Below are 72,089 nucleotides of genomic sequence, written 5' to 3' on the forward strand. Positions count from 1 at the left end.
AAGTTAACATTTAATACTAAAACTAATTAAGAAAACTATTGTATGACAGGTTAACAGTAATGAAACCATCATCGCTCTGCAAGTGTGAAAACATAAAGAGCTAATGCAGGGTGCGTTCAAGACATTGTTGATTTAAGATATATTGTCAATACACGATCTTCATAAAAGTACTTAAGGTCCGTGAAGGCAGCACACAAGTCAACCAATCAGACGCGAGGAGACAGTTCGAGTTTGAAGAGAGGAGGACTCGCCACCAGCCCTGACTGCCCCCCTCCGCAGTCGGACCCGGTACCATGCAGGACCGTGTTGCCACTCTGACTCGGTTCCCTGGGCATGTGGACAATGAAAGTGACTTCTAACAAATAAAGCTGAACAAGGCTTCGTCACATTTGCATCTCGGTCGCTTGGAGAAGTCACTGTCGTCAGGTTTGACCGCGGACTTCCGAGGACGTGCTCAGGTTAGCCACAACTTTTCAAAACAAGTGCTCGTTTAAATTTTCCGCCTGTAATGCACTTGAAACAAAGCTTTCGTTTTGAAGTCTGACACTGACATGTGTTTTCAACCAACTCGGGTGATGGGCATGGAGCCGTAATGCGTCTGTCACTACGTTGTTACTGTCATTCACTAAGGAAGTATCAAAATATTCAGTCACATACATATGGGTGTTCATCTTTGACTTTTTAACGTTGGCTAATACTGAATGCCTCAATGTTTTCTATTTCCTCTGTGTCATAGCTATTTCTCTATTAAGTTAACTTGTTTTTACAACGGTTCCTGTGTCATGTATTGAATGACCAAACATCCCAAAACATCTGGTTTTATCCGTTCATGCAAAGGTACACGTTACTTGCCCTCTTTCCACAAGCACAACCAATTCCAAATGTCCTCAAACAGTGACTGAAGGAGAGGAGTGGGCGAGCGGAATGTTGTGTGAAACCACCTGTGAAAACAGAGTGTGACAGAAAGGCCACTTCTTTGAAAGCAGGTCTTGTGGATTAGTTTAGGGCAAACATTCCTGGGCAGTTGGATATTATTGCAACTCCACGGTGATGACGTCACCGTTGTGTCATCATAATTCCTTTTTCAAGTGCCATTAGAATTGCATTAATGAGAGACCCGAAGTGAACTGTTGTGATACTTGTTCCACTTGCAACATTTGCCACTATGACCTGTGTCAACATCGCCAGACTCTCATCAGCTAGCTGTGATTACACAACATCATCTATCTATCTATCTATCTACCAGGTATAGGGCAAGAAAGCACTTGTTATTTTTTGTCATTCGTCCGTAGCTTGTGGTTTTGATTTCGTAATGAAGAGAACATTGTTTGCAAGTAAAACATTCATTATCGGTGCAGAGCATCAAATGACTGACAGTCCCCGGCAGGGAGTGGCTCCTGTCTTGCTGTTTTGTTTTCCTCTTTCACATATGCCTTTGGATCATGTAAAGACGCCAGACAAAGAGGGACAGACGCTGTGTTGTTGTGAGGAGAAAGTGAATGTTGTAGTGGTCAATGTTACAAGACACTCAAATGGTGTTGTGTTGGTACCGGTAGGGATCATGTTACTACTGAGACGGTATGAAGGGGAAGTTGGAACAAACTGTGGTTTAGAGCAAAGACTGTAGGGACTTGTAGCTGTGCATCAACATGCTCTTGAAGATTTTTGTTCTGATAGCTCATGAAACAGCTGCACAACAGAGCCATCACACACAATATTCAGTTAACACAGTCATAGATATTTTTTTGTTTGTTTTATTATTTCCACTCAGGTCATTTCATAATTTCTAAATAAGCATTATAATTTTGAGTCTGCTTATGCCTCTGAACATGTAGCACAAAACACATATTGCCAAGTGTTGAGTGTAGCTGCTCCCAGGAGAGCCCACTGGAAATTAAGTAAGAGGCAAGATCAGGCAGGTCAGCTAACGCCATCATACATGGGCCGTGATAAATACAGCAGTCGCTAATTGTGGCAATTACAATTACCAGGAGTTGTTACGATTCCTTGGGGTTTTAGACATTAATGACAATTAATTCTTTGAAACAAAGAAGCATTAGTTTATGTATGAAGAGGAGTATTTCTTGGCTACTTATTAACTTAGCTGAAAGGAATTAACAAAAAAAAATCAGGTCAACTTCTTCGTGCCTCTATTCTTTTCTGTCGACTATGTTCTCTGAGAATGTTTTTTTTACACTGACAGCTGTATCCTCATTCCCCTTTCATCTGTTGTCGTCACAGCAATTTGTTCAATGACATCAGCTGTAGACTGACTTTGTCACGTTTTGTATCCTGAATCACTTTACCTGTTAGGTGCCACATACAGTTTTTGTCTTGATTTGTTTATGAAAAGTGCACATCAAAGTGAGTTTTACAGAATGGATATATTTTAGACCCAGTCTGGGAAAATTATTGTATCCTCTGAAAAACATATAATGAAGCCCATAGACAGTCATTGTTGTTTTTTTATTTTACAGCAATGTGAGCATGTTTCCTTTTCACTTTTTTTCTCACAATGACCCTATTTTTAGTGGATTTCAAAATGCTATGTCTTTGAGCCACTGCTTTTTTCAAAATAATTCTATTTGTGATATGCGATACAAAACATGTCCTGTGTCTTTCAGTATTTTGTATCTTCTTTTCATGTTAAAATGTATTCCCTTTGCTTACTCATTGTTGGTCTTTATTAACTCATGTTTGATCCTTGTTCTGCTACATTGCAAAAAGTGTAAACTTGGGAGCTATAATCGGATAATAATGGGTCAGCCATCTTGTTTAAGTTATTTATTCTGATCCACAGCTTTATGTTCTGTTCCACTTCCAACTACCCAATATATCCTGGACTTGCAATGTCACCACTACCTTATCGTCTGTCGAGCTGGATTTTTTATGTAGAACTTTAGAGACGGCAAATTCTGCAAGCCCCCAGTACACTGAGGTGTGCAGCAGGAGACTGGTGCTGGGGAATGGGATTGATTCATTGGACAATTGGTCATTGAACAGCGCTGCAGTCCAGGACTCGCTAAGTGTGCGACTGTTTGATAACTCAAGTGTTTTCGCCTTTCTAAGGCTGATAAACGCCTGATTTTATTCACAGACTTTTTTTCTGAAGTTATTGAAGATTACCAGACTATCCATTCTTCATTTTTGACGTCACTTCACTGACAAATATCTTTTCAATTATCATTAATCTCTCACATTGTGTTGTGAGAGTGGCGTGGATTAATCAAGATGGTTCGTATTTTGTGCTATGTTTCCGCTATGTTTTTGTAAAATAAACATGATCGCTACCTTTCATCTTTACTTTTGGGTGTGAAACACCGCATTCTGTTACCGCCGTAGTGGAGGTCCATCATCAGTTAATATCTCAGTTGACGGGGACTCATAGTGTTAGTGACAGAGAAACAAGGTGGTCCTGCTGATGATCATAAATATATTTGGGCTTATCTCACCTGGCCAATGACAAGTGCCTTGAGACGTGCTTCATCTTGGGTCACAAACCAGATGTTTTGCGCATAGCGCCACCTGAGGTGCAGAGGTACAAGGCTGCACTGCAGGGAGTGAATCGGACTCCGGCCAGCCGAGACAGAATCCACAGTGTGAAAAGCCCCTTAGATGATGAGCCAGCAACAGCCCTGAAGATAATTTCCAGTCCACTTCTACAATTGACAGATTGAGACATGTTCTTCTTAGCTTGTATCTGAACTCTGTTCTTGCTTGTTATCTAAACTATTCAATGTGATGAGACGTCATGTTTGAGCATGTGCCTCAAGCAGCCGACTGGAGGATGGATTAATCAACCTCCGGAAACTGATATTACAGTATAACTTCTGTCGTGTCTTTCTCTCACCTTCTACCTGAACAATGAATGTTGTATCTGTCTTAGTAGTTAAATTATACATTTCACCATCACCTCCTCATACCAAACTTTCACCCTGTTCCATTCCTACTCCTCTTTAAATTGTGTTCCAAACCAGCTGCATATTCTGGGGGTCAGGCAATATAAATATTTACTCCAAAAAATGGGACTTGTCAGCATAACACATAGGGACCCTGCGGAAGAGAGTGTGAGGGGTTAACCTCAGACTAACCTACTGCAAGACATATTTAGAAAACAGCAGTTCCAGTGGTATGCCTCATGATACCTCACCGTGATACTAATTTCATGTGGTTCACAGCAGTGCACTGAGAGCCCACTTCAAGGATTTTGCTCACCGCAGTAATATTCCTCATGGCACATCAGCATATGGTTAAAATTAAGAATGTGATTTGATATGAAAACACCCTACCTAGCCAACTCGTAATGCAGTGCTGCATCAACGCAATATGTTCTTTGCTTTGACTCTGACTGAAATTGACTCATCAGTTGAAAATTTCATTATAAACACTTTCAGTGCCTCTTGCAGTAAAAAGTGTTGTATGTAGCTGTTAGGGTTTGATTCCTGCTCCACAGGGACTGGAGGTAAACTGCTCGGTTCTGATTTTCTTTATTCTCCAATGTGTTTGTGTTGGTTTCCTTTGGGCAGTCTGTGCGTGTGTGTGTGCGAGAGAGAGAGAGAGAGAGAGCGGAAGTGTGCTTTATCTGTGTCATGTGAAAAACAGTGTCGCCTCCCTCTCTCACCCTACGTAGCTAGTACTGTATAGCCCCCACAACACCATAAAGGGAATAACCAGTAGAATGGGGAGTCGAAGTCACGTCCATCTACTTCCGCCTCATGGGCGGAATATGAACAAGATAAAAGTTATTTCCTGATCTAGAAATATGCCATAGATCTCACATATCATGTCTCTTAATTTGAAAGATGCATTGTAATGCCGAGAGTGCACTGCTTTTCAACCGGCATCAAGAATTACTTTAGGTTTTGTGTGATATGTAGTAGCGCACTACAATGGTCGTTGCAGGCTCCATAGTCGGTCGAATGAGAGCCAGTGTGGTGGCAAAACTACAGTAACTGAAACATTGAGTTCTACAATTGTTTTACTGAATATGTTGCTTTGCTTAAACTCACCCAGGTTTCAGTTATTCTAGTTTTGCCACCACACCAGCAGGCGGGACAAGCTCTAAAGGCTCACGGTAAGTGTGTAACGATGTCTGCTAATATTTGCTATCTTCTACTTTCAATGATGTAATACCTTTAGCATCTGCCTTAGCACTGGCGCTGTTGGATTCTGATGTGACGTCATACATACATTACACAACAAACATAGTCTAAACTCACGTCATTATTGATCATTTAAAATTTTTAAAGTTTCTTTTTCTTTCTTTTCTCTTTCATTCATTTTTTCCGATCTCAGGTCGTATGCACCGACCACAAACTTAGGCTCGCTATATGCGATGAAATTAGTTGGTGTTTTGAGAAGCATGCGGTGATATTGTTGGGCTACTTTGTGAATGCAGTGTCTGTAACTGTAAAGCATTTCTGTACTCACATTTACCTTTATTTAGTTCCATGTCTTTTCATGTCCTTGTCTTCAACCATGAGGCTTAAAGCAGATGACTATAATGCATACTGTATTATAGAAGTACTATTTACAGGATTATAATCTAAATGTGGACTCAGATCACGCAATCTACAGTCGACTGTTCTGTGTTTATGTATTTTTCCCCGTTGATGAGTTAAGTTGGTTTAGTATTAAGCACCATTACCATCCCCCCTACAAGATACAAAACCCCTTAACTCCTCCACCCTTGCTCAGTAGCATTCCAGCTGGCCAGATGGTATCTTGTCTAGATAGTGGAAACTAATGTGTTGATTGGGGAGAAACCCCACCAGCAGGATTTTTTTTGGATGAGGTATTCGCCCCAGTTAACCCCCCATTTTTTGCGGCCTTCACCTCACTGTTCCGAGTGAAGTCCATGCTGATAGGAGGAAAATACAGTGAAGGGATTTTTGGTGATAACATGTATGAGAAATGGCGTGTTAGCCTAGCCTCTTCACTCAACTCCCCAGGCGGATGGATGTCGGTGAACATGCGAGACATGTGTGGGAGAGACAGTCTTCCTCACTGCAGGTACTGCTTTGAAGTTTGAGTGTTTTTTGCTCCATATTAACTTTGGAAGAATGTGGTTATAATGCAGGTGTGTGTATGTAAGATCCCCCACAAAGATAAATCCTCATAAACCACACCCTTCCCACAGCACTGCTTGTGTGCTCGCAGTGCCGACGGGAGCCTGTGTGTGTAGTGGTGTTTTTTTTTTTTTTTGTGATTCGTCTCATGAGTGTGTTCATCTCTCTTGTTTACTTTCCTTTACGTCACATTTAATGGCTTTTTTTTACTGCTGCAAAGAGAAGGCAGGAAAGGAGGGACAAAGAACCATCCTGTGCAAAAAAAAAAAAATGTTACTGACTATTCACTGGAAAACTGAAAACATGGTCAGGTCTGTGGACTTGTGAGTTTAAGCTTGAAGACTTGCTCCTTCTTAATGATTTTTTAGCTTCACCTGGAGCAGGACTGTACAGTTTTTACAGTGTCAGTTACTAGGGCGCAGCAGAGTGCAGGCTTGAGTAGCCAGGGGGTTGTTATGTCAACTGCCTTACGGGTGGCTGCCTTCAGTCAGCAGGAGTTCTGGTAAAAGGGATTTGTGTCTGAGAGAGAGAATGGTCATGAAGGGAGGGAGAGATAGATGGATTAGTCCTTGACCCCGTTTTTTTCTGTTCCCCATCCTCCTCCTCCTTCTTTCCAGCCGAAGATCTTTTGCCCCGACACAACTAGATTTGGGCCTCTTAGCACCCTGGAGACACATGCCCCACAGAAGTAGCTCATCCAACCCACACAAAAGCCCATTCACTCCACCCGTCTTTCCATCCTATTTCCGCTCATATGGTCTCTGCAGTTGCTGCGCTGGACTCTCTATAACCTCCCTTTTTATCCTTCTTCCTCTGCTTTTCCCTGCTTTGTCACCAGAACCATTCTTTGTCAAACTTTCATCCAATGCCAGAAAAATGTTCGCTCACATGAATGAGAGGCTTTACCTGTCGTGTTAGGCAAACAACGCTCTCTGTAGCTTTCTGCTCTTTGAGGCGCTTTTCAACAGGATGAAGTGGTCTGTCGCGCAGTAACGATTAAAAGTTGTGTTAAAACTGTGGAGGTTGCCTTCCGGACAGTGAGGCACCTGTAAGTGGTGAGAAATTGGTTTTTAATGAAAAGCACCCCAATCACTCAGTGTGTGGTTGATAGCTACATTGTTATTATTGGCTGGTAACCAGTTAGGGCAGGACGATTATGGCAAAAATGATGATTATTTTGATTCATATAATCATGATTATTTAACAATTTAAGACTTTGCTTTTTGAACTTTCAAACTTTATTGAACAATGAACTACTGGCTTTAGAGAACATTGGAAACAGGAGAGGATATTTTCGAGCTGACCACTTGGCTGGGAAGATTTTTCTCTGGTTCTGAAGTTGGAAGCTGTGATTCCACATTCAAGCTTTTTTAGTCATTTCTCATGAGATCATAAGATCAAATATGGAAGTTTATAATCAAAGCAGTGACTTCTTACTCCTTTGATTACAAACTTCCATATTTGAGAACTCTTCCTGCGTCTCAGCGGCCTGAATGACAAGGAGTGCTTGATTTTACCACCCCTGTCTCAGGTTCAGCGTGAGCGATTGTTCTTATTTATCATTTACCCTCTTCCAAATAATCACTGGTTTTCAAAACATCTCCAACGAGCAGATATAACTGCTGTTGTGACTCATCATCGACACGATCATCTGCTCCACGGAGGTTCTTACACTAATACCATGGCGCTGTTGTACAGACGACCAGGTCAGTAACTAACAGTGGTTAATGTTAGCGCCCCCACGGCAGGTAAACAGAGGCTCAAGCTTTCACGCTGAGGGGCTCACTCTGCCTTCCAGAGCAGCTTCCCAGCGGACAATTTTCATGTGGCGTGGTGCAGCGTTTGGGTGCATGAGGGCATAATATGAGGGGCTTTTCCCCCACGGATTTTGTCTGGGGTGGCTTGAGTCCTATTCACCCCCTGCTGTGCAGCCTCGCAACTCTGCGCCTCAGGCAATGATTTTTTTTTTCTTCTCAGCTGGCGGCGCCAGTTAATATTTGGTGTAGACAGCATTTAATTGTCATCTTGTCTGAGGTCGTCAAACCCATTTTTACATGCAATCCTCAAGTGCTCATCTAGTCATGTGCATCATAGTACAACATTGATTCCAATTTTCAATTTACAGTTTAGATGTTGATCTGAATCAGTATGATTTTCCACAAAAAAAATTGCATTTTGATGTACTCCTAGACCAACACTTGCAAAACCTCAGCTAACTGTTTTTTATTCCAAACATACACATTTATTTGGCAATCTGGCAGTATATTTAAACTTAATACGTAATTTTGCTCTATATTAACAGCGCCAAACAAGCTTTGAAATATTACACAGTATTATGTTTTTAATGATTCTGGTGCAGCTAATTATTTTTAGTTAAGTGTGCTCTGTTTACACTTATGATAATTTGCTATTGGTTAAATCCAAAAATGCCATCAGTACTCAGGTGTCCGGTCAGTCAAAAATTTACACCGCACTTAACGTAGGAGAAAAAAAAAAGTTCCTCTATTGCTTAAAAAGATCCCTAATAATATATTTTTGCCCCTCAATTGAGATCAGGCTCTCTCAATGTAGGGAAGTGTGTAAGAATACTACATATGTCCCAGTCTGGCAACGGTTTTAGTGACCTCCATATTAAATGGATATGAAATGCTGAAGAATCTTACAATGCCAAAACACAAAAAAACACCTTGCAATTTTCAGCTCTGTGTGTACTGTATATCGTGTTTTTTAACTGACAGAAGGAGATTAGAAGAACAAACCAGAGTTCTAATAAAGTTGCAGGCAGCTCTCCTTCCCTCTGCAGCTCACTGTTTTTATGAGTAGGGTGGAGGCTGGATTCCTGTGCCCTCATCTTGTGTGGACATGTGGCTCATGAGCAAATATGCATCAGGTTTTTACTCTTCCCTGAGCGACACACGTCTGTCCAGTCCTGATTGTTTTTAATGGCCTGTATGAGCATGTATGCACTGAGATAATGCAGTATAAAGTACATTTTGCATGTTAAGATGTTAAGATTTCTGATGCTACACAAAATTAATCTTAGTAGCAAATATATTGTATACCTTCATACATTTTATTGGATTAGGTGACGACGCTTAAATAGTGTCAGAAAATATCCATCTTCTATAATTATACTCTAAATCTTAAATATTCCTGTTAAGTATTCCTGTTGTTCAGCCCTTTGAAATGCAACACTGCTGTTGACCACCTTTCCATTTTGTCACCATCTTGGATAGCATACAATGCACAATGCAAACCAGTCATAGTCAAGTTAATCAACATTCGTCCGCAGATATTGTGACATTCCACCGGCTGTAGTAAGAAATAGTGGGATTTGAGCCAAAGTTGTGTTACATTTCCTGAGGCAGTTTAACTTTTTCTGTGCTAGCATGTAGAGCACAATGAGGAAGTGAGATGTTAGTTGCATTCTTTTCATCTGCATCAGCCTGCATCAATTCGCAATAGGCCATGTGAGGCCAAAGAACATCCCACTGTAAACAAAAGATTGCATTTGTTTACATGCCCCTTGAATCTCTGTAATCCTTTTGCTACGGAACGACTGATTTCCAAGCATTTAACATTGTCAAATAATCGAATCACAGCCAGTATGAGCATAGCAGATCGAGCAAACCTCAGTCATTTTCCTAGTGTTTGCCAGGTTTGGCCAGACGTGGTGGATAAAAAGGGTGTCACTTTTAAGGTCATAAGTCAGAAATCCTTTAAAAAAACAAACAAACTATGCAACAATTGATAAATCTGAGTTTACATTACGTTCAAGTATGTGAAGTTTCGGTGCATAATAGGATGTGTGTTTGTTGCATTGGGGGAGAAAGAATGGTAATCTAGTTTGTTTTTGGTCCACCAAAAAAGGTCCCTTCACTTAGGGTTTCGTTTGTTACCTAAAATAACTGCAGCAGCCTCCAAACAAAGCAACATTGATGTTCTGGAACTCAATGCACAAGGTTCAGTGAAGAGTTTAGCACTCCTTTTTTAGGTAATGACCTAGGTGACTTATGTAATCGTGTGCGTACTCTTCAAATCGAGTTGCTGCCTCTCGATGTTCATGCCTTCTTAAGGCAATCCACAAGTACTCGAGCACCATGTAAGATTGAAGTCCTCTGTAGTTGTTTTTGTCGAAGGTGGCCAGATTTATCGTTGCCACAGTCTGTTTTTAAGTTTTACAAACTCAATTGGAAAATGCTATTTAATGGAAACAAAAAATGCTGTGCATGGGTTCATGTGTTTGTGTTCATGTAAGCAGGGAACAATGCCTATAATTCTCCTCTGGAACTGCCCCTGGAGTAAATCAACTTTAATCAGACATTTGTCTATTTATTGTGTACAAATAACTGTTAAAGTAATGCAATAGTCAAAAAAATGTAGTCATTTGGTGTGAAGAAAGTTGGCATATCTTGAGCATTTGGAGGAAAAACCTAGGCGTCATAAGATCAATTTGACCAGCTAGTATTTTGCTTGATGGTTTTTCCACACCGTGCTTGCGTCACCTTTTGAACTAATAACAAGGACTAGACGGCTTCATCCTTTTCCCGTCTAACATGATGAGTAGGAAAAATGGGCTTTTTTTGTTTAACCAAGCTGTTATATTAGTTGGAGAATGTTTGGGAAAGGTCAAGGACACTGTGACTCACTCTTAAACAGCCTTGCACCGCTAACGTATATACTTATTTCCTGAGTGATATTTCAAAGTTTGTTTGGCTCTGTGTGCCAGGACTCAAGTTTCTGGCTTGTTTTTGTGCTCAGCAGGTGGTTACGGGTCAGGGTTGGTGTACCGCAGACTTTGGTGGATCTTGCCATTGTAACAAAAATGGTTCTCAACGAATGCCCATTTATTTTACTCCATTACCAGCCTCCTCTCTCCCTCCTGCTGGGACAAATCATATACACTTTCTCTTACATGTGCAGGCACAACACCTCCATCATATCAGATTTTACACCTTGGGATTAAAGGTGGCGTGGCGTGCCATTTTTAATGCTTATTGAAACTTTTCGTTATCGACTCACCAATTTACACAGTTCTCCTCCGCTGTTGGACTTTCTTTAAAAAGCAGTGCAAACATTCCTCTCCTGTTAGAAATGTCTGTAAGCGGTGGCTGAAGAACTGCAGAAACCTCACATGGTTTAAGGGTTTACTGCGTTTGACAGCTGCTGATGCATTTAAGATGGTGTAGTGTTCAAATTGTGCCTTCAAGTTGTGTCATGTGGTTTCATGTTTTTTTTTTCCCCAAGCAAAATTAGCAGGTCTGTTTCTGCCCATCTGATGTCAACATATTTCAGCATCAACTCCAAAGTTATCCTCCGTATTCTGACATCTTAACATAGCAATATGTGTCGTAGCATTATTATCCCCCACTAATAATATAATATTTGCATCCTATGACTAACATGACAGTGAAGTAGTTGTCTGTTTTCACCTTTTATGCAATTAATGAAGACATTACTAACTATAATCCTGAAATTTAAAGGCATGAGTTGAAGTGTGTTCTGCGGAATCTCGTTTTGGTTTGTCATTCAATTATGATCACACCTAATAGTTTGGTATTATCCTCTGATTACTTCATATGTAACATGTTGGAGAAGGCAGAAAGGTTCTCTGTTTCCTCTCATTTCCAAATGGCTCCTACAGAGCTGATGAAATAGAGATTATGTGACAGCCTCAGTGCTGCGGTTGGTCTTTTTTTTTTTTTTTTTAAACCAAAGCTCATGACATCATTCTCACTCGGGGCTGATAAATGGGGCAACAGCCTGTTATTAGTGGGTGAACTTGGCTTTGAGTTCTGCTCCACAGTAAATTGTAACCACATTTTTGTGTAAGCGCAATACATACATGTCACGATTGATTCAGTTTGACATTGTAAACAGGCTTCTATGTTGACTATTTGTCTTTTTCTTTTTGCAGGAGGATGATGATGCTGGCTGTGGGTGTCATAAATAATTATTCCTAATTCATATCTGGACCACTGCAGTTGATCAGGAGCTTACAAACATCCCACCTCGTCATCTAAAAAAGCAAGACAAATGGATGCGATTGACACCCTCCAGGGCTCAGGCCTCGAGACAAAAGCTGAGCGAATTGCTCGCTACAAAGCTGAGAGGAGGAGGGAGCTGGCTGAGCGCTATGGCAATGCTGAAGAGTACACATCTAAATATGTCCGCAGGGACCGGAAAACTGCTGACTCTTCTGAAACTGTGTCCTCAGCCACCAAAGAAACAAGGAATGAAGACAATGGATCAGACCAATCATACACCAGGCGGGGCATCAGGAGCACAGTTGCAGAACCTTCAGTGCACTCTGAGGACCCTGGATGTGAAAAAGAGACAGTCACTCGGTTTAGAGCAGACACATCTTCTTTCTCTACATCGGATACTTTGTCATCTATAAAAATATCTTCTCATTGCAGGTGAGTAAGATGAATTGCAGTTAGAAATGCTAATCGCAAAGCTCTCAGGGTGTGCATGCTGGATGCTGTTTTGTTAGTGTTGTATTTGAGAGTCCAGTCAAGCTTTTGTTAGAAGTCTTTGGGGCACTCCATGCACAGGTTTGAAATATAGATTGCTATTGATTGTATCTAATATCAACCACAGTTTGCCAAACATGGTGTCTCGTATTCAGAAACAGTCTGTAACGGCACTGAAAATTTTCAGTTCAGTTTTATAAGCCATGGTTTGTTAAGTGCGTAAAGACTCATTTATCAGGGTTCTCCCCAAGACTTTAGCAGCATGGGGGAGTTTTCAGTTTTTTTTAAATCAGTTTATCATGTAGTGAAATATGACCAGCCACCAGCAGGACTCTGACTTTTAAGATAGAAGGTTAAGGCAGACCATGAAAGATGTACAATGCGCTCTGTGGATCATCCACAAGCAGAAGACCATAGTGGTGGAGTAGACTCTACAACATGGGTCACCAAACTGTTCCAGAAAGGGCCGCAGTGGGTGCGGGTTTTTGTTCCAACCAACCAAGCACACACAGGTTAACCAGGTGTCAGCAGAGACTTAGCAGCAGCTGACAATCTCTGATTACAGATTACCTGGGTGGTGAAGCTGTGTGTGCTTCATTGGTTGGAACAAAAACCCGCACCCACTGCGGCCCTTTCTGGAACAGTTTGGTGACCCCTGCTCTACAAGTTCACTCTTCCTGGTTGACTTAGCTGCTGCTTCTGAATTAACAAAGTATTGTGTGCATGTGTTTTTTGGTAGGGTTCAACTGATGTGCTTTTTTTAGGGCTAGGACCGTTGTCAGTGTTGTTATTGTTATCAGTCAATATCTACTGGCTTAGGAAAGCCGATAAAAGCCGATATTCTGGGACAATGTTTTTTCTTTCAAATTTGGCTTTGGTATTGAGAAAATGTAATTGTGGAGATATTAATATGTTTGCAAACATTCCTGAGAAAAACTAGACTGTACACATTTTTGTAGAGAATGCTTTTATTTGCTTAAGTTGGACAGAAAAATGTTGACTGACTTACTTGCAAAAATGGTTCAAGAACTCTTATGAACGTGTAATCCATTCAGTAGCCTGGCCAACAGATTAATGGAGAAAAGTAGAAATTAATCTATCGCGGATGAAAAGATGAATTTTTCACTTGCACTTTGCCAAAGGCACGAATGACCTACTGTACTAGCTATTGAATCACTTGGACTGGTAATCCAGCTGGGTCCTAACTTGGCCCCCAAAATTGAATGTAGAACATTCAATAAAATGTGTAATTTTGTACCAAATAAACATTTTGACATCATATATAGTGTTGAAATCTAAGACTTGAGTGGCTCATGGGAGTCAAAATGTATGCATGACATCACAGTGTCCTTTTCTAAATGATGCGTTTAGGCTGATGTATATAGTAGATTTCAAACTGACTGATGACTGTTGTGTATTTCATTCTTGCCCGTGTGTGTGACATAAACATGACATAACATTTCTAAAATTGGCAGTTTGAGCTGTACAGATGAGAGCCACATTTGTTTTGCCATCCTGTTATTTGCATGAGGCTGCTTGTTTTAGTTCGCTTTACACTCAGCTCGCATGAGTAACTCATCTGGAAATGACAAACAAGACTTTGGAGGTCTCACAGAACAAGTCCAGTCATGAGGCTGATTATGTTTTAGCTGCATTTAAGATGGGTATTTAACTTTGTGCACATAGTCAGACATGTCTGTTCCTGACAAGCCGCCTGAGGGAATGAGAGTGAGGAGAGGAGACATGGCCGGAGGGGGGCGGGGGCAGTGTTGTTCAAGTGCGCCAAATCCAATTGCCTGGGGCTTCATCAAGCTAGATATCCAGATGAATATGATCAATGAGTCTATACAACTGTGAGGTTATGTAAGGAAACATTTAGTTAGAGCAGCTTTACACGTGAATACATTGAAGCAGCACAAAAGTGGATGGACTTGTTGATGTGTTTGTCGCACATGCCTCTCATATTAGAGGCTGATCTTGTGTTATGACATTCTTGGCAAGTCACAGATCAGTTTTGCACTGACAGTATAACATAAAGGAATTTTCATGTCACTGTTTTAGAAATACAAAAGCACTTACTGTCAGAATACTGAAGAAAGAGCGTGACAAGTAAAGAACTGTGCCTGTACTGTCTCTCCCCAAATGGTCATGAATGTTGTGTTCCTGGTGTAAAATTCCCCCGCGGGCTCAATGACCTGCATGTGCTAGCAGTTGCTGTCCTAATTTGATGAACCTTCTTAGGGAAAGAGTTGGTCTGTTCTGGAAAGAGTGCAAAGTAAACCGCTGCTGATAATTCAAGCCGTCAGTCAACATTTTATTCTGACGCTGACGGCCGTCCTTATTTCTGTCATGGTGTGGTTAAAAAGTAGCATTCCAAAATGGGGAAATTACTCCAGATGTTATGTTTTCCTGTACAGACCTCACAAGGAAATACAAGCTGTTGTTCATGAACGATAAACTCTAATGGAAATATCCCCCATCCAGAATGTTCAGTGTAATCTGATGTCCAGTTCCATTTTTAGGACTTACTGATACAGTCTTATCCAATATGACATAATCTCTGCTTGCTCGCTGTCCATCAGGGCTTTGGCAGCTGCAGCTTTGGGTTTCCACTGACAACACCAAAGCCTGGCGCCTCAAGTCTGTAATCAAAGCTCATTTGTCGTTTTGGAAGTCATGCAAACTGGACAAATTTGGTCACTGACGTTGCAAATTGCTCGCTCCTAACTTTGTAAGCAAGTACTTCACCATGTGCTTGGTGTCACTGCTGTCTGCATTTAACAGCTTTCTTGTAATTGCCGTTTTCAGTTGAATTTCAGAATTTTAAATGTTCTCATTTCAATGACTCACTTGGATGCCTTGGCCTGATGGCAGGGAGAACCTGTTCACATGACTGGTAGTATTGGTTTTGTTTTGACTGTAAACTTCTGCTGCTGAGTGGCCACATCTCGAGTTAGTCAGAGACACAGTAACAGCACAGTCTTTCAATGATTATACATTGGTTATTTACTGATGTTATTAGGGGGGTATTTTGAAACTTGAATAGATTGTTGTCATATTCCTCTCATAGCTCTCTAATTCACCATTGTTCATCAGCAAGAGGGGTCAAGAAAACAGTGGCACTGGCCAAATCATCTCTGCTCTGCTATGCCCTTGGTGTCAGTATGGAAGTAAATGTAATTCATCTAAAAATTAGAAAGCCAAGTCATCCTATTCATTCTCGGTTGCTAATCTCAGAACACAATTGCCTAATTTTCAGTTCCGCCAATCAACAACCTGGTCATCCAGCTAATGCCTTTGGGCTGTCTCATCTTCCCAATAACCTTTGACCCATCCCAGCTGCCCACTATGATTCTCTATTGTGTTAAAAACACTCCTCTCCCCCGCCTCACTGTTACATCACCACTGCCACCCCACAGGCAGCTGCTGTTCCATCCATATTTAACGGTCATTACTTAGAGATGAATAACCATCTTCAATGCTACTCACTGTACCATCAGTTCAGCGTAAACTTGGAGTCTGGATAGCAGCATGAGTCAAATTAGTTCAGCGATTCCAGTCAGACGCTCGTGTATGTAGGATTTATTTCCTTTTTTCGTGTGGAATGTTGGAATAAATCGTGTTTTCAATCATCACCTCACTGTTTGGTCTGATCTCATGTCTCGTTCTGTTTCCCAGACTGCTGACAACTGATGACAACCAGCAACCAAAAGGTAGGAAGAATTTTCATTGCACTGCCTTCATTGTATCACTGGCCACTTGATATGTATAAGACAGTGCTGAGCGAGTACTGAGCTCATAGTTGATGTCATATCAACAACCTGGTTTGACAGTCAGGCAAGTGTGTTGCAGAGACTTGGCTTGCTTTATTTGGCTGGGTTATACAAATAGACCCAAAGGAGATAGATGTAGTGAAAAATGACAGATAGATTAGAAAATACTGAATGCAGTTTTCATTCAGGACCACCATCTGTGCTGACATTGGATCAAGTTACCCTCAGCATTAAGCACATCATGTGCATATGAACCACCAGCTGTGTCTGCTCTTTCCACTGTCTATCTGCACCACTGACCTTCTGGAGCTTCCTGACTCTTTGACCTACAGCATCGATGCACTGCTCCATCACTTTTGACCAGTACACAAACATGCACTGGACCACTCAAACTCTGCTGGTTTGTGTGATGATAAGGTCAGAGACGGGCACGCTGCAGGTTTACTAATATGGTTCATGTGTGTTGTTAATATTGATCAATTAACATCTGCAGTCATGGATGACACAAATGAGCCATTAGCCTTATGCCAGTCACCTTTTTTCTCAGTCAGTTTCACTTCATGTTGGGGCCTCATCTATAGTGCATTATTAGTCCATTGGTAAGGCAATATAATGCATCTTTGAGGCTTTATGGATGATGTCCATTATCATGTGTGACAACTTAGGGCAGGGTTTCTTCATAGGGTTAGTTGTCTTCAGTCTTTATAACTAGATTAAGTACTCAATTACTAATACTTTATAATCCTTGTCAGGCATTACCATACAGGATTATGAACATTTATAACATGTTGTATAAGGCCTTGTGAATGTATTATGATGACTTATTAATGTCTTAATAGTGTATTATACATGAATGTTCAAAGTCAAGTGTCACCCTTGTCACATATAGACAAATGCAAAAGGTGTCTTCCTAGATCTAAATCAACAGAGATGCATGCTTCCACAGAGTAGTAGACAGGCCTCTGAGAGTCAGCCGGGTTCATATCAATCTTAGTATAATACACTTCACTAACCTTAAGGGTTAAATCACTGAGATGCACTTATGATGGTTAATTTAGAAACACCAAATAGCTGCCTAACTCTCGACACAGAGGAACTGCTTGCACAAGTTCTTCCACTTTGATAAATGATTTATTTATATCTATAATAAACTAAGCTCTGGAAGTAAATTTGCATGGGACTCAGCTGTCCTGTCAATAAGTTAAGCAAAACTGGAATGTAAAATTCTTCGTCTTACAAAGTGGTAATAACGCTAGATAGTGATTTTGTTTTACTGAGTCTGCTTGGCACAGCTTCATATGCAACTAAATGGTCAGTAAACTTCATATGAATCAAAAAATCTGTTCATTTTATTCAGTTTTACAGTTTTGAATTGAAAGCTATTTCTTTTAAAATAAAGCAACAAAAAATATACGTTTTAACTTGTGATTAACAATCATGGTTGGGGTATTTTGCTCAAAATAATCGTGATTATCATGTTGGCCGTATGTATTGTTTCACCTTGATAAAGTCCTACATTTGAAACCAAGAGAGCGCCTACTAAGTTCTAGAAATGATGACCGTACAGCATGGCTAAGGGCCATATATATTAAGTATTTCAATCTATCTGCTCATTTGCATTTCCCTTTTCGATATTTTGTTGCCAACTGAACATCTAAAAAGCTTGGTATCAGCAGTATTTTATCAAAACACAGAACTCTCCGTGTTTATGAGTGTACAGTAGGTAACTATTATCTGGTTGATGTAATCACCAATTCAGTTATACTACCGTTAATGAGCTGCCTGTTATATTAATGTTGTAAAATATGCAGAACATAATGACTGAAACTGTTCAAGAAATTGTTATTCCAGAGTCATTTAGAGCAGACCGAACATTCTGTTCTTTTGGTTTTGGAATGTTCGAGCTTTTATAACAAATGTAGCAAAGGTGATGCACTTTCCGTGAGGAAGGGAAAAATATACTCATGGAAATATCATGCTTTCCCTCCTTGGTTTTATGCTTTTTGAAACACATACAAACACAACTTGCCAGCAGCATAATTTTGCACAAAACACATCCTGCTGTTGACGTGATAAAACGTGTGTGAAATGAGATGTAAATGTATTTCAATTAGAAGTATACAAGAAATGTTTACTGGTAGTGAGGAAAATAGATGTAAATGCCGTAACTTAACTGGTTTAATGCCATGAATGCAGGGATATTATCTGAATTGATGTCCTGCCACACAGTATGAATCTCTTCAGGGACAATATCGGTCAGTTCCAGGTCAAGAGCCTTCTCAATGAGCTCTCTACAGACAGATGTGAGCACTCGACTGAGAAAAATGAAAGCCCTTATGGAAGAGTCTATAAACTTCAATGGGAGTTTTTCAAGTACTTGAGGGTTCCTTTTATACTCTCGCTCTTATTTTCCTAGGATCAGTGATGATGTAAAACACATCAGGATCAAGAAAGTATCAAATCGCTCAAATGCAATACTGTGTTTCATCATCTGCAGCAAATCATCATGAGCTCTGGGCAGCAGGGGAGCAGCAGAGTCATTTAAATCTAAAATACTGGGATTCAGTATTTGACATTGAAGTTTTTTTTTGCTTTTGCTTAATCACAAGGGGGAGCGCGGGGTTTCTGACTGTGAAATGTCAGAATGTCAAACAATTAAAGCGGTTTTGTGGAGGGAGAAAAACATTTACAGTGCTGACTTGAGAAATTTGTGCTGTTGTAGAACGGCATAAAACCTAATTGCCTCCAGTCCGATTGTTAGCAGCCGCAGTCTTGACTGAGGTCTGTTTTTGCTTAGAGCTCACATGAGGGATTATATTTTTTCCTCTAAGCACATATTTATGTATACCGGTAATCAATCAATCCAATTCTGTCAAAAAACAAATCCACGCTCGATGAATTTCCTCCATGAACCTGGACAAATTAGAACCATTTGTGAAGGTTACATGATGAAACTCAGTTTCACCGCTGAGTTTATTCCAAGCTGCTGTCCCAAGCGAGTTACTGCAACATCCACTTGAGCTCCAAAGGGAATACAGAATGTGCATCTGCAAATAAGTGTGTGTGATATTTGTGTGTGTGTGTTTTTTTTATATTATGATGCAGGTCTTTACATTTTAACTTGCCTGAAATACTGTAATGGAACTTTTATTTACTATTGTTTTTGTTGTTCCAAGTAAGAACAATTTGGTTTTCTTGCGACTTCACCTGAAAATTAATATGGCATGAGAATTATGATATAATTTTGCAAAAATAGAGGCACGAAACACCCTTTGCTTTGGAAAGCAGTATGATGACAATACTAGTAGGGCTATACAGTCACTAATGAGCTGAAATTTAGGGCGTCTAATTTCAGTTTTTCAGTTCATGGCATTTAAAAATTAAAAAAAAATTAAAATGTAATCGACAAGTCATATATGTGTATTGCATGTGAGTGTATTCATGTGTACATGCATTGCTGCAGCACATGAATGTGTCTTGATATCTATTCATGTGCTGTCATTTTCCTTTGTCACTGAGTCCATTATTGTCTGCATGCCAAACACACAAAGTCCATCTTCACCACTCATTCTTCAGGTGACGCCCTTCCTGCTGACGTGTTATTAATCCAACTGAAAGCGAATCACTTCTCAGCACAAACGGTCTCACCATTGATTATGTGCGTCTGTACTCTTCCCAGCTGTCGAGAAACCGGTGGATTCATGTCAGGGGGTCAAGGACAGTGTTGGCTGCAAGATGTCTCTTTCTGAGGTAAGATTAAGATTTGGCCTTACTTCCATCTAAATGTTTAGAAACACCTGTTAGTCAAGGTGTCAAACTGTTATACTAAATGTCTGTTTTTATTTTGGTTTTATTTAGCTAGTCAAGGTCAGACATCCAGGCCGTCATAAAAGTTTGAACTCCCACTGCTGTGTAGCAGACAATGGGTGTTGAGTGAGGTGCTTCGTCCCAGCATTTTCTCCCAGCCAGTCAGTAGTTAGATGTCTTAAATGGCCAACACCGCTGTGTATCCAAATTGGACCTGCTTCGAGTCAAATGTGCCTACATGTCCACTTATTGGATTTGTAATGACATTTGCTTTGAAAGTGGTAGAAGCAAGACTAGCTTTATTTAGCTAGTCAAGCAATGACTGGCACTGTGACACGCCTGCGTGGATAGCTTTGTCAAGCACTCCTCCCTGCACCTTTGTGCTGTTAAGTGGAATGGCAGATTTCAGGTGGAGAAGGAAAGAAATATCTGTAAACATCAAACCGAAAAGTGAAAAGTCAATTTTTACATTTGAATCATTTTGGTCCCACAGAGCTGTTTTGCTTCCCTGCCTTCCAAAGGTTGCTCTAGAACAACAACAACATTTGTAAAAACTCCAACATGTAGCTTTCCTGCACCTGGATGCACTCTTGGCCAAAGACATGACCTCATGCACGGCTGATGACTATCACGTTACCTACAGCGAATAACCGGTAAGGCTCACAAAATGAAAACAGAGAGAGGTAAAGAAAGACCTAAATAAAATAGACCATGTGCCAGCCTAGTTTAACGATTCTGGATCTAACCAGCTGTTTTAACTTGGCCTTTGCAAACTAGGAGCACTGCCAAGGTTTGCCAAGTGAACCCAGATGGCGGCACAAGTCTGCATCAGCTCCCACGAAGATGACCTAAATCATTCGTTCCACTTTCCCTATACCTTATGCTTTTATGACTGTAAGCTGGTAAACTGATTTTCTCCGATCTGATACATTCTAGTCTTTTTTGTGATGAGAACAACTGAGTCACAGTCTCCTGAGGATGAGACAGTCATCATTTTATAAGTGTCTTTTTGAGTTCAGGAAGCGACTCCTAGGGATTGATGTGGATAATGAACTTGTTTCCAGAGCATGCATTAACTTATTTAGAAAAAGATTGGGTCCACCTCAATTTCTTTAAAACCTTTAATTTTCTTTCCTCCTCATGGTGTGTAACTTCGGGGAAAACGGTTGTCTCCCCCTCATCACAGCGGGAGATCTGATTTTATCACCTCCTGTTAGTGGTTGAGTTCTGAAAGTTCATAGAAAGGACCCAAAGATGACCAATCTCTGAACGGCGGACAAAATTGGAACATGGTCGTCCATTAAAGTGTAAATACAATGAATTTCAGGAATGAGCATCGCGTTTATTTCAAAACATGTTAACAATTCAGTCTTAATAAGCTGACGTTCAGAAGAGTAATTCAGTTTCAATTCTGTTGGGGAAAAAAAAAATTAATTTCAATTCTTCAAGTATCCAATCTGTCTCCGTTTTGAAAATATACATTCCTGCAGTCATATTGTGGAATTAACTGTCTTTTTGGCTTATCTCAGCTCACAAAAGGAGACCATGCAAACTTCCTTCACTAAATAAATGTCCTCTGCTTTGTATATTCTGAGTATGCAAGTTGGTGCTATTGATTCGACAAACGTTTTCGTGTAGCTGGTTCATATGTAGAACAACTGTAGTGCTGAAAGTCACATTGGGGGAGAGGTTGTGTTTATGTTTGCACAGTCTGCAAAGTATCAGTCCTTATCGTAACACTTTTTTTCACTGTGAACATGGAAACAATGACAACACACAGTATAAGCGTTACTTCAGCATTTCAATGATGTGAAAGAGGCCACACAAAGGTCTGACCATAGTTCCCCTTTAATGTTATGTTACCTCCTTTGTTAAACATATACAGTGCCTTCCTATAGTACTGTGGGAAAAAAAAAACTCTAGTAAATCACTTATACTCAAGCTATCTAAAAATAATTTAGAAAAAAACAGAGACAAATCTGCAACTATTGCGGCGCCATATGTCAATAACTATGTTGTTGTAATCCACATCTAATAGATACGAGTACAGAGGTTTGGGTCATATACTGTACGATTGTATAAGACAGTCATTTTGATTTTTCTTCCCTTTTTACCAAACATAAATTACTCATCGACTTTGACCACCTGTATGACATGGCCGTGGTTCTTTTATCCTTATGGCCAACCTTATCTTTAAACTAGACTCTGTACCCTAACTGCTCCATCATTTGATTCTCCTGCACTCTCCTGCAACCTGTAATACGATGAACAGCTGACTAAATATTTACCCTAGGAGCAGGAACTATTTGCTGCTTCAGGGTACTTTGCTTGAAGGGGGGAATGAATCAACTCTCGGGTCACTTATCTCTCACTGTTTGCGCTTTTACAGTATGTACACAGGGAGGTACTTTGTGCATTTCCCAATTCTGCTCAGGCTTAAGATGGGCCAGTGTCCACCTCTGGAATGTGACTTTACTTTTAATGTTGGTTAAGCTTTTGATGAAGTTAAAGTCACCACCTTGTTTTGTGTTCTGCAGGACTCAGCAGTAGCACAGGAAGAACCGAAACACCAAGAGCAGAACACTTCTGATGAAGACGACTCCAGCAGGTCTGCTACTCTAAAACCTAAAGGCCAGAGCAGTCACATTTTTATTGTAAATCATCACCCTGTAAACATTACAGTGTTCTCGCACAGTTAATGTGGTGTTAAAATTAAACTAATTGCAGGCCAATGGAGAGGTTGCCTAATGATGTAAACAGCTCCAGAAAGAAACCAGATAAACCTGAAGAGCTGGCATCAGATACCACGCAATCTCTTACTCACTCACAAAAAAACACTTGTGCGGCCATAGTGACTCACACCAGATTGAAGTTATTACTGTACTTAGAACTGTACCACCGGAGCTTTAAACAACAACCTGTGTGGATTATTAGAGGCTGAAGCTCATTCTGTTTTTATTACACACTCCGTTGTGCTGTACTTACCTGCTAAGGTTAAGAAAACTTATAGTTACCAAAGATACAAATGAAAAGATCTTATCTTGCAGCTTACAGAGAAGAAAATGGGTTAAATGTCCGCCTTAGTGGCATATAGTAAATGCTGAGCGTAATGAAAGTAAGAACACATTAATTTTATTAAGCCTCTCTGTGGCGCTTTACTCACTATGAGATAGCTTTGGTGTGTTTTCATCTTTCACTGAAAACATTTCGAGCAGTTACGATATAAAAAATGCTAATTTTACTTGACTCACAGTTTCTCCCAATATCATGTGAGTTAGCAGCTAATGTTAGGATGTTGAATAGTGATGTCATATTCTGTAGTCTAGTATTAATTCTAATTTGATTATAAAATTGATGATTAACCCCCAAAATTTAGTAAAATGAATCCAACTCACAAAACACACAAATGAACGAACTCAGTATCTTAACATCGTGAATGACCTATTAATTCACGGACCGTAAACATGACACCCTTGTCTGGTGTTCGTGCTGTCTAAAGATTCATTTCTAAACCTGAAAATAAAGACACATTTCCTGTGAACAATGAATAGTTGAAGCTTGAAGGCATCGGAATATAGGAAGCCATGATGCTATAGGTTTGCAGCTTTTATTGTGTCTTACTAAGATCACCAGTTAATGTAGTGGTTTAAGTTCTCTGGTAAGTGAAGACTCACGTGAGTCAAGATGCTTGCCAAAAAAATAGGAATCATTTGGTCAAACCGCACAACGCTAGAAGAAAAGCAACAGCCGCATTGATTACTGCTACTATAAACCAATTTGGCAAACAGTCACACTATCTAATTTCCCAATTCTTGGAATCATTAACTGGTGGAAAGATTAAATACAGAGTTGTGGCATAATCCAAACTTTCCGTGTCATCACTTTAATCGAGTTTGAAATCTAATATGCTTCAGTGATTGTTACTAATGACTTGCACTATCTATTCTTTGGCAGCCCTGATAATCTTACTACAGACAAGGACGTGGAGAGGAAAGTAACTTCACATGATGCTTTAGACAAGGAGCTACATGATGGTGATGAAACAAAGGTTTGTCGATTATCTTTCCTATGTATGTCTGAGCCTCTTTGGATTGCTGCTTCAGATACATTTGAATAGCGATGACATGGTGGTCCATTTTGTCTGATGAAACTTGAGTGTCACCCATGAATACCTCCCTGAACTGTTCTTGCTGGGCGTGTTGGTTGCTTATGGAGCTCTAAACCTTTTCGTAGTCCTTTGTACTCCTGGCATTCCCGGCGCCATCACATCATAACAGAACTATGGAGGAATGTGGCCTGGTTTGTTATTAGCATGTCTCTTAAGTGAACCTGCCATTTGTGATGACAACCTGTTCGTCTGTGTCCTTTTAGACTCATTTCTATTGGCATTAAGTATTTTGACAGCGTGAGTTGGAATGACCCAAGCAGACCAGCTCAGGACTCAGTGCACTTGTCCTTCCTTTGAACATGTTTGATAGGTACTGAACACTGCATGAGATGCAGTCTTAGTCATGAAAGGAACGTCTAGTACGGGGGTTGGAATCTTTTTGAGAAGATGAGAGTCAAGAGACAGTAGTTGATCACTTCAATATGAAAAGTGTGGCTACACGTGGACTAAAGCAGAGCATTGAGCAATGTCACCTGCCATTTCATTGGTCTGATGTGACGAGGTTGGCAACATGAAGCTTGTTTGCCTGTAAAAATCCATATTATAGTGATGAACCACTGTGATTGGTTGAGTGGGCCGCAGAGCATCATAGGAACTGTTCTAGTCACACTGAGTTCAGTGCAGAGTGATGAGCTCTCACAAGCTACGATGTTCTAATGATACCATGAAACAGAGCTGGCTCGCGATACATAGGTTCCCGGCCCTTTATCTCAACAATATAAGGTAGATGGTCACATGTAGTTCTAGATGATAGGTTCTGACTCATATTCCCTGTGCAGCCCATGTCAAACCATCTGCAGTAAAAGCTAACTAACTTGAGAGTCATTGGGTAGACTGTAAAGCGTCTTTGAGTAACCGAGAAAAGCGCAATATAAAACTGATGCGTTGTTGTTGTTATAATTATTATTATTATTATTGTTGTTGTTGTTAGTAGTAGTTGTGGTGTTGTTATTGTTGGGTATTATAATTAAAGCTTTTAAAGTTAGAAGACAACAAGAAAAGGTTGCACCTTGCTGCTTTCAGTATTCATAGCCAGCTTGGTCTCAAAAATCAAAACTTGGTGATGATTTCAGCCGTTGACATCTTCTATTGTTCCAGCACACCTGTATTTTCTTATAAGTTACTGGCCCTTATGGTCATATAAAATGGGCCATTGATCTCAAAGGCCTTCTGTCTAGCGATAGCAATAGGACATGATCCAAGATGTGTTTGTCTGTCCTCGCAGCTTAAACAGGTTTGCTTCCTCAAGTTTTAGACAATTGTTCATCTGTAAATCTTAACTGCCACCACTACTTCCATGTGATTCCTGAACTGTTTATTCACTCAGAAGACCATCCAAAGTAGAAAGTTGATCGTCTTATATTTAGCGATCAAAGAAGAAGTCAAGCTACAATTAGTTACAGCAGAGGAACTTCTAATGAAGCAGAGGAACTTTGATGGTTTCCTTCAGAATTATTTTTAAATATGTGTCTCCAAATGTGGTAATAAAAAGAAGGCGCTCTCCTCCTTTTCTGCTAGCCTTCACCGCTGCAGCGACAAGACTCTGAACCACGAAGTATCAGGGGAATCCTCAAGAAAAACCGCTCTACAAGTGTGGAATCAGACCACAGTGAGGCCTCGGTGCCTGAATGTATAGCATCCAGACACAGCAGCGTGACCCTCAGCCACAATGAGAGTGAAGAGGAGGATAAGGGTGAGCCGGACTTGTCGGAAGAATCCGATTGTGAAAGTGACAAGCAAGAGTCACCGCTTGATGATATAACGGATGGAGCTAACTTCAGCTATGCAAGACGAGACAGCTGCAGCAGCAGCGGAGGAAGTTTGGAGGAGACGAGTCCTTCACTTGATGAGAGTCTGGAGAAGACTTCCTCCGTTTCTGAAGACGTGGAGGAGCTGGAGAGCAGTTTGGATGGCAGCATGGGGTCTTCCATCAAACAGAGGTATTTGAAAATTGGATGCATGCGTCTTCAGAAGAACTACATCCGTTATCTTATCTTTCACAAGCCTTCTGAGGTTCATCTGTAATTTCAAAATAAATTCATGCGGCAATTTGATTAGAAATATTAACTAAAAGAGGTTTAATAAAGTAGTCAACATATATTTTGTGTAGAAATTATTTGTATATGAATACCTATTCATAGAATTGTTGTTTTAACAAGGTCAGCCCAAAGGAAACATTTTTCCAATGTCCAAGCAGTTCCTTAGGCCCAATGTTAATAATTTGAATCAAGCAAAGATTCCCAAAAGTGACCCAAAGTTACATGAATTAAAACATAAAGAAGATGATGATTTTCAAAGGAGGTGAGGGAATAAATGGATGAAAGAAAGGACGTTTCTAAAGGTCCTTGCTCATGTGCTCTGATGATTAGTTTGAAACATTTACATGTTGAAAGATTAATGAATTTTCCTTTTGTGCATTCTAGACTGGCGGAGTTCAGCAGCGGAGAAATTGAGACAAAGGAAAGACTAAGGAAGCCAAAGCCGTCAGAACTGATTCAGACATCACTAGCTGATCGCTTCAGCCAACTCCATGACGCAGAAAATGCCTGGAAGAAAAAGGTGAGAATGATGTTTGTGTTATCTTATGTAAACTTGATTAATGCAGCTGGTTGTATGAGGGACTTTTTAAAATGCCCCACTAGTATGCAATAGCAATCCATGCTTGGATTCAAATATTGCAGTATCAGCACATCGTTTCTTTCAAAGTATTGTGTGGCTTAATAGTATCCTGGAGATTTTATGGTGAAAATCAAGACATGGTCGCACCCATCCTCCTGGCTAAACTAAACCAACACCTGCATGCCTTTCAAATCACCAGCTTCCTCTCTTTATCTGCACGCTTGGCTTTCCTTATCCTGAAGAATGGCCTTTTAAGCTTTTTCAACAAACTCTTTTCAATTTTGATCTAATAGCCAACATATATATATATATATATATGGTATTGGAACATGCACTTGCTTCTGCAAAAACACAGCCACCCAGGAGGAAAATGAACCCATCCTCTGTTTAGCTGATGATTGAAATGGTTATTTGTAATGATTTAATTTGACTCAATTCCGGTGGCTTTAAAAGGAACAGTGTCTTGTAATATCACAAATTCCGCTTACACTTGCTGGAAAAAAGTGCAAACTGTTGTCCATAGATCTTTAAATCTTCTCCCAGTCACTCCAGCTGAGTTTTCTGCTGTTCACTGCAGTCTAGCGTGGATCTGCGGTGGCTACTGCAAAGCCCGGAGCTGAAGCTGCAGACAGGGATGATGAATATGAGAAGTCGTATTGGCTTAGAAACTGATTTGTGACCTATCCGTTTTGTCATGGGAACAATGACTAGTAGGCTCTTTCCGTTCAGGTATTCGAACCACATGCACATCCAAGTCCAAACAGATGTTACGGGTATTTATTTGATAAGTGGGAGACCAGGGAATGTAATGCTCATGGTACACTCTTGGGTCATTGCCAACCAGCTCCAGATGTTTCCTGTACGCCTCTTAAACTATTGGGTAAACCATCGTCCAGTTGTAAAGTAGCACCATGTTGTAAGTCCATGTTAAACTTGTTCTTTATTTGTACTCCTTGCTGTAAATCATGTGTTGTGTAGACTTTTGCAATTATGGCACAAGGATTCACTGTCTCCAGCTGCAATATGATACTCCTTCATTGCTATTTATTATGTTCAGCAGAGTGTCTCGGGCGAAAAATATTTGCTTACATAAAGCCAACTGAGAAAATGTGAAACTGTTCAATCGACTTGAAAATCCTGGGGGATCTGTTAATTGCAAGTGTTTGTATTCCAGCTATGACTCAATAACTATGCTGCCTTCGCGCCAGCAGTCCGAACGCCACTCAGTTTCCACACCGATACGTGAGTCCATTAAGATCGTGGTTTGGAAATCTGCCCCCTGTTAAATTGATTCTTGGAAAAATTTATCAAGACACGATCCACTGAAGATGGGTGTATTTCCCCACCCCGCAAGTATAGTAAGTGAGTTGTGTAAAACATTTTGTCGTATGAATGTTTTAGTGATGAGCAGTAGGATCATCTGTGGAACAATCAAATCAAGTCCATATTGTTACAGCGTGGCCATGGTTCTTTTTCTAATACTGATAAAGCATTTGGTGTCTTATGTTCCTTGCTCACTCATGGCTCCACTGCATCATAAAAACCCAAGATCCTGTCCCTGTATACATTTTCAGTGACGTCAAGTCCACCAGTTTGCTTTTTGTTTTTAATATGTCTCAGTTTGAAACGTGTAAGCCAAAAAAAAATCCTAAATAATTTCCATTGTGGGAAAGATCTATTGAGATAATGAATGAAATAAGTTCATAAAGTTTACACTGAGAATGCTAACTAAAGCATTAAAGCGTGTTAGAATCTCACACTGTATACCGAATCCAACCAAGAACTAATTTGGAGCATCTTATTATTATCTTCTATGAACTGCGTCATATATCATCTAGTTTCAGCCATACGTTTTGACCAAACCAATCAGTAATGTGACGATAATATTTTGTTTTCAGATCTTGACATAATCCAATTCCACCAGTACTGTCCTGTGTAAGACTTGTGCGAAATGCAATAATATAAGACCTTTTATTTCATCATTGTGAAATACAGGAAAAAATCAAAACAGCCTTTTTGTTTTCACTAAACCCAGAACACATTAAATTGAGTTTGCTATGCCGCTTGGATTGATAATGTAAATCATAATTTGAGATTCAAAGGAAATCTTTCTTTCATTCACTCATTCATTCATAGTATTTGGTGACATCTGTACCTTCTTTCTAACTCCCATTCCTCTGGTTTGTAGTTCCCTCTTACGCTCTCTCCCTTGATTAATCCTTTTTTTCTAATATCCCAACTTTCCCTCTTCTTTCCTTAATTAGTAGTTCCTCCTTCTTTGGTCCTGACTGCACCCTTTTCTGACTCCTGCCTGTCTACCTTTATCCATGCTATCAGGTGAGTGTCTACAACGTCAGTTTCAAACCTTGTAACATGAAGAATTCTGGCCTTAATCCGCTTCTATTTTCCCATGACAGAATTGCTTTTGTGGATATTTTGGGGGGTTTATGAAATTTCAGTTTGAGAATTGAAATCATATGCCACATTGTCACAGCATATTTATCAAATTAAAATTCAAACTGTTGACACTCTTTATTGCCCAACCTTCTCTGTGGACTGAACCACACTGGTAGTTTTCTGTGTCTGTGGTTTGACTGTGGTGCTGCCGCCACCGTACTGTAATTCAGGGCTTCCTGTGGGAATCCGAGCCCCAGACCCCTTCCTCTCCTCCCCCTTCACGGCCTCTCTGGGGTCCTGTCAGGCCAAGGTATTTCCCTTCTCTGATTGACTCCAGAGATGGTCTGCCTGAAGGTGGAGCTCTGTCATCATGTGAGTGTGCGCGTAAAAATGTCTGTTTTGTTTCATAACACCACCTATTGTTTTTGTCACTTAACTTGGTCTGTTGAATTGTCTCTCACTGCTGGATATTTATCTCAGCAGGTAGTGTAATAAACACCATGTGCAGGGTCAGTTTGTCAGGAGATAAATCATAGTTTCAGGTTATGAAATCAGCAAGGGGTGCGTCTTTGATGTTCAGTCCAGCTCACAGTGGGTGTTTTGCAGTGAGTGAATGTCTTTGTTTGAATATATGTCCTGTGTCAGGCAAATATTTGACCCCGACTTCCAATTAGTTCATGGTAGACCACAATAATTTGTTATGTCTTTACAATTTTAACAATTTTGAACAATTCTAATATTCTCGACTGGCTGGGGAACTGTTGTGATCTATATATGGGACATCCGATGTGGGAGAGCCTTGGATTTATCATCTGGCTATGCAGTCATTCAGGAAACAAAACGTTTTACATTGTCTTTTGTTTATTTGTTTGTCTGTTATTTTTTAGACAGGCAATGAGTTTTTCTTTTCTTCGATCAATATGGCAAGATTGAAACAGCATTTAATGACAAACCATATCTATTTGCTCTCAGGCAACACTGTAACCATTTCAATTCTCACTAAAAGTTGATTTAAAGCTGTGGCTGTGAGAGTGTTTGATGTTAAACATGTCTTGACTGACATCTGTGAACACTTAGCTCTGACTCTTCTAAGGAAGATTATGTTGAAGTGGAGTTTGACTTATGTCAGATGAAACTGTCAATCACGTCATCGTGTGTAGTGAAGTCAGCGGCACGTTTTTGCTGTTAAGTGACAATTTATCAGCACCTTTACGTCCCGCGTGCCCATCACATACATTTAGACTTCATCACTCACGGTGGCTGATCGTGTGTGTGCTGAAAATTTCAATAATAGCACTACGTTTAGCTCCTTTTTTGGCACCCACACTCAAAAATGTTGGCTATATCTTCATGTTAAATCATTGCCTTGCATGTGTGTGTGAATAAGTGAACGTCTGAGGGAAGTCAGCGGAGTTACCAACTGTGAATCACTCCTTGTTAGTGTGGAGAATGGGGTGTCTGCCAGTGGAAGCCCTGTCAAGGTGATTAAACGCCTGAAATATTTTGGAATGGAATATCATTAATTACTGCTTCACTGATCTCGGGGTCCAGCGGGAGCCGCAGGGCCAAGTTCGCATGGAAAAGTGGCAGCCGAAGTAAATCACAAACTTAAACTCTGCGCTGATGAATGGTTTCGGTCTTTAAACAGGGATTTGCGAGTTCTTCTGTTCAGACTCAACATTTTTCATGGTGTTAGGAGACGTTTAGCAGTGATCTGTAGAGGCTGCTGTGGTGGATTCCAGTTGGGATGATGGCACGCTAGAAGACATATATCATTTTAAAATAATTACAAAGGAAAGGGAAAGCAAGTACGAGATGAAGTAATAATTAAATGTCTGTGACCAGTGCTTTTCTAATCTTGATTCCCTGCTGGAGTTCAGTGCCAAAATAAACAGCTTTAAAGACTTAGTGTTGTGAAACAGATTTATGCTCCATGATGAAGTTACCTTAATCACTTTCCTACATCTGCACAACTCATCTAAATCTGCTGTAACTGGTTTATTTCAATGTTTTTGCAGCTGGTTGCTGCAATAGTCACACTCCTCATGCTCTCCTCCTGAAGGTATGATATTTTAGCCTGACTAATAAGGATTGGTGTTGCTAAATTCAAGCCTTCTAAAAAAACAAATTAAAGATAATAAGAAACATCATGCAGAGAATATCAAATGAAAGAAGAAAAACAATGCATTTATTGAACAACTTGACATGACTGAAGGTCGTGTTGACACTCCAGGCCCTATGCCTTTGACACGGGTAGTTTGTTTTAAAAATGACCTCATATATTTGAAACAATTCCTTCATCTCATCTGTGTTGTTCTTGTTGGGTAAGAGCAATATGAAGGGAAAGTTTGGAGACTCCATGAATGACTTTAAGTTCTGTGTGTTTATTTGACGATGTGGCGTGGCTGTGAATGCAACCGTTTCCTTACAAAAGGATCGATAAAGTGATCTTATCCTGTATACTGTTACTGTTTTTATTTTCATTTTAATATTGCTATTATTATTTGTTATTTGCACGTCCCTTAGTCCCTCAATTTGAGGTCCAATATTGCAACCTTTATTTGAACTATTGTGTGTCTCACTCGCCCTCCTGCACCAAACTAACTCTGGTGGTGATCTTATGAAATGTTCTTTTCTACTGCAGAAGTCCACTGTGGATTTGGGTCTGAAGACTTCGCTGGCTGATAGAATGAAGACCCTGAAGGAAAAGGAGGAACAGTGGAAGAACAAAGGAAAGGGAGCAGCAAACGACTCTGTCCAGTTCACCGTTGCCGGTCGGATGGCCAAGAGAGGTAGAAGTGAATCTGTGTCTTTAAACTGTGTAAAGTATTTGGTTTGGAAAGACTTGTCATTCTTATTCAATAGATACTCTTCAGAGCCTTGAGACTTCAGTTGAATGTCATGTTTGACTTGAACATGTTCAAACTGATCCACAGGAAGATAGCACAGCACCTTAGTTCAGCTCAATATTGCACCTCAAGTGCACAGCATGAATCACTGTTCTAACTCACAAGCTCTCTTGTTTTTTACAGGTCTTGTGTCAGACATGGAGGAGTCTCCTCTGAAATCTCTCAAGAAATCGAGTGCCACACCTGTAAAGCCGCACGATGGTATGTTTGCACTGTCCCGTCTGGGTTACACTTTTGATTATCATTTTTATATATTATTATTTATTTATTTATTATTATTTATTGCAATTTGAAAACTGATACACGTATGTAGTTGTTTTTAGTTCAGATGCCAGTGCCTGTGTTTATTTTCTCTCAATATTTAACCTTTGCTGCAACAAGCACAGGGCCACATTGCAGCCCAGTGGTTAGGTTTGACTCGCGCCCTCTCCTCTGGTGGACAAAGTGGAATAGAAGATGTATATGCATGCAATAAGTACATCATTATCTTAAGAATTTAGACAAAAAATAAGTGAGATGAAATATTTTAGCATCACTTATCAATCAATTCACATACTGTAATTTGTATTTTTTTTTCCCTCAAAATTATAATGAAGTCTCACTGTCTTATTTGTGGTAATTCTTGTGAAGCCCATACTTGCACTTGTCTTTGACAGAAATCACCAGTAAAACCGGTGTCAAAGTGGAAGGGGATAAAAGACTTGACAAGCTGGAGTCTTTTCTGGACAAGCTTCACAATAAAGGTACTTAAAGACTCTTCAGGTGTAAAGTGAAATAGTAGTTGATGGTCAGAGGGTCCATGTCCTGCCTTCCACAATGGTCTGTTTTGAAAAATGTGACCTGTGGTTTCCTTTTACCCCGATGTCAGGGGTCAGCAAAAACAAACCCTCCACCATCGAGGTCACGGCTGAGACAGAGAAGGAAGTGATGACTCTGGATGATGAAGAGACTTTCCGCAACTTCTACAGATCCATCTCACCCTCAACACTGAATGACCCTGATGTGGTCGTGACTGAAGAGGATCTGAGCCAGATCCAAGCATCTACACCGACGTGGGTTTCTCTAGCGAAACATCTGTAATGTCATGGATTCCATATTCTTTTCCATCTTGTTCGGTTCATCCAGATTGACCTCTACTGTGGCTGAACACAAGCGTGCAGTGCGACCAGCTCGCAGGAACCAGGGCTCCAGAAACCCTTTACGGGCTCTTGCTGCTCGTAAAGACATCCGCAGGGTCTATACCGAGCAGAGACTGAATGTCGCCAGTGTGGAGACGAAAAGGATACAAGTAGAAAGAAGTATGAGTTGTTTCATCTGTCTTGCAAGTCTAATGTCTACACGGACACAAGTAGTAGTTCCTTATTGCAGAAACTTTGATGAAAACATTAAGCAGTTTTATCTTCTTCTTCCTTGTGTTTGACCTCAAGGTTACTTTCCCTCCTCATTAGGGAACACTCCCATTAGAACTGCTCCACTGTCTGAGCTTTACATTTTACATCAGTCATTTCCCTTCAGAGATAAACAGTACAAGCAGGGTGAATGTGTTTCAAAGAAAAAGGTTTATTTCAGCACGCCTGTTAAAACAGTGCATGTTGTTCAACTGCTCCTGGCTCATTTCCCTGTGTGCATCAGGGAAAAACTAAATGCATTAAGTGATACCAGACCTGTTTCCTGATCGTTCCCATATGGAGTCTATTTTATCAATTTGCGCCTAAAGGTTACACAATATTGTGTGTCTGATATATTTAGACATCTAATTGCTAGAGTTGTATGCCAGGGTTTTCCTGATTGTGCAGTCTGACATTATATATACTGCCAGTATATGTATATATCCCGGGTATTGGTTACACAGCGTGGAGCACGTCACTCCTGCAAGCATGGGATTTGAGTTATCTGATCGCAACAATCTGTGCGAGACCTGGGTTTCTATGTGAAGTGTCTGGTATCCATTTACAGAACACATATCTTGTCTTTCAGAATTTGATTTTTTTACCCTCCTTGTCCTTTAAACAGTGGCCAAACACTCTAATCTGGCAGACGTGGCCTTAGCAGGCCTCGCCAGCAAGGAGAACTTTCGGAAGGTCAGTCTGCGAAGTGTGAAGTCCACCGATGTTGTCACCAACAACAGTACGCTGCCATTTAAGAAGCTCATGCTGATCCGAGTCAAAGGTCAGAACCATCCCTTGATGTGCTGTTGTTCTATGTATATTTGGCAATGCTGAGGTAAACTGAGCCAGAGAGGCGGTGACAGTGCGTTGCCTTGCTGCTTAGAGCTGTTTACAGATGCAGAGTATGATGCAAGTTTAGATCTTTGTACCTTAAATGATATTGTAGTCACAGTACACATCATGCTGAACTGATGCTGTTGTTCAAAGATAATTGTGTGTCATTTCTACACTGCAGGGCGGAGACATGTCCAGGTTCGGTTAATGGATCCCACAGCCAAATCTCTTAACAGTGGCGACTGCTTCCTCCTAATAACCCCAAAACACTGCTTCATGTGGAGTGGAGAGTTTGCCAATGTCATAGAGAAAGCAAAGGTAAAAGTGTCTTTCTCAAGCTTAGTTTTTTTTTTTTTTTTTTTTTTAAGATTTGACACTTCATCTCATACTTTTTCATCTTCTTCTCTGGCCTTTGTATTTGAGTGTAATTCAGGAACTGAGGCCCCATAAGTGACTACTACTGTAATACAGTGAAGTAAATAATAGTTGTGCAGTTTGACCTACACATGTTTGCATTCCCCAAATCGCCAGTGTATAATTCAACATGCGGGGCAAACAAAATGTGTGCCACAAATGTCTTTGGAGATCTGCTGTTGACCTGAGATAGCACCTTCGGAGGTCGACTGTTGTCCAAGTCTCAACTGGTCAGGAATGTTTTGGCATACCTCCAGACAACATTCTTCACAGTATTAGTCAAAGAGTCATCACATAGTTTGTATTATTATTGTTCTTTCTGTTTATTTTTTTTATTCCTTTTCATCGCTAATTTTCATCTCTTAAGAATGCTTTACCTCTCCTTGCAGCTGGGAGTCAGATGCTTTCTCATATATACTTCTAAAAATGTGGTTTGATTGGTCATTGGATGTGTTCTTTAGCACATGTTTTTGATGAATAAATGAACAACCAGTAATTGACCTGTCATTGAACATTGGTGCCAACAATTTGAAAAAGGTGCTTTGGCTCACTTGTCTACTTGGTTCCTTTATTTTTTCCCAGATTTTGCCTAATGTTCCACTCACCTTTTTGGAGCTTTTTTACTGTTTAGCGTTTTCAGCTCTCCATGTGACGTGTGCAATATGCTGTGTGTGATCAGGCGTCAGAAATGGCACAGTTTGTCCAGGCCAAGCGGGACCTCGGCTGCAAGGCTAATCAAGTGACTGTTCTAGAGGAGGGCATCAATACTGAGAGCCGTTGGGCCAAAGAGTTCTGGGATCTGCTCGGAGGGAAAACCCAGTACAGAGGTACAAGCACTCTTTTGCTGCCAATTTAGCTTCATGGCCACCTTCTGATCCTGAGGAGCTTAGTGGCAGAAACTGTCTCACCCACTTCCCCCCTGCTAATCTGCACATATGTTCACTTGTGTGTTTTCTGTGTGTGTGTGTGTGTGTGTGACAGGCGCGGGGGAGCCAGAGGAGGATGAGCTGTACGAGAGCGGGGTGGTCGACTCTACTGGTGTATATAGACTCCAGGGGGACAAACTGGTGCCACACGAGGAGGCGTGGGCTTCCATACCAAGTGTTTCCTTGCTGGACTCCAAAGAGGTATCGGGCATAATATATGAACAACTTTCGTGGGAAAGAGATAAAGATATGGAAATGAAAAGGAACCTCTTTCAGGTTTGCGCTGGTTTTGACGCTGTTTTATACTGACCTCTTGATATCCTCTGCAGGTTCTGGTGTTTGACTTTGGAAGTGAAGTGTACGTGTGGCATGGAAAAGATGTCCCTTTGGGTGACAGAAAAGTTGCTGTGAAATTGGGCAAACAGCTGTTCAGTGGCAGCTATGACTACAGTAACTGCAGAGTAAACCCCTTAGATGCTTCCTGCACCAACGAGGACGTCCCTGCGTAAGTGTCGAAGCATAAACAGTAACGCTAGCCCTCTTAAGAATGGAAAGTTGATCAAGAGTTCCATCTAGTGGTGGAATGTAGCAGCTGCAGCTTACCGTGGCACTAATGATCTGATGTGTGTCTGGTGTGAATGTTCAGACAAGGGGAGATCCGCCCTAGTTGGGCTTTGTTCGGTCGACTGTCGGAGCACAATGAAACAGCGTTATTCAGAGAGAAGTTTCTGGACTGGGCTGAGCGAAAGAAAGAGGACTCTGCGGCACCTGAGGAAGTCAAGGTGAAACATGTGATGTCATAACCAAAGCATCCATGGTGAAGGGCAGTAAATGAAAGATTGTGCTGAAGGAGTCAAATGTTGAAATACCATTAATGATTGTTAATTAATTATATAGCCTTGAATCAATTACATTTTTCATAGAGTTTGACTTCTGTTGTGACCCTCAGGTGTCACTCTCAATGATTTCTGTTGTCTGTGTTCTTCTGCGACGAGTGGAAAAGTGTGTTACATGTGACTGACTGCTCATTCTTGGAATAAGGAGGCGTATGTGGCCCTAAAGTTCCTGTCTTCTTTGCTCAGAGCCCAGTCCACACCACCCCGCGATCTCCTCTCGACTTGGAGTTGCAGCCATGCGATGCCAAAGCTCTGCTGGACAATGAGCCCAATCCAGTGAAGACGGTTCTGGAGGGGGTGAACGTCCAGCGGGGACACGGTGTGGTCAGGACAGAAGACGGGAGGCAGGCAGAGCTGGCCACAGTTGCCGTAGATGCGTGGCACATCAAGGAACACAGCGAGGAGGAAATGTCTCCCGAGAGCCTGGGTCAGCTACACGAGGGCGACGCATACATCATCCGGTGGAAATACTCCATCACCACTCTTGGTGAGTCATCACTCTGACTCCTCAAAGAGTGACAAATAGATGGGGTTGATCTTTGAGCGTGATCGTCCTGTTCTGGCCTGTCAGTGGGGAAGCGGCAGAAACCTGGCGAGCTGAGTGCTGCCACTTCTGGCAGAGAGAGGACAGCTTGTTTTTTCTGGCAGGGCCGTCACTCCAGCGTCAGCGAGAAAGGAACATCTGCTCTAATGACCGTCGAGCTTGGCAATTTCAGGGGCGCACAAGTAAGGAACCCATTTTCTATCTCGCTTTTTTGTCCTGCTGTGTCTTTGTTTTGGTCTCATATTCACCATTCCAATAATAGGCCGGAGTTATTCATGAAGGGAAGTTGTTTGTTGTTGTCATTTTGTGTGATACTTTACTCCATTGTTCACTGACATTCCTGACAAATTATCTAATGAAAAGCTGAGGTTTTATAAAATATAGAGCCAATTTGACATTTTAGAATTTGGTTGGTGTATTCATGAAAGCATGGATGCAATTTTTTTTATATTAACTGACTATTATTGACTATTGCTAAAGTTAGCAGGGGGCCCGGGCACAAGTCGTCGCTTAAAAAGTGTGGAATGTTGACACACTCTCGACTTTTGGAACTTTGCATGAAAGGTATGGATAATGTTTCTCCTTGTTGACTAGCCTGACCACATTGTCTGGATGCTCTGTGGTATGCTGAGATGAAAACGATGATTGACCGCTTGAACGGCATGTTGGTAATGTGGGAACCATGGATCGCACCAATGGATCATACTGGAAAGATTGCGAATGAAAGCTTGTGTTGCTACATGTTCAACAAGGAGTTTGTCATTTGTCGAACCAGGAGTTAAACTCAGTCATGGGAATCGAACCACCACGTATTCAGTGAGAAGATGACCAGGTCAAATTGTGTGTGTCTTGGGGGGATAAAAACACACTGCCTGGCCAAAAAAAAGTGGGTCATACACTCTAATATTTTGTTGGACCGCCTTTAGCTTTGATTACAGCACGCATTGTTTCGATAAGCTTCTGCAACGTCACAAGATTTATTTCCATCCACTGTTGCATTACTTTTTCACCAAGTTCTTGCATTGATGATGGTAGAGTCTTACCGCTGCGCAGAGCCTTCACCAGCACATCCCAAAGATTCTCAATGGGGTTCAGGTGTGGACTCTGTGGTGGCTAATCCATGTGTGAAAATGATGTATCATGCTCCCTGAACCAGTCTGAATCCTGGCATTGTCATCTTGGAATATGCCTGTGCCATCAGAGAAGAAAAAGCCCGTTGATGGAATAACCTGGTCATTCAGTATATTCAGGTAGTCAGCTGACCTCATTCTTTGAGCACATCATGTTGCTGAACCTAGACCTGACCAACTGCAGCAACCCCAGATCCAGAATCCAGGTGGCCACTTTTTTTTGGCAAGGCACTGTATCAGTTCAGCAAAAAATATCAGTTCTGACAAAAATTCTATTTGGATGAAGAGTTAGTGCCCGGTAAGTGTCCACTAGGGGTCAGTAAAATAAATACACTTATGTTTTGTATTTCATTTCAATGTTTTACTTTTCCATCTTTTATTGCAAAAATGCGTTTTGGGTTTGTCCAGGTGCTGGTGAGTCAGGGCAAAGAGCCTCCATGCTTCCTGCAGCTGTTCCAGGGAGGTTTGATCATCCACAAAGGCAGCAGAGACGACGCAGTCGAAACCACAGGTTGGCTGGTTTCGTTGTTAGCCAGCAGCTTTTATTCTCTTCGCTTGTTTTCAGAGTGTGTTTCAATCTCCTTTACGCATGAATCGCCTTACAGGAGGCTGGAGGCTGTTTTGTGTTCGGGGTGAAGAGCAGGCTGAGGCAATGCTGCTGGAGGTGGACTGTGAGAGCGCCAGCTTGCGATCTCGGACGGTCATGCTGCTCATCAGTGCATCAGAAGGTCGTCTCTTCATGTGGCAGGGCTGCAAAGCTCACCCTGCTGCCAGGGAAGTGGCTAAAAGAGCGGTGGATAAACTGACTGAAAGGTGCAGTACAAGCACTGTGAAAGTCTGTTACGGAAGACAACGTTGCTGATAGGGAAGAACTTGTTGTATCCAGGTGTCCATCAGAGCTGGGCCTTAGCAGCACCAGCAGACTGAAAGTTGAGGAGATAGAAGAAGGATCCGAGCCTGTAGAGTTCAAGAAAGCCATTGGAATGAAGGACCGGAAAGCATACGACTGCATGCTGCAGGGTAAGTTCATTGTAAAACACGTAGTAGACAACATGAAATGTCCGGTGTGTATTCATCAGTGTGTGTTGTCCTTAGATCCAGGAAAGTACAACTACACTCCACGACTCTTCCGGCTCAGTGCCAGTTCCGGTGTGTTTGAAGGAGAGGAGCGGTTGTATCCTGCTCGGGTCACTGAGGGAGTCATGGCGATGCCCTTCCTGCAGGAAAACCTCTACTCAGCACAGCAACCCGGTGAGGACCACACATTCTCACAAAGACACACTTTCCATATTGCATGAAATAGTTCATAGTTTGGAAATGTGTGTTATTGAGTAACATGAATCCCATCCATATCTCAGTACAGATATGATCCCAAATGCAGTTGTGTAGAATCCTTAACTGTAGAAGAATGGCAGTTTATCCAATTTACAACAAAGCTTCAACAATCTCCTGCTGCTGCGACGTTTAGGATTCATCACATTGTCTATATTGAATATCTAACAGTTTCAATCAACCCCTTGCAGCGCTGTTTCTGCTGGACAACCGCATGGAGGTGTACCTGTGGCAGGGCTGGCAGCCTGAAGACAACCAGTGTACTGGATCTGCGAAGATGCGCTGGGACAGTGAGAGGAAGTGCGCCATGGAGACTGTGCTGCACTACTGCAAAGGTCAGAAAAGCAGGAGACATGTTCGCAGACATCCTGTGGAGCTACTTCAACCTGCGTCTGTAACTTTGGGCATGCCGCTATAGAACTAGCTCTGATGGGGTTTTTTTAACTTTTCAGAAAAGAACCCTCGCCGCCCCCCGCAGGCCTATCTGGTCCACGTAGGCTGTGAGCCTCTGACCTTCACTAACATCTTCCCGTACTGGGAGAAGGACACCACCATCCCAAAGGTGATTGTTTTTTTTCTTTGGATATTGATAACTCTATCCCCCACTCAAAACAAGTTTTCACTAAGAGTGAATCCTGCTGGTAAAAGGGCTTTTTTTTAAAGGAGACGGAAGAAGAAAAATCCTCTCTCGTCTTGTAGCAGTAAGCAGCAGTCTTGTATTCCTGATCAGCTCAGAGTCGATGTGAAATCATATGCATCCATGAGAACTGGAGCAGTAGAAGTGTGACTACGTACAATGGGAAGTCATAAGAAGCTAAATACACTTGAGCAACAGTCAAGAAAAGCACTCAGGGAGTGCTAGTTTCACTAAGCAGCATTTTGTGTTTTTTACCACGGTATTATTGACCTCTATTTATCATGTCGATACAATCAGATTACATTTCAACATCTGAACTGACAATGCCACTGTCAAATTCAGTTGCGCTAATCTGAACTGCAGGTGGCAGTAGTGTTCCACGTCTCACTAACACTACACTGTAAACAAGGAGGAAACTTGTGCGCTCATATGCATGTAGTGGATACCCTGTTGCTGGGTTACACATTGCAGCGCTCTCGCAACAGAGTGGCAAATCCTTCAAGACAGTAGAGATTTCGGATGATTGTTCAGAACACCAACAAAAGGCAAACATCTGGAAAGGCAAGCGTTTGCTGAATGAGCTCCTCACAAGAGTCTGGTGTTGGGGATTGTTTGATCCAGCCAGGGTGAAGGGGATCGCAGCAGGTCTGTGATGAAACTGTTGTTGATGGGGGGGTTTTTTCAACGCAGCAATGTCATGGTCAGGGTTCTAGATGAATGATAGCCTCATGAGTATTCATGAAACAACCTCAAGAGTGCCACCTGTTGTATGTTTTTCTCATTTCTTTCTATACATATACATTTTATATGGTTAACCATTTCACTTGTAATGGACAGCAATCTTTAAATCTTGATTTCCCACTGGTCAACGTCATACAGAATGATGAAATGTTGAGTTTTGCTCTTGGATTAAAAGAACTGAATTAATGGAATATTTTCATATTAAATGTGTGCGCAGACTGAGAGCTCCAGAAACAAGGTGATGTTGGTGAAGGAGGTTCTGTCCAAACTCAGTAAGCTACAGTATTCTATTGAGGAGCTCACAAGGTCCCCCCTACCGGACGGAGTCGACCCTCTTCGTCTGGAGGATTACCTGTCTGACCAAGACTTCAAGGTTTGTTCCCCAAATGGCTGGCACATCTTGCCCTGTTCTAGATTCAGTCATTGGAATTCTGTCCAAGAATTGTGTCCAAGAAGCGCCAGATTATGAGTGAAATGATTGGTTTTTCTTGCAGAAACTTTTCGAGCGGTCTCGTGTGGAGTTCAACGCCCTGCCCAACTGGAAACAACAGAATCTGAAGAAAAGCAAGGGTCTCTTTTAAAATGTCTAAATGTCAGTTGTATTGTCATAAGCCACTTTCTTACAGGAAAACAAAAATGACAAAAGCGATTGGATCTCTGTCGTGCCATTTTAACTTGTCTTTTTGTTGCCAACCATCACGTGCAATTGTTTATCTATGTTGGCTTTTATGAACATGTGATATATGTATGTACTAACAATGAATGTCTTTAACTGTTTACGCCAGTTCTTGTTTCTTTTTAGAGGACAAACAAACTATGGAGTGAAAAAGAAATCCATTTTCAAATGTCAACTGTTTGTTACTTTGGTAAGTTTGAGGAAAAAGCCAAACAAATCGACGTGAAGAGAACAATCTATAATCTGTCAGTGTGATGACGTGACAACAATTCTCTCCTCTACAGTCAATTCACATGTGTGCGCGCGTTCGTGTGTACCAAGCTTTTACGATCAATACTGTCATTATTTCTTTTTTTATCTCCGTGTGATTGTGGGCCTGTGACAAACTGATGCTGCCAAAACTTTGCAGAATCCATGATTTGATGTGTCGTCTGACTGCATTGTTGACTTGTTTGTGATGGCGCTGACAGCTGCCAACTGAAAAACTGGCTGTTCGGGACCAAAAAGTAATGGTGTTTTTGTGAGCGAGTGAGTGTGCAACACTAGTATTGAATATGTAGCCGAAGATAAACGTTTCCAAGCTCTTTCTTTTAAAAGTGTTACATTGACAACTTGTTTCTTTAACTGTTGCATGTTGTTATGAAAAAGAAAAACTTTGAAAAAATGTTTTGTATCTGCAATACAACAACAATCTAGGGAGCTTTAATGCCTGCGTTATGAATGCTGTTTTCGATTCTTGGCACATAATTAAGGATATTGGTGGAGGAAGTAATGCTGGTGCTCAGTATTCATTTTTAATAAAAAGCCTTTGAATTCCCACTTTTGCTTTACTTTTTGTTAAAGCAGAACTTATGCTCGCTATTGTTTATGACATGTTAAATCCATTTCCAAATCGGGACACTGACAGACATGGATTTTTCCCATTCAAATATGAGTCAGACAACAGGACTCTCTCATTGTGGCAGACTTTCTGACCACACTTGATTTTTCGATGTCAAGTCATGTCTGGCAAGCTGCTTCACCTATTTCAACGGTGGAAGAGTACATTTAGAGCCCTCTTTGTACTGCTGCTTGAATTATATCATGTTCTTCTTGTTACAGATGTTACAGAAAGATTGACTTCCTGTCCAAATATTTGCTGAATAATTGTAAAAATGCTGCAGACAATCCCTGCGTGAGTCAGACGTCATCGGAAAATGTCCTTGGAATTATTTGAACATACTGTAGCTATTTAGAAGCGTCTGTTTTGTGGTTCACTGATGTAACATAACAATAGGAGTCTATGAATACATCCACATGTTGGTACATGACTGTGTATATCTACAGTTGCGTGTGCACGGTTTGCCAAGACGTGTTTGAGAGTTCGGGAATTATGACGAGATGTGACAAGGAAGATAAAACGCGCGGAAGTATGTGCGTGAAGCACTGAGAAGTGGCGTTAAGGGTCGTGTTTACTGCATGCAAAGACCATTGATGCAGAGAGTTGTGGGCCAAAGACCACTGAATCAAATTTTGTTATTGTTCAACAATGGAGTTTGTGACGTCATATCCACTCACCCAATGATTCTTCTTTGAATATTGAGGGAAAAATGAGAACTGTCTCTGAAATGTAGGCGAGTTTCAATTGCGGATGTTGGACAGCTCAAATTAGCATGAGTCGTCTTACTGTCTTTGTTTGACAGTTGAACTCATAAATGTGTGGTTCGTCTAAAAAATACGACTGATATTGATTTAAACATGAATTTCTACATGGCAGAATTCAATAGTTAGTGTTCATGGCAGGGCAGTCAATAGATTTTCATCAGTTAACTTGATTCAGTGAACGTGATTCATGGCAAATTAATAATTCATTTTGAGAGAAGAGGTGAAGAAAAGAGATGAGTTCACACTTCTATCTCTCCAGAGCGATGCACTGTGCTCCAGGAAGGTGAAGAGTAGAGTGCAGGCAGGGCAGGGAAGTTCCATGAATATGTGCGAAGGCCGTTAGAGGGCTCCGCACATATTCATAGAACTGTGGTTACATTAGGTAACCAGGATTTTTGAAGGACTGTGGGGAAGGTCTGCCACTGTGACGTTGGGTGTCGAGGCACTTGAGCACTTTCTTCTGTTTATAATGCAGCAAACTCCAATTCAGTTGTATTAATCAGGGAGAGATATTCAAAGGATTTGTGTTGAGAAAATATAGTTTAATTCCGTTTTGAAGGGGAGAGTTGTATCTGGTGGCCTGTTATGTTGGAGTGCGAAACAAACCAGCCGTTTTTATTAATAATTAAGATGTCCAGAAAACCCAACTGTTCCCATCGTATATTCTTGGCTTCATTTTGTATTGTATATTTTAGTGGAGAAAATGATGGTTTTAAATGATAGGCCAGAATTCGAAAACATAAACAAGAGAAGAAATTGAATGCTTTGTCGCTAGCTATTTATTGGAAGAATATAGTTGAAGATGAAAGAAACAGTGATGATTTGTGAACCAAAGAGTTCATTTTCTATCAAATACGTCTTTGCGATCCAAGTGGCTGAAAATCTTACTAATGCAATTCAGATTGTAATCATTAGGTGGCGCTGTAATTCTATTTTGTTTTTGTTCTTGGTCGTATTTAACTGCTATAAGAGCAGGTTTTCCTGAATTCGTCAGCGATTATGTTCCTTCTGGAGCACGTGTCTATTGTTTTGCGCGACGGAGTTTATCAGGTGAAGGAAGCGATGCGTCTCAGGAGCAGATGGTACAGTAGGAAGCCACGTTGCCTCCAAGGGCAGATCGATTTACTTACCCTCACACGACAGTCACCTACATCTCTGTGGCTCAGGTGTCCGCGTATGATTCTGACAGGCTGCCGAGCAGCGAAGGTCGTTATGATGCAGATGAAACCAACCGGATGTGAAGAGACGGAAGCGTTTGATCTGGACCCAGATACTGAATGAGGATGTGCACCAATTTCAGTTTTTTTTTGCCCTCAATCTCCTGTTTAAGAGCTGACATTTTGGATAATTCACCTGGCAAAAGGTGAAAACTCACCTGCATCTCTCTTGAGAGCTTTGAGGGCAAAGGAACAATCACAAGTCCACTATCAACAACCTCGACTAACTAAATAAGTAAGAATCATAATAATAAAATATGGGCTTCCAAAAGATAAATGAAAAATGAAAATGCTCAGCGAATGATTTACTACGTAGACAGTCACTGACTTGAAGAGATGAAGAGTTGAACGGTCAGTTGACAACAGTGTGTATCCACTATGATCAGCATCTATTTTGGTTTGTTATTTGTGCTTCACGATGGAAAAGGTAGCTGCTTGTTGGTGCTCTCGGACGGAGACAGTCTCTGAATGAACATCAGTGGTGGCACAAACCTCAGTGTTGATTTGGAAGGAGCTGAACACTCACATTTTTATTGCTGTAGCCATGAGTACAGCTTCACATTCTCTCACTCTGTCTCACAACCTCTGAGCGTATGAGGCCCATGCACTAACTGAGACAAAAAAAGGTGGTTACAACTCCAGTTCAGTATTCATAGAGATAGTTTGTTTTGTGCGGTGTGTGAAACTCTCTGTGAAAGAGAGGAGATAGTACTTTTTAAGCTATTAAACATCACATTTAGCAGTACTAAGTACCAAGCTCCAAAATGACAACCCACAAAGAATAAGTGCTGGTATGAAATAGGGATGTTAAACTGGTTAACCGTGATGGTTAGTATTACCACCAGATGTGACTGTGAGTAGCTATTTAGTTAGAATCCTAAAACAATGTGAGTGGTTTGATGGTTTGCTGTGCTCGGCTGAGCAGTCTCTCCTGCAGGAGTCCTGCCTGACGGCTGTGTGTTGTGCTCTTCAAATGTGGCATTGTTGCTACTGAAACAATATCTACGCAGTTGATGCAACAAAAATATTGCCTAAATGTGGGTGTTATTTCTAATCGTTTCTGTTGATGCAGCCTGTTCAAGCGGAGCAGTGATTGTGTGTGAGTAGAGGGACTTGATGTGGACAAACATATATATAAATATCTGTCAATAAATACAAAATTCTAATGTCAATTATAACCCATGTTACACCATTGAAGTGTGCTCATTGTGTGCACAGCGGCAAGAAGCACATTCGTGTAACATGTAAGAACCTCGATTTACACCAAGCTCGCAAATTTCGAACTCAAGTTTTGAATTCACCGAACTCAGGGTCATCACATTGTCCTCCCTGTTTTGCATGTATTGGTAGAACAGCAGCACGTACTGTATGTGAATGTAGTTTCCTTGACCACGGAGCCAGTGCTCTCTGTGTCTGTGTGAACAAATCAACAGGAGCAATGGCGGCTATGTTTTGAGTTTCAGCATTATTGAACCTTTCAGAGCCCGGCTTTTGAGAGCAGCGACTGGTCTGTGATTTTAATGTTGTTTCCTTGAGCCATTAAATCGCGTCTTCAAATCCTGTGAGAACTAACAACCAAAAGTGGACCTGAGTGTGACATGGACAAAGACCCGGGAGCAATGCACATCCAGTAACACACACATGCAACATCTCCACTTCTTCCTGATGAGTCGGGTCTTCTGTGAGGTTTACACCGGCGCTGGTTCGCTACATGTTGGCTTAATAGAGCTATTAACCGCATTATCCGGGTCACGTAGTCCGGAGAGACATTCCCACAGTCGGACTGAGCCGTCGCATGCTCATTAAAAGTCAGACTTCATCCAGACGAAGGCAACAAATGGGTTGTCTGGGCCGTCATGTGACTGTGTTCTAGCTGTCTGTTTGTTTACACCCTGCACAAACACATGCAGACCTGTGGTCATCTACAGCCTTCTGTGACTTGTTTTGCATGCATTACCATGGTCAGAAGACAGAAGAGACTTTAGTCATCTGCTCTTGGTTATAAACATCTACAGCTCTGCTGTTGCAATGTCATGATGTCACTGTATCTGGTGGACGTGCAGCATCAGAGCCATAAATCACATTTCACATGCAGATACCTGCTCTCCAGATATAGAGTATTTACATTGGATGGTGTCTTAAATGTATATTTTATTTGCAAACCCAGCTGTAGCATCTTTATTTTGAAGCAGGGAAATAAATGATGCATCTTTGTTTGGAAACTCTACAGAACTAAAAATAAAGGAGGTAAATTAGGCCATGTAAAGACGGTACAGGCCAGATACAGTTGACAAAATGCTTTTCCTGACTGACTATCTGTGGAATCTGTCATGACTGCTTTAAAGAGGGAGATGAAAGATACCAGGACAGTGATGCGTTTCAAAGATGCTGGACGGGTTCAGTCGTCAGGCATTGCTGTTTGATCTTTTTTGGTCAAAACTGTTCCTTCAACAGAGATAAACATCAGTCACTTCGAAGCTGAACCTTTTCACGAAGCTGTTCAGTATGTTGAGCCACTTCCTGTCATAGTGACGCCATCATGTCTTCACTGATGTATGAGTGAGTTCAGTGTTTATTCAAAGTAACCTTTGTCAGAATGTTGTTGCTTGCCTTTTGGTTTGTTTGATCGACTGATCGACCAATTGATCGACGCCGATATGGGCTTTTATGATGTCATTATGATCAGTCGAACACATGACAAATACAAGCCGTTTTTTTTTGTTATTTACTGATTTTAATAAGTGCTATCTATATTTATACGTGATGAGAAATTGTATTACTCTTTAAAATTTGAATACTTCTTTGTACAATTGACAACCGAATTGCAGTTCGCGACATGTGCACCCACAAACGCATCATTAAAAGACCTTTGGCTTCAAATCATGCGCCAAGTTCAAGCGCTACTAAGAGACAAATGAAGGAAAGCTAAACTAACCAGAGCTAATCGCAGGCGAAACCAACACTAGCGGAGTTTATTGTTTTGAACTAGCCACCAAGTTCTTTTGTTGAAGACTGGAGGTGAAACTATCAGGAGCTAATATCACACCAGGACCCCAGATTCTCATTCCCTGGACATGTAGTCCATGAAAAGTGGAGCAGTTTGTCAGGTTATAAAGCAACATTCCGCCATTTAACTAGTGAAACTTGTGTTTGATCTGTTCATTTTTCATTGAACAGGGTATGAAATATATTTATTTTATATTAAGCACTTTGCAGTTTTTTGAATCAGTGTTGTTTAAAATTATTGCTATTTATTAGGTTTTAAAAAATAGTGACTTTAGTGTGTGATTTAGTTGAGGCCAAAAAAAGAAAAAAAAATCAGTGTCAGCCAAACAACTGCAAACAACGACTGTTTTACGACTGTTTCACATACCGGATAGTTGCAGATTTGTCTCAAAAATACACTGATTGATTTCATAATTTTATAAAAATATTTTGAACATGCTGCGACAGTCTTCTTGGCTTCGGCTGCGTTGGCTGCCCCCATCTCACGCTGCTCAATTATCATGTGGGATGAACTAGCCAACACGTCATCGTCTTCTCACTCGGCTGTTTTCTTCCCTTCTGTTTCATTCTCTTTGATCCACTTAAGCATGTCCTTGCAGGTCTAGTCTCCGGGGAGCAGGCCCTTGGTAGGCTGTAGACAAAAGACAGCTTTAATAATGCTCTAAAGTGTTCTCCGGAGACATTTAAAAGAATTGATCCAGGAGATTGGAGGGCAGGAATCAATGAGCATCTACATTAGCCCCTGGACTGTTTTTCTTTCCGATGCCACGTGAAGAAAAGCAGTTCAGAGTTACAGAGCTGTCAGAGTGTCCTGTCCTTCAAAGTTCTCGTGAAGACAAAGCATCGGTGCATGGCTCATTTACACGGCAGCTTTCATGAAGTATGAAGGAAGAATCACCGCCGGCTGCGTTGCTACTGTACTAAGCCAAAACACACCAACAATGACCTCGATTGTGTGCTTGTTTTGGAATAGGAAAATGAGGGGGAAATGTGTGTGGTGTGCGGGTGAATGGAATTAAAGTGAGTTCAGGTGATAATGCTGCTAATCTATTGTACTGGCTGGCGTCAGTCCCAGAAAGCCTGCGCCCTGCTTTACAGCTCCTCAGGAAGGTTTCCCAGATGCTGCAGAAAACCTATTGCCATGATTTAAGGCCTCTCTTTCGCTCATGTGGCACACAGATCTATTCTCACGCACTTAATTGCCACGGTAAATGATTAGCGCGGCCTGCTGCTTCTTGTATGAAACTTCCAGGGAGGAGCAACTGACAGTCCATCCAGTCAACCGTCTCACCGCCAGTGGGACCCGATCCATGATGATGAAACAAACCAGTGGTGCATACCAATGTTCTTTGTTGGCTTAGCACTTCATCAGTTCCACCTCCATTATGGGGAAAGTTGCAGCAATGGCCTCCACGGAATAGTAGCGTTACCAATGTTTTCTTAAAACACATCGCATTACATACACACTGCGTAAAAGATTCACTCCTTAAAGGCGCAAAAATGTCCTTTATAAACCATCAAAAGCAATAAATTAATTAAAGAATTGAAGAAAAAAACATGTTTTAAAGTACAGTGTTACCTTGGTTCTCGACCACAATCCGTTCCAGACGGCCGTTCGAGAAGCGAATTGTTCAAAATCTGAATGGATTTTTCCCATTACAATTGATGGAAAAAGAAATAATGCGTTCCAAGCCTTAAACTAGGCTTTTGTAGGAGTGAATGTAGAGTGTCTGCTGCAGGTGCGCTGTTCCTCTATGTGTGTGGCCGCTGCATGTGGGAGGAGTTGCTGAGTGAGTGACGTCTCTCCAGAAGTGAAGAGGTGCCCGGTGCGTGTCCAGCTCTGAATGTGCGCTTCTGTGCAGTTTGGCTGTGACAAAGTCATAAACCAAGTAACGCTCTGTCCCAGACTCGCCTCATCCCTGTCCCAGCTCCAGCCCACAACAGGACATCAAACCCTGGAGTGAGCGCTCCAGCCTCAGAGGTGTGGAGAGCGAGCACCTCCCCTGTGAGACTCTACCACGGTCCAGTGCGGAGACAGGAAAGGTAAAACAGTCAGTAAATGTAGCTAACAGGACACGTCTGCATACAGAGGCTACGTTATACACAATAACAAAGCGCGTCGTCAAGTTAATGTGAGGCTTCTACATCTGCTGAGCTTCTTTTACTAGTATTTTTTAAGGCAAACATTTATTTTCTCTCAAAAAGAATCGTCACATTTTGCCCGGCAGGAATTTTTTGAAACTGTGGCGCAACATCCCTACGTAAAAACAAAAACAATTGTGTCATTAGCTGCACTGGTCACAGTAAAAAAAAAAAACGTCCCGACTCGAAACCGTCCTCACGCAGTTCATCTTTTGTCTGTCATATGTCTCTTAAATTCTCTGTGCAATAGACTACAGTCGTTATCATAATGCTGTTCCTTTTGGGATTTTTAACAGCCAAAAAACGTTATTTCTCCACCTCCATCATGTGTTATCCATTTATTTCAATGTTTCCGCTTCATTTAAATACATTTGATCAGGTGAGATTCAATTTTTAGAAAGAGATCTTTTTTTCTGATGGCGCGGTGAAAACCCCTTTCAATGCAATAAACAAGCTTAATAAATACATATATTTTTCTGTTTTCATGTGAGCTGTCAAATGCAGCATGATTTACGACAGTTCCTGGGTCTCTCAGTGTAACCTGCTCGATCTATCTTCATTTGCATATTCGACACTCTGACTTTGCACAGCCTATACAACACTAAAAATTGAAACTGTGACAAACAAAAAACACATGGAAAAAGAGCTGAGCTTTGTCGCACTGTATGCATTATCTGTTGCCGTTGATGACATGAGAGACAGCACTGTCCGTCCTGATGCTGTAGATACCAGTGTGCCAGGGAGCATCATAGCCCTTTTTACAAACAGGAGGTTTCATTGTACCCCTCACAGTCTCGCCGACAGGAAGGCTAACTGTAGGGGCTTTTTTTCACTTCCTCATGAATGAGTAACTAGTCCATTTGTAAATGAATTGTGATGAATCTTTACAGACTGGAGTTGTCTACGCTCTCTGTGGTGAGTCAAGTATGAGATCTGCTACCTTATATACATGTTTTTCTCTCCCTTGAACTATATTATTTTGCATCAAATGAATAAGCTGGACATGATTTAAGCTTCTGAATGTGAATGTTTCAGCAAGCACAACTGAAACATTTCTAATGTCCCTGGACCACACTTGTTTTTGTATTTTGCTCACTAAACGTGGTACTGCTCAGCAAGTATTTATCGTTCATTGTATATAATAAAGGAAACTACATTAACTGTTTTAGAATCCAGCGTACAAATGTTTCTACACTTGTAGAATTCCTGAATTGCCTTACATCGATTGAAAGAAAAGTGTTGTTGACATGAATTGAGGAACCAATGAAGGTGACAATTGAGTTGTTTCCTGACAGGGCATGTAGCTACTGTACACCACACGCATGCATCAACAAGGCCGGCGACAAAACGGTGCCTGTATCGACCGCCACATCAGACCAGCTTCCTGGAGACGAGGGGGGAACTGCGGATGACAGCTTGATGGAAAGATCTGTCTCCATCCCACATTCATCATTCAGCCCTGTTTATCCTTTTCTCCCTGTTCAGCACGTCTGCTGGGCAGACTGACCCGCAGGAGTCAGGAAGAACTCCCTCGCTTTGGCCTTGGTCGCATTTTATCAATCCTTTAGTTTTTCACTCTGTAGGGACCATGGTAGTTCTAGGATTTGCCAGAGCTGTTTGGTTCTAAGAAGGCGTGAGCATTAGGAGGGGGACAGGGGGCAGATGCCGACCGGATCTCTGACACACACACAACTAATGTGTAATAGTGAGCTATGAGGCAGCAGTGTTAGTGTTCTCCTCATCATTGTCAGTAAAGAGTGGTTTTGGGTTCAATAATGGTTTGCTATCAGGGCAGAGGCCACTGTGTGAGTGTGACATCTGCACCTCTCTGGTTGACTCTCAGGTCGGCTGAATGAAGGTCACATGGATCAATGATGAAAAATACTCAATCTGCCAGACAGAGGTTTAGTTTAGATTGTCGTAACCTGAAACAGTGCGCTAACTAACAGGTGGCTACAACTGAAATATCTCATTGGCATCAAATAAATCCAACACGTCTCAGAGTCTCTGTCTCCGCTAATGTAATGATTGAGATTCTCATGAATTGAAAATATGTTTGAAACCATGGTGAACATAGTGGAGTGTCAACCTGAGGCTTAAATGAATGTATATTGGGCGTGTGCAACGTAAAAATAAATGTATCACGACCCTGTGTGAAAACAGAGTGGGGGACACGAGTATCAGCCACTATACAACGCAACGGTGTCCGTAAATTATTTTCACAAGGTGAGTCCACCAGGCATTTGCACCAGCGACTGATGACACATTTACATAAAAAAAAAAATATCTGATGCAACACATTTTGCAAAACTATCTACAGCTATATTAAATTCAACACATAAACAAACATTAAAGTGCAAGTGAATGCGTCATTTCCATTACTAGATATGACACGTGAAGAGCTCAGATGTTTTGAAACTATTCCAAACAGGGGGAAAAGAATAACACAACACTAAACATAATAAGGGATATACTAGTGATGAACATAAAAAAACTATGATAAAACATGAACATTAATTGCATTTATATTTAGATAGGTGAACTGGTGACTTTGTCTCTGTATTATGATGTCACACACTTTGCAAATGTTTTGTTTACATTTTTGTGTATATATTACCACACACAATTGTGAGTTGCAATGGATGGGTTATGGTGTTTGTTTGTTTTTTCTTTTCATTGTAAATGGAAAAAATAAAGGTTACAGAAGTCACCAGTCATCAGTGGAAACACCCGGTTGCTCTACCTCAAAAAACTTTAAGTAGCCAAGGACATTTTCTTGGATGCCTTCAGCATCAGAACCTGACAGGAGCAGATGTTCATGCAGCCTTCTGAGTCACAACAGCAGTGATCGCTGCTTGTTGGAGAGGTTCCAAAAACCAGTGATGATTCAGAAGTGGATAAATGCATCAGAACAATCACTCAAAGTGAGGCAGAGGTGATTAAACCAAGCGCTCCCTGTGATGTGTTGCCTCGTGTCATTAAACACGCTGCTCCAAACTCCGGAAGACAGCTGAAAGAGCGCTGAAGTATAGACGTTTTATAATCATGGGAGCGACTTCTTCTTCAAAGGATCTCGCTGAAAATGGCTACAAATGCTTGAAATGTGACATGACAACTTACTGTGTCAGAACCATTCCACTTTTGCGCACAGAGTGCCGATGTGGAGTTTTGATTTCAAAACTAGTACTAGTTAAGTTTAGCCATTTGTTTTGGATGGTCAGGTTTGGGGTGAGAGGCTGGGGAAGGTATAAGGCAATGAGAGGCCCCCACAAACCATGAAAACATGACAGGTGTGTGTGCGGGTGTTTGTGTGTGCGTCTGCTCCTGTAATGTGGCTGTGACGTCACCAGCCCGCCTCCTCTGTTCTAGTGAACACATACTCAGTATGGTCCTAAGAACAAAGTGGTTCCTGTATGAAAACAAACTACGAACAAGTGTGAAAGTTTGCGTCTGTTCACTGTCCTGGGAAGCCCTTCATCTTTGCCCAAGTAAAGTGACGGAAGCTTTGACCTCTTTGTGCTGAGTGTCGCCTTGGAACATGAACTGGAATATGCCAAAGGAGCGACACGATTGAGGAAGAGACAACGACACAACTTTCATTCCAAATGCATGTCCTCCATCTGCAGGTATTAAAAATAATAATAATATCCAAGTGTCATGTGGGGAGCAAAACCAAAATATTGACGTGATAGGCCTCTGCTGTGGAGAGATGACTGTTGTATAGATTTCAGAGAAGCGGAATAAGCCACAAAACTGAAAGCCGCATATTCATGAAGCCATGAAACAGTGAGACTTATGAAATGACACTTGAAAGAGAGCAGTGCGGGGAAAGGAAGCTCTGCTGGAACGGATTAAACATTTCAACTCTGCACCCAAGTGCTTCACAGTGAAATGTGGCCGCTGACACACTTTGCGGTGGGTGAAGTGGCAACAGCCCCAGGTGGCGGAGTCCAGGGGGTCCCCACAAGACAATGTTGCGTAAACTATTTGTGCAGTTCCCGCCCTCATTACTGTTTCCCGTGCTTCGTCTTTGAATTCCGTCTTTTTGCATCAATAAAAAAATACGCTTTTTGAGTCGACATCTTTTCACCCTCCCCGGTTCACGAATGCGCAGTGAAGACTGCGTTGTCTTTGAAGTCTCCTCTTCAGTGATCAAGTAGAGGCGGGGGAAATTTGGATGTTGCAATGAAACAAGGCTCAACTGGCCTTTTGGGTGAAGCGCACCACAAGATGACAGCCTTGTAATTGAACCATCAGCGGAGATGTTGAGACTTATTTCATCCACTGATCCTCTCTTCGTGCCTGCCATATAAGCCCACTCAGACCGTGATGTCCGCCTGCTCACAGATAGATGAGGTCGTCCACCTTGCGATATGAAGTGACCTTCTGCATCTCAGAAGTGATGTCCTGCCATCTTCAACTGGAACATGAAGCAGCCTCTCACCCAACTGATCCCCTCCCCTTTTTAGACGCGAGCACTGAGGAGGGCTCTGACAATAAAAGTGGGGCCAATTTATATGCAGAAGTTGGCCGTTTTCTCTGAGCATTCGCCTCTTCTTTCTTTGCAGTCTTTCATGTCTCTTTTATCTCCCTTTTTTCCAACAGCCCTTCTAGTTGTTCTTTATCGTCTCAGATGGATCTATAGATCTAGTCCGCTCTTGTGGAGGCCATTGATTTCCCTCTCTCTGTTTTCATCATGGGAACTCGCTTCCTCTCCCCCTTTAAAAGTCTGCAAAAATGTAAAAGGCAAAGATTTGAAAGCTTCTCCGAAATGCTAACTGAGCAGGTTGGAAGCAGTTCAGCCATCGATGCAGGCGTCACGTCTGGTAGATGAGTCGTCGGCCAGCTGCTGCCGCTGAACCCCTCATGTTCATTAACTGATACCAGGGTTTGTTTTCCAGACGGAAGAAGAAGCTTCCTGGATCCTGTCAGGGTTGCGTGGCAACTCCTCCTGCCAGAGGAAGTAGTCCAGCTCCTGGGCGCCGTGAACAACTGACATCAAGTGAACGCTTAGTCAAGCAAGTTGGAAAATTGATGCTGATGTGAAAGTGCGTATTACAGCTCAGTTGAATCTTGTTCACTATGAAATGTAGGCGCTGGTAACTCATGAGTTCCCATAAGTGTTTCTGCGAATTGTTAGACGCACAGAAGACAGAGCAGACATGGACTTTGTAGTCATTTCATACTGACAGACATACGGAAATTAGCTGAATAATAATATCATGAGAAAACTGTTCATTTAGCACCTTTCGACACGCTGTTCATAAAGTGGTGTGCAATTATACTCTATGCTGAACGCAGTATGAGTCATCTGCAGCACGAGGCAGGTACAAGCTGGTTAAAAAAGGATGAAACAAATGTCATTCTCTTATCATGGATGTTAACCATGATGACAATAACGTGTTACAGTTTTTTAAAAGTAAAATAATCACTCAAATATTACATAATTCATAAATAATATTAGCGTATTTTTCGGACTGTAGAGCGCACCGTGAATAATATTAATAACTAATATTCACGGCCACTAAATTTAAGATGGGAAAGATCTTGCTCATACTGTAAAAATCCATATATTAGCCGTGCTGTTGTAAACAGGAAAGATGCGGCTTATAGTCCAAAAATGACGGTACTCAGAGGAAGAAATATAAGTGTCTGTGTTCTGAAGGATGGTGAAGATTGTGTGATGCAAATTATTTAATATTTTCCAAAGAAACCGTAATTTAAAAAAAAGGCTTTAACATGAAACTCAGACTGTGTTTTGGTGAAACAAAGACAGTATCTCATGTCCTCCTATGGTGATATCCATGTCACACCAGCCCTGTCACCACCCTCAGTCCCATCATGTTTTCGATCTTAAAAAGACACCAGAGTTTTTCTGGTCACTTCATGAATTATCATCAAACAAATCCCTTCCGTTGTAATGGGCCATGTGTTGTGCTCAGCAGCCCACCCAAAATTGTAAAAACTATATATATATTTATGTTTTTATCTGAATAGTTTCAAATACTTTAATGATGTTGTGAGGTCAAGAAGTTATTTTTATTTTTTAAGTTTATTTTTCCAGAGACTTGATGAAATATATTAACAAAATATTTGACACCTTCCTGAGTCAGTTCTTGGTGTATATCTTTCTTTTGATTTCTTGTGGTCCCCAGAGATATGACCAGCATACTTGGTTATGTCTCTCATTGATCAGGTCACTGTTGGTGCGGCTCAATGAGAATCTGTGTTGTGTGTTGTGTGTGTGGGAGGTGGGGTGACAATGATTATGAAATGTTGGAAAAAATGATCTCCTGTATCAGTGTATTTGTTGCATTCTGTTTCTCCAGTTCACTTGGTCATGTTAGTATTGCAGTGATTCTTGGTGGAGCAATTGAAGGGATCAGTATCCCAGCATGCGGTTAGTCACCCAGTCTCTTTATTTGATCACCTTTCTTCATCGTATACTGTGTCCAGTCCATCAAGGTCGTCTTTGGTGTCAGTGCTGCCTCTTATAACTCAGTGTTGATGTTTCTGGGTAAAAAGTGTTTTCAAGACTGCCTCTGCTTTTCATGACAAGTTTTCTGAAATAAGCAAACGGCTATACTATACATGCACCTAATTTAAATTTGTGGCCAAAAAACATTTTAAATACTGAATATCCAATGTTGTCATGATTTTTACAGGTTTTTAAAAATGTTGCATAAATAGTCGAGAACATATTGGAATATACATTACATTAGTCAAAGAAAGTTATTGTTATTGACATTTTTTTTTTGTTTCAAACTTGTCTTTCCAAATAATCATAATAATTTAAAAAACACAACTCAACTTCTCATTGCATAATAATAGGCTGATAATGTAAACAGATGAATCTTGATAGTTTGGTTGCACACTCATTGCAAACTGCATTTCTATTCTCGCTCTCCAACACCGAAAGCTGTGGCAACCTCGCAGCCCAAAAATGGGTCCAATTTTTTCCACATTAGTCATCGTAATGGATGTTAAATAATGCAGTCTGGTGGCCATGGCGTCTTCAATACTTCCTCCAGAGAGAGTGAAATTATCGCTGGTGTTTGGTGTGCAGCCAAGTCCGTGACATTGAAATGATGCCCTGGCACTGAAATCATGTTTTTAAAATTGTATTAAGTGGTTCAGGAGGGTGACTACTGGCCTTTCATGAGGTCCGGAATTGCGCACTGCAACTTGAGATAAGCCAGTTTTTAAAGTCAAGTAATTGGAAGACCTCTTCAAATCCAATTCCTTTGGAGCATCTTCATAAATCAGTTGGTACTTCACACTACAAGGAAGAAGTGCAGTGAGTGACCGTAATGAACTTGCTCTGTTGGATCTATATTTAGAATGTCTTAATACGGTAGCTGTCAGCGATGACAAGGCAAAGTCGTCTTGCCGCTGACCAGCGGGAGGATTTACTGCGTGAATATTAGGGATGACCTCCAAATAAAAGGCTACTTTCTCAGGAATTGGTATGTTTTGTATTCTCTTTTTCTGGGTTTCTTTTAACTTTTTTTTAACCACGATGCAAATGCTGTGAAATTGCTTTTCTAGCTGTCCTTCTGGTGCCTCAGATGCAACCTTGAGAAGAGGAATTCAAGTCAATACATGCCCAGGAACAGTGCTGAGTTTCCACACTCATGCTGTATCAAGAAAGCTGATCGATTTCTTATGTTGCCTCAATCTCGTCTTCAAACCACTCTCTGTTTCTCCATCTAATGGCAGGTTAACCCTTCACTCTCTTTCAAACTGCCCCTTCAACTCCATCATTCCTGCCCCATCTATTTGTCTCATTTCACTCAGCAAGAGGAGCTGTTTCCCTGCTGTTTGCCAACAGAATCTAGGGTCAGTGGTACAGCTCTTCTCACTTCAGAGCACCTCTGGGACTAATATTAGGACATCGAGCCGCAGCTATGTTTTCCCCCCCATTGCCTGGTGGTTAATGGAGTTTGCTGCAGGGAGTTGGGTCACTCGCACTCCCGGCTGTCTGAGCCTTGGAAGAACGTGCTGCTTTCTTGCTCCTCTCAAAGTGTTTGGCTTGGATTTGTGTTTTGCCCTCAACATCGGTCCTCAGAAATTGCGGTGACACGACCAATAAAGGCTGTAAATCTAACGAGTTAATTGCAGGCTTCTGTTTCTGGGCAGATGACAGGATCCGTGCTATTAAAGGCTGGTTACTGTGTAATTGTGACGAATGCCACGTGCCACTGATGGGAGCATTAGATTCATGCCTAATGACAAACCAAACCATGAGGGGTCCGGCGGAGTCAAGTGCCTCCTGCATGTGGCGAACGTCTTCAAAGCCTAGCCACTCAAAACAGGAGAGACCAGTGCTTGGAATTCTACACTGAACTTGAGTCGCTGTTTCCCTCGAGATTTTTCAAAGAGCCTTTTGATTTGAAATGTCTGAGTTTTGTAAAAGGCGTAGAGTCAAAGTATTTAGCCGACAGTTTTCACCTGTCCAATTACGTGGCCCGTACCCGAGCATTTGATTCAATCCCCTGCCGATAAAGTCAAGTTCAAAGTGCTGACTTCCAATTTACGCGCCGGTCTGCTGTCAAGGCTGTGGAGAATGGTCCACTGGAAATAAAAGTTTAACAGCGCACTGTTACATTCGGGCTCTAGAGAGCCAAGTAGAAGCAGCAGACATGGGAAAGTACATACAACAAAGGATCCTTTATTCTTCTCCTATGTACCATTTAATGCATTGTCATGTAAGAGTTGATGGATTCCAGCAGCTCTGAGATTTCCCCCCGACTCCAGTTGCAGCTTTTGCTCCCTCAGGTTTCACTTCTGAGAGCTGAGAGCCGTCCTGTGCCGTCGTGGGAGTCTATTAGAGGCCCGAATCACTTTAGTTTCACGATCTTTGTCTTTGTTTATTTCAATGTTTGTTTGTGTTCCTCACGATGACTGATGCATGCCCTCCAGATTGGGAGGGGGTCAGGAGTGGAGCTGTTTCCCTGCTGTTTTACAACCTCCCCGATGATTTCAGGCCGTGATTTGCTGTGTGCCTTCGATCCGTCTCAGCGCGACCCAGGGGTCACTGTAATGCTGCAGCAGCGTTCTCATGATTCAAAACAAAAGCGCTGTTTGTTCTTTTATTTAGTTTGAACTTGATGGATGGTGTGTGGGGGTTTTCATGATATCAGCACCACAAGTGACTCGTATATGGTGTCTGGAACTGTTTGAGCTGTAGGCTTCCCATTACCATAATACAGTACGTTTATATAACACGAAGACAGGAAGCGCTGTCATCTTTGTTTTCATTCCCGATCTAAAAAGGCTTTGACTGCTTATTTTCCGGTCTGGAACAATCAGACAACTCCCCTTTATTTCCTGTCCAACCTGCTTTGGCTTTGGAGCACTTTAGGTAAAGAGTGCACGTTCACTGCACGAGGTAGGCAGTCAGAGACATCGGCACTCTGGCCTCCATGACAAATCCCAACAGGCTTGTAAAGCATTGGTTACCTGGATTAAACTGATGTTAGTCTGGCCCACTTTTAGCTGTGGCTCGTGCTCCTGCCCAGTCAGTGTCATGCAGCTTGGAGCCTTCATGAATAAATGGATGTTTTTGTTTTTTCCAATCTTCTACAATACATTGTAATTTCATTTCACATTTACATGACTTACATTTCTTGGTATTTTATGACATTGCTCCTCATACAATACATACACCGTAGGCAACATTCCCTGTTGCAATTTTCAAGCAATTGAAAAGCAGCAGAGTTAAGAACCACTCTTATCATTTCTCCCCTTGATTCCCACTTTTCTAAAACAACACTTATGTGTTACTGTGTGTGTCCTTCATGTTGTGTTGTGTATTACTGTCAGTCAGTGAGTTGCTTCTGATATTTGAAGTCTCCTGTCTCCAGTAGTCTTGAAGTTTGAAAACCCTTGTGTTTAGGTTTTTCATTGTCTTTGTCAGACATTTTTAAGAGCTTCTCCTTGTATACAGTCGACTAATATCACAACAGAAGCTTTCGCTTCTCAACAGCAGTATTGGTGTCATGAGAAAAGTCACACATATATAGTGGAAACATCACATACACCGTACTCTTTATTTCATCAGCATGTGTCTACCGACTGCATCCTTTTCAGGTCAAATGGTGGTAAATCTGTCTCTTAGTTGTGGTCATCGCCTGAATATCCGACATGCCAGGTCTTTAAATGCAGCTGCATCAAAGTTGAATTAATCGTACTACATGAAGTCAACGTCCACTTTGCAAATTGTCCCATGCTTTCGATGTTCCACATCAAAGTATTGTTGAAGTGACCAGTCATTTTTCTCTTTGAGTCAATTGCTCATGTTCATTTCACCCATGATGCAGACTCGCAGACACGATCGATAACATCACTGAAAAGTTGACGCATTAACTCGACAGTTTCAGTTTTGGTGTTGATTTTCGTCAACCCTTCAACATTTAAAAATGTAAGATCGAACATTCACCTCCGTCTTGTACTTGTTTGTGTGGATCGGCCAAAATTCACCCCTCACACAACCTCTCACAGCATCTCTGCATTTGCTGGGGGAAAGTCTGCACATCAAATCATTCACTCGGTGACATTGCCAGATGGAGTGAGGAGGAGATGATGCAGTGCCGTGTTTCACGAAAATCTGATCTTGAAGAAATGGTCTTAAAACCAAGTGTGCTGAGATTTAAAATGATTTCTATTCAAGTTTCCAGTAAATGACATGCAAATTCTAGAAGACATGCACAAAGGACATTTGTTTCGTCAGAGACGAAGACTCAAAAGCAACAATAACTTCAAGTTAGTTGAGTGAAATGACAGAATCAATCACGAATGTGACATTGTTGGCATCCAGCTAGTTGAATTTATACGTGAGTTGCATCACACTTGAGCAGTAAGTTCATTTTTCTTGCACAATTGCATAAAGCAGCCATTTGGCGTCTGCTAAATGAACTCATGAATGAAGACGTCACTTCAGTCTGGCAACAGCGAGGCTGCTTGTATGGCTTGCTGGTCATGGCAGGGTTATGATTCAATAAAATCCATTTGTCATTTGTGTGTGGACACTCGCTTCAACTTTCAATACTACAGGCAGAAAAAAATGCATTTATTGACATAGAGACAGCCACAGATACTCAATTAAACAACACAATTCAATAACCTGAATAATTAAATAAAGGCTAAAAAACAATACAGTCATATTCCCCCTTGCACACCAATGCAAACTAATGAACCCAAACAACTGTTTTCACGTTGCTCAATTTTCCACAAGGCAAAAGTGACGCCGCACCACAATCGCTTTTGGTCTGAGTCTGGGGTTCGTTCTGTTCCATCTACTTCAGTCTGCATTTTAATAGATCAAACATCTCAGTCACATTTCCAGCTAAAGGAAATAGAGAAGATTTAAAACTGGCTGCATGGACTTTTAAGCAAACCGTTGGCGAGAGCCACACATGGACTGATAGCGGTTCATCTATAAACGACTCTTCAAACTAACTCCTGATGAGGAGGAGCAGAGAAGAAGAGGGAACTTCTATCAACCTTATGCTAGAACCACACTGAGGCAAATGTACGCAGCAATAGTGGGAGAGAAAATGTAGAACTGACTGACAAAGGAAATGAAACACACAACACAGGTGTAGTCAAGAGAATGGATCTGAAACAGAAATGGCAATAGACTTAGAAGATCAGAAGTAACTTAAGGTTTGCAACACACAGAGGACTAAAGCTGTTGTGACATACATCTTTTCCTGGAGAGTGTTTAGCTATGTGACTTCCTCTATATGCACCACTGGTGGGTGTGTCAACGCACAACCAACCAACACACCTTTGGATTTTGGTGTGACTAAACGATATTTGTATATTAGTACTGGTAACTGGTAAATGGTATTTGGCAGGAATGCACAAAAATGAAAATTTGTCTCTTGAAATCTTGAATCTCTTGAAATGTGGATAATGAATATAATAGCTTGGAATAAATTTCAACATGTTTTTCAAAGAGGATAAATTCAGGCCTTCAAACAAAGCGTGCATTCCGAAAAAAGTGCATTGACGTAGATGAACCCAGAACAAATACATTATTTTCCTTTTGTCACTTTTTGTTTTGTTTTCTGCACGAAACCCAAGCATTAAATAAATGTATAGTATTTGCAGATCCCGTTTCTGAGTTGTTTTGTTTAAACCTGTCAATCAAAGACAGAAGTCAAGGCTACGAAGATCACTGGAGACAGTTAGAAATTGTTTTTGAATACATGATGAGTTTCTTCACTACTTGCTTTTAGAATGGCTATGATTGAATACTGTGTGCTGTTTTCTATACACTGCGTATTTATACTGAGTTATTAGCAATAAACTGGATCTAGAGCTTAAAATGAAGGACAATGAAAAACAATCGATCACGGCTGAGGAGCTTTGATCACTCTACTCGTGTTCATGTTGTTCAAGTGACTCTTTGAGAAAGTCATCCTCTTCCTGATGTTTCCCAACATCGCAGTCATTCTTTTCTTTCATCATAAAACAACAGGATTGCTGCAAGCTGGTTTTTGACTTCTGTGAAAAAAATGATAATAAAAAAAAAAGAAAAAAACACGGAAAGGGAACATTTGATGATGGTTGGAGGAACACGGCGCCGGTGTTTTCTTACACCGGGAGCTTTGATCGCCCTGAGTTTCCCTTGTTCAAGTTGCCTAGCAACTTATAGGAATCACCTGTTTTGTATGACAACAGTATGAGGTAGAAAACGAAAGAGGAGCTCTGAGAATTTACTTAGAAACAACATCACCTGTTGTTACTTGTTGATACTGTTGCTTCTTTTTAAAATTTGATCGCATTAATTGAGCATCCTACAGAGACATTATTAAAGAATGAGGCAAACAAATGTAATTCATGACCTTCAAATCGTCCAATTTCTCAATAGTTAAATTTAAAAAAGTATTGTAAAGGAATTTTAACATCTCTAGATGTATTTTTTTTTTCAGTTAAAACAGGAAAAATGTCTATATTTCAGTGAGATTTGCAAATCCCTTGTCAAAACCATGTTTTGATTAGGGTGTCGGAACTCCGGACACAAGGGCTCAAACGGCACATTTTGTGTGCTTTAATGTCAATAAAAGATGTGAGGAGTTCATGATTCAAGTTCAGAACATTGCCAGGCTTGTTTCATGTGTCAGTCTCCATGCTGGACCAAACTAGTTTGGAAGTGATCCTCATGCATTTTTAAGCACCACTGACCGTTCTACGGTGCAGACAGCAGCTGATGCATGAACAAGATCTATTTTCCTTCTTAAATGTACTGGGTGTGGCGACCTCCTCGTGCACTCTTTTGTCCAGAATTTACGGTTAGTAGTACTGACACAACTGAGTCAGTAGACACCTGGTCAGGTGAAGCTACTCTGCATGTAGCTTTTAAAAATCAGCATCAAACCTGAACCTGAAGCAACGACCCAAAATAACCAAAAAACGAAACTAAGAAAACTAAGGTCAGTTGCATAATGCACAATATGGTCCTTTAAATACAACATTTCAATGCAACCAATGAAGCTACAACCAAACCTTAAGAGCCTTTGTTTTTTAGCCCTGACCCCCTGTGGTCTCAGAATTAATCTGAGCTCGTGTTGTGAAATGATGCTCAAGTCAATGAAAATTCAACTCATAATACGATCATTTGCTTAATTTGCCTCATTTTCCGTCTGTGTAAATGTCACCTGTGCTTGTGAGTGATTTGCTGTGGGTGGGATTTCGCTGACAGCTCTCCCGGACATCTCGTCCCCTGTGGTCTCCACTGATCCAGATTCTTCAGAGATTCAGATTCCACCGCAGAACAATCGGCACATGAACACGCCAGAATACACAAGCAACACTTGACTGAACCCTTCTCTTCCCTGTGGGTTTTGGCAAACCCCGTTGGTCTTGAATTATACATCCTGTATACCCTGACATGCAGGTAGTAGTATAAAGGGCACGTTTGCATACATTATCTACTCATAAAGCAAAGGCAAAATGGTTGAGAAAGCACACATTTTAAAATTCATATATGCTTGCTTAGTGCCCTGGAGACTCTTCTAAAGCTCTGCGAGGTGATTCAAGGAGTTTCCAGCCTGCAGGATCCAATCACTGTCTTGTGTCCTTGATCAACCGTTATAACAGTAATTATACATATTTATGAAACCCTACGTAATATGTGTAATTTAGGCCTTCAAGAGCTTTGCTGGAGCTTCTCAAATGGTTCGGCTGCAGCGTCACTTGTGACGGTTTGGTGTTCTGTGAGGGACGAGGAGGCATGTGCCTGGTGCCTCATCCAGACCAAATGCCCAAACTACCAAAAAGAGCGAGTCCTGCTAACCTGCAGTTCAAGCTCAGTATTGTTGTTACACTCACTTCCGAATCACACCAGAGGCATCGGAACACCTGGATCACACACGTCTAGGTCTTTGCCTTTTGGCTCAGCTGCCCTCCTCAACACTACAGGCTCCTGGTCTAGTTGCCAATCTCACGCCTCACTCATGCACAACACCTCAGGACACTCGAGCTCCTCCACTTACAGCAGGGACCAGCTTCCGATCAGAGCGGGCCAATCCACCCTCCCACCACTTGTTAATATTTGTATATGACTCACCGGAGACGGAGACCTACTCATAATGAACATTAGTTTAATTGTGCAATAAAGCAGCAGCATCTGCCTCCTATTGTTTGAAAATAACAGAAAATATATGAGGGGTGAAACAATCAATTGGATACGCAACAGGAAAATAATACACAAGGGTTGTTTTCTTCCTTGAGTAACTGTTATTTTATTTATTTTCCTTTTAATTATCTGCATGTTTTGCTTTTAAAGCCACGCAACATGCTGTCATGACCCATGCATGACATGAGGAGCTGGAGCCCCAACTTCTCTCTCAGCATGAAAAAGACAAAAATACAAAAGTGCTCATGGAGGAATCGAAAAAAAGGAAAAAACCGCCACAAGGAATGTGAGGCAAATATGCAGAGATTTTAACAGTTGTTGGAGAAGATGGTGGTGAAGACACAGTTAGGTTGCACATCAGCTTTGTGTTTTACTAGACGCCTGTGTGCCTCATTTGTGTGTTAATGTTTGCACTTGGAATAAAAATAACTAATAGTAATAATAATAATAAGTACAGCACCATCATGTGGCCCTGAGCAAGCAGCTGACCTCACTGAGCGCCCACTTTTCTATCTATCTATTCAACTCCAGAGTTAATATTTCATTATTCATTTTATTGATTTAGTTTCTTTTTGTGTTGTAGAATAAAACTCCAACCAACAAAAATATGAAATTCATGAATGAGTGGAACGTCTTGTTTTCTCATCTGTACTCACTATTGACATGACATAAGAAGACAAAGACAATAAAAACACTTTTTTTATCATGAATTGTAAATCTCACTCCTGCAGCCATCCGAACTCAGTGAGGTTCAGAGGGCACCTCACAGGACCATACAATATGATGATGGTCCTGATCCTGATGCTGTAGTTTAATGGTGGATATATTAATTTATTGGCTGCTATTTAAATTCGATGTACAGTAAAATGATTTGACTGACTAAGCATAAAGTTCAGGGTTTCCCTAGGATTCCTTCCTGGTGTGGGTTGTGTCTCCACCATGGGAATGAAAGCTTGAAATGTCATTTTATTCATGACCAATATTCAATTCCAATATGTGGGCCAGCTAACAGATCATTGTATCAACTCAGGTGGGGATGTTTCCGTCTGCAGTCTTTCACCCAACCGTGATGTCCACTTCCATGTTACTGGTTGTAATGGTTCCACTTTGTTTTACAACATTCACATCTCATTCGGGATTTCTGGCCTGGAGGATGAGCTTCTCGACCGGTGCCGGGACAGAATCTTGGTGTGCTGCGTTTAGATTATTGGAGCGCTCCACGGAAATAACCATAGCGACACATTTTCCGTGCCTCTTTGCTGCTACTACTCTCGAGTGAAACAGGAAAACATTTTTTTTCATTTTCGCATTACATTGTAAAGTTCTTGATGAAGTCATAAGTGTGTACAGATATACACTGAATATTTGTATGATTCAAACAATATCATTCACATATGTAAGATCATAGTTTCAGCTTCTATGTTGCTGTGGTCTTACACCATGGTTGTCAGCGCAAAGCCTGTAAATACGTCTAGGCTCGGCGAAGAGTGGATTCTGACAAGAGCTTCTGAAATCCACTAGATGTGGGATTTTCTGAGCCAAACATAGAAACCTTTGTTTTAATATCGGCTTGATTTGACACACACATTGGCAGTGTCTTTTGTCATGTGAATGTTTACACTGCAGCCATGTGCTGGGATCAGAGTCACAGCTGTCTGGGATCAACGTGTACAGGCGCTTGATCAAACACGCCATATAGCTCCTTTGTCTTGTGAATTGCTGATTTAATGAAAGTGGAATCTGAGCCTGCGTGCCTGAGCCCAGCGCCAGTGTCCGTGCTGCCACTGATGGAGCTGATTCATAGCTCGGGAGTGCGAAACTGAAGAGTGTTCTTCCACCGCAGTCACTGATTCACCACAAGGACATGCTGTGTATGTGTGTGTCTTTGGTGTCTCATGTCTGCCAGACCAAGCTTGTGACAACGTTTCAGGAAGGAGGGAGGGGGACGTTGAAATAATGTCACTCGGTCCGCTACCCGTCGTCCTTTAATCAAATAAAATTTCTCCCGCCTTCCTCTACTGCACTCTATCGCATTCTGTCACTGGTGAATTCTATATCTTCGTTCTAGGTGGAGGGGTCCATGAGTGTGTGGCAGTGTATGTTGTGGAGGTTACGCCTGCAGACAGGTTTAACAGTAAATTCATGGCCTTCTCCACTTGACAAATGACTTGTCATCCTCTCAAAGGACCCCATTGCACCTTAAGGTGACCCTCGATCCACTCCGCCGCAGCTGAAGATCAGGAGGTGCAGCAAACTGAATAGATAGAACCTTCTGAGAGCAAAGATGGGAAGTGGAGCAGAAGAACGAGTGGGATTTGTCCTTACTGAATAACCTTGGAGGTACTTCCACCTAGAAGCAGGTTAAGCAGCTGCTGTCTGAACCGCTGCCTGTTTGCTGCCTGGCAAACCAGTGAGGATTAAAATAAGTGAGTGGCGTATAATCTTTTGCATATTTGGAATTTTTTCTGTGTATGATTTTATCTCACGACACAATGCAGCTGCTCACCCTGAATTTCAGATCGTATCTTTCACCTATGTCCTGCCATGGGGACACAAACAAGTTACACAGCTTAAACTCCATAACAAATTGAGGAAGACATGAGGGGCACCAGGGACCTGTTGTGGTCCTGTTTTTATCTGTGGTCATTGCATGCTACATTGCTTCTGATTTGAGAAAACATTGAAATTCTGACTGGCTTCTCTGTGGAGTGTGTGCCTCTCAACGTCAGTGTTTGATTTTTTTGGCTCATTATAATGAACACGAAGCTGAAGGTCGTGTAAATATCTGCCGCAAACTCAGTTGTTGCTGAATGAGCTCTACTCAGTGTGAAGTGACGCCCCTCAGTGAGACTATGCAGATGGGGTTGTGATGTCATTGTTTTCAAAAAGTTGTGTGTCTCTGTGTGGATGGATGCCATTCTTTGCTTTAAAAAAAATAGTTGGTCCAAAGTTTTGTTCAGTTTTGTGAGTCAGTAGTGGTCTGTCCATTCGCCTCAAATCCAGCATCAAGGTCATTAAAACAGTCAAATATATAGCAGCAATATCATGTAAATGTAGCTATTGTTTACATTTGTTTTATTAGATGCAGGGCCTTCCTTTTTGGGAAAGAAACTGCAAAGAGCAGGATGTGGACTCACTATTGGTTTTATTGTTGTGAGTCCATTGGAAAGCAAAGATAGACAAGCCATCCACACTACACTGTGCTGTTCTTGCTCATAAACATGTTACTTTTTGTCCACAACTCCGCTGTCGAAACAATTACAATTGAATGCAGCACAATTTTGTGTCGTCGTTGCTCACGAGTGTGTAGAGTGGACATGCAGCATCAGACCCAGTGATGCTGGGAGCTGCTTCTTCATCCTCGACAGTGACACAAACCATTTTGAATGCAGACACTCGCAGTACAGATATGTTTACATTTGATTCTTTCATATAAATCTCATTCGTGAAACCGTTTTGATGCAAGCTGTAATTTGTTTACATAATTTGCATCATTTGTGTTGTTCCTACACCTCCGTTATTGATTTGCTAAACAAAACACTTTAAAATAATTTCAGTATATTAAAGCAAACATTTGAGCACTTTGCAACAATACTGCGATAATGATGATCACTGAGATGTGACATTTTCATGGCGTTCATACACACAGTATAAATAGACGCCGTTTTTTTAACTTCCTTTTTCGAGTGTTATGCACTACATTCGTGAAGTCTGTGGTGTTGGATCGGAACAATATTGGTGTCTGCATATTCCTGCGTCAGAATTGGAAAGGACAAAAATGTGGATCAATGCCTCCATAACAGAGACGACACAGGCCTTAGTGGGTTCTTCTTCTCCTCCACATAAATGAAGCTAGAATGCTTACAAGCAAACTTGTCCTGTCTCAACCATACAAAGGCCCTTCTGGGGAAAATGTAATTGTTCTAATAAGTTCCCATTACAATCTGCTTTAGTGTTTATTTAAGCTCTTTGATTCTCTGGGAGTTGTTATTGTCTTTACTTAATCATGCTTATTTCCTGTTGTTTTTCCTTTCTGTTAATTGTTTAAGTCCACCACAGGAGAGAGGTTTGATGACTTTTCTAGAGCCATTTTCGGCGGCTTCATGACACAGTTGAGTTGGCTGTGAGCGAATCATATTTAATGGCTCCGCCTGGGCAGATGAAGTGGAGGAAGGGGGCAGCTTCCATTAGCTTGAGCTGTTGTGCAGGTAAATGAGAGTCACAGTGCAGTAGGCGGCCAGGATGTGACGGGATGTGTTGGAGGGGCTGAATTGGATAGAGTTTGGTCAAAGTGGGCTGGTGGAGTCGCTCAGAAATGGAACTGAGTGGGCGCCAAGTACCTTGTTCAGCGCTTGCTTATCTAATTGTATGACGACATGCAGGGACAATGAGTGAGATTCAGCTGCGTGCGTGTGTGTGTGTGCACAGATATCCCAAAGCAATTCTCATCGCAACATATGAAATTGTTATTATTGCTTTTGTTGGCTCTCATTGCCATCTAGTGCATCGGTTGTCAGGATTATTGACAACTAACTTGGTTTAATCTGGACTCTATTTAGGGGTCCGGCACATGTTTGTGTTTCTGTGCGTGTTGGAGGAAGGTTCGACTTGCTGCTTGTGAGTGGGACATTGCTGAGAGACCAGAATAATTGCTGCTGGGATTCAACACGGCAGCTCCCTCAGCAAACAATTCCCAGGTCAGCAAAGTTAAAGCACTCGCTCATGTGTTACGAAGAGCTTCCAGAGTTAAACTGCAGCTCGCTCACTGGCGTTCAACACGCCAGTATTTAAAGCCAGACGGTCCACAGACGTTAAATCACTCATGCTTTCTAACATCTTACTCACTGAGTAGACCACACTTTGATCTGAATGTTAAATTACCTGAATAATAGCTTAGCTGTTTATAGCTCCATGTTTGCAGGAAAGACTTCTCTACTGCATTGTGAAAGAAAGGGACATGTTTTTTTGTCTTTTGTCATTTGGTTTTGTCCAACCTGGCACACAGTAGATCAATTCTTTATTCATTTTGATCATAAGAACAGTGTTTGCAAGAGAGTGCAACGTAATGCTGTCACAAAGGTCCACATAATACTGTGTTTATTCGTGTTTGTCAGGGTGTACTTGGCTGAAAATATATTTTTCATGGGGCACTTTGCTGGAACCTGGTTGAAAACCACTGCTCTAGATGATGCACCATGTGTCTTCATCAGCGCCATATTGTGGCTGAAGATGGAGTGATCATCAGTATGTTTGGCGCATGTTCATAAATGATTGTGCGCATGGGTGTGCACAAGCATGAGGGTGATGAAATAAAGATTCAACAGCCAAGACACATCACAATCTTCCTCGACGCACTGCTTCTCGGAGCCGCCCCCTGCAGCAGAGGGACACCCTCAGGGGCAAGTTCACGGAAGCCCCTCGCTCTGCTAAACTCTTTACCTTGGAGACCTAACACGCCAGGCAATATTGCAGCATCCACATGGAAGCTGTGCGGCTGTCTAGATTTAATAGGAGAAATTAAGGGTCAGCAAAGACCCTGCACAGTTCATGTTTGATTCATGACCACCACAAAGGCCGACGGTGCGGCATGTCAGATGTTCACGTGTGTAGTGCCTCAGAGAAAACGCTCTTTCACGTGTGCGTGAGTTCAAGGGGCAAGCTCCCCCCAGATGGTGTGTGCTTGTGTGCTTTGAATGAGAGTATTTACATCAGAATCAAGCCGCGAATGAGGTGAGTCGTGCAGAGAACTGAGACCTACAGCACTCTCACATGCTTGTCTCTTCAGAGGAATGTCAATAACTCCAAGGTATGACAGACGACGCAACTCCACCTACTAGTTATTTCATGCCAAAGCTTTCTGTCAGCGTTGCTTCTGAACAGCTCCTGTTCTAAAGAGTCGTATGCTAAAGGGTTTTATCCTGCTCTTTTCATGAGCTTTTATATGGATTGTGGACCCCAGTGCAGCAAAGGAAGTTTGGTGAATCAATGTCAGCCTTCGTCTCCCGGCTGTAATGTGAGATTTTAATCTTCGGTCCTGCCTACTGTATCTGCCAGGGTCAAGCATCAATCATGGCAATGTGCGTGATCCTGCTGCACAGAGCAGTCAGGCTTTTCAGTTCATCGGAAGACTCACATTTGTTATACACCTTCCACTGGTGTGAAAAATGGACTAACCAGTGGGAAATTTGTGCTCAACTTTGGTGAATGTGAATCATGAATTCACAAAGCATTCCTGCATGACGTGGCAAAAACACATCCTGCGACGCTCCTTCAGGTTCACTCTTTAACCTCTTTTGGATGTGTACCTTTAGTTCCCTTCATTTAGTTCATTCATTGTGTCTAGGATGGTAATTTCAGCTCCATTATTTATCAGGAAAATATATGAATGAATGAATATTTATTTCAATGACACATCAAACATACATACAGAAACAACTCTTTCATCGGCAACTTGATCTGAGGGATCGAAAAGCAGCAGAGAGAAGAACCGGTTTGGGTGTCTCTCATAGCAGTCCATTTTGATATGAGTCCTGTTTGTAAACTTGAGTGTAAATCGATGGATACAGTTAAAGCAAAGGAGCTGATCACTTCAACGTGTGAGTGAATCATGAATCTTATTGACCATGTTGTTACACTTCCTTGACCATTCTTTATGAAGGTGATATTGCAGTGGCCATGATAAACCTCCGCAGGGGTTTTGTAGATCACCACACAACTCAGTTCACTCTTCAGTTCCATGGACATCTTCCTCATGCCACTTCCTGTCATGATAAACCTTATGTGGGTAATGGTGGTCGAATGTTATCCTGGTCTGATTGTTTACTGTGTCGTTTCTGGCCAGCCATGCTGCCTCAGAACCTTGAATTTCATCACTTCCTGTTGGAATTTCACAACAATGGGGCGCGGTCTGGCGCCCTATATGGGCAAACGACCAATACTCTGAGCAGATTCCATCGCAAAGATCTTGTTGTATCTCACTTTGTTCCGGATTCGGTCCTCTCTCCTCTCTTGGCTCCTACTTTGGCTTCCAAGTGGCCAATTCTCTCCTCATAACCTTCAATTGAAATCGATGTTTTTATCAACAAGCTCAGTCGATACTCTGTTCTCCATCTTTATGTGTTGCAGTGATCTCCACTGAACATTTTTGGAGTTCTTCCTTCATATTCTCCACTTCTTTCTTCAATTTCTTTCAACATGATTTGTAATTTTGCCAATATCGCTGACTCCGCCATCGACCACATAGTGGTTCCTACTAGCGAGCACATTTCGCCTTCTTGGTTCTTTGGCCTAATTTCAACAACTCACGCTTCTCAGTTTCCAATAGACTCTCCTACCACTTTGATAACGGTCGTGCCACGCCTTCATTTTTTCCCTCAATATCCTGTTAGCTCCGGTTAGCTGCGCGGGAGCTCTGGCTTTTGTGACCGACCTGTTGATCCATATCTAAATGTACATCAAAAATCTGCTGTGTTCCGCAGCACACGTTTCTCCGAAACATGTTCAGCCATTGTTGTAGGTTTCAACTGAATGAAACTCCTTGACATGTATATTATTTTTTTTATTATTTGAGTACAATGTCATGCTGCTTTTACCGCAGAAAAGAAGTGGAATCTTAAAGCACGTAATCTGTGAATCAAACTGATCCTGCTGTTTCTGGATGCAGTCAAAATGTATAACTTTGGCGAGGCTTGCGCAGCT

The 72,089-nt window shown here is 41.4% G+C and overlaps 1 protein-coding gene across 1 annotated transcript; it reads left to right on the forward strand.

Moving 5' to 3' along the window:
* Positions 1–249: 249 nt before the first annotated feature.
* On the forward strand, positions 250–42,569 carry svild (supervillin d). Its single transcript, XM_053865563.1, has 29 exons — positions 250–458; positions 11,986–12,487; positions 16,223–16,257; positions 19,997–20,067; positions 22,662–22,732; positions 24,079–24,172; positions 25,811–26,232; positions 26,716–26,851; positions 31,953–32,100; positions 32,341–32,418; positions 32,874–32,960; positions 33,086–33,269; positions 33,343–33,515; positions 34,231–34,386; positions 34,621–34,757; positions 35,533–35,680; positions 35,835–35,980; positions 36,109–36,284; positions 36,426–36,561; positions 36,862–37,162; positions 37,247–37,401; positions 38,758–38,860; positions 38,955–39,162; positions 39,236–39,369; positions 39,445–39,600; positions 39,873–40,016; positions 40,134–40,243; positions 41,277–41,432; positions 41,554–42,569. The coding sequence occupies exons 2-29, from the start codon at positions 12,105–12,107 to the stop codon at positions 41,638–41,640; spliced, it is 4,335 nt and encodes a 1,444-aa protein (XP_053721538.1). The 5' UTR covers positions 250–458; positions 11,986–12,104; the 3' UTR covers positions 41,641–42,569.
* The last annotated feature ends 29,520 nt before the right edge of the window (positions 42,570–72,089 follow it).

This window comes from Synchiropus splendidus, chromosome 5, assembly GCF_027744825.2.
Source record: "Synchiropus splendidus isolate RoL2022-P1 chromosome 5, RoL_Sspl_1.0, whole genome shotgun sequence".
Classification (NCBI taxonomy): Eukaryota; Metazoa; Chordata; class Actinopteri; order Syngnathiformes; family Callionymidae; genus Synchiropus; species Synchiropus splendidus.

What these genes read in the sequence shown, in the direction of transcription:
- svild (XM_053865563.1), top strand. Translation starts at nt 12,105, where the DNA reads ATGGATGCGATTGACACCCTCCAGGGCTCAGGCCTCGAGACAAAAGCT. An exon ending in CGGCACCTGAGGAAGTCAAG is followed by an intron (nt 36,562 to 36,861) that starts GTGAAACATGTG and finishes TTCTTTGCTCAG; the next exon opens with AGCCCAGTCCACACCACCCC. An exon ending in CTACTCAGCACAGCAACCCG is followed by an intron (nt 39,601 to 39,872) that starts GTGAGGACCACA and finishes AACCCCTTGCAG; the next exon opens with CGCTGTTTCTGCTGGACAAC.